We start from the raw sequence: 72089 nt of genomic DNA on the forward strand, positions 1-72089 counted from the left end.
ACAAAGCGGAAGAGGCATGAGGCAAACATGTGATGAAAGTTTGAGGGTGGGCAGTCTAAATGTTGTTATCATTGTTTGTTATTGGAAATTGTATTCATTTAATTATTTAAAGTTTTATTTTAGCATGGTTGCCTCTTCAAAAAAAAAATCGTTCAAAATTGAGGGGGATATATTGACGCAGAGTAAAGAGGGACTGGGAGAGAAAGAGACAGTGAGAGAGAGAGAGAGGTTGAGGGGAGAGGACAATAATTGACTACGAGGTCATTAAAGAAAACATGAGTACGCTAAAGTGGATGTCCTAGAAGAGTGTACAAGTAGGGTTCAAAAGACATGGAAAATGGGAGAGGGGTAGAAAAAGGGAGCGGAAGAGAAGGAAACTGAAAATGAGAGAATGAGAGAGGGAGGGACAGAGAGAAAAGAGACCATTTATACCTGTACTGATATAGTAATTCTATACGCGGTAATGTCTCCGAATAGCATAACAACATTTATACAAAAGTTGATTTAAAATAGTTGAGTAGTGGGGATAGTCTCTGTTTGGCCTTTAATATATTTCATTGCTTCGAACCTGAGTATTGAAAAGTTCGGATACACCCGTTTCTTCAAGGGAGGCAGTGGGGTTTTGATCGTGTGTGTACTGGGGTTTAGTGAAACATTGGCATAAATAATGGGGGCCATTCCATCGACACATTTGTGAACGTCGCTCAATCTATGAACCTGCCATCTTGAGTGTATGTTTTTTCCACTGTAAGGCCTATATAATTGCGGTATAATGGTTTTTGAATGTGCTCCCATGATCATTATTGTGAGCCTATCATGAAGTTTTACCAGACAACATCACTTATATCGAAATAGGGCATTATGAGGAAGGTACATAGTAAATCAAATTTGATTTAATTTTCTTCGGAACTGACTTGGCCATGAAGTCAACATGGTACCTATGAGACATATTGCATCTTAAAGGACAACTAAGCATTTCAATTTGTTTGACTATTATTTCACTGAAACGCAATAAGATTTGGTATCGTATGGACTATATATTAACAGCTAAAATTACATCAAAAGCCTATGGACAACTTTTCGTTAGTGTCTTTAAGCTTTCTAGTCTATAAATGGTGGGAAATGAAATACGTTGCTTCCTGTGTTCGAGGAACTTTTCAATATTAGGTGAATGAAAGCACGAATAAGTTAAGGTATTTACAATTACCGTACAATAACAATAACAATAACATCAAAAACCTAAGGCAAAACTTCTGAAATGAACGTCCTTTTGATACATTCCAATTGGAAGTTGAAGAGAAAGAGCGCCATCTTGTTCACACATTTACAGCATGCCTACTGTCATTTCAAATTGATGGCTTAGTGAAGCTTGTTAGACTGAATCGGTTTCGGAAGCAGACGGTGAAATTCGTTTCACTTATAACAATATAAATCACTAACGACTCCTTCAAAGTATGGTCTAGTTCTAAAGCATTTACTCATTTGGTACTGTCTGCTCACGTTCATAATCATCACTAATGTTATATAAAAGCTCGTCAAATAAAATTTCGAATGGCAAGATTCGATTTCCAAATAATGATAGCGATTTGTGCAGATGTTCTTCTTTTTCTCGCAGTTATCATCTCCAAATCTGGTAAGTTTTAATTCATGATAAAATTTGTTAGTACTTACCCCAGTTGGAGAACTAGAGATATGTAACAATTGTATAATGTCAATACACAAACCGATAGTCGTTGAAATCATGTTTTCCAAATGTTGTCCATCTCGTAGTGAGAAAAAAGAGGAATGACAAGAAAAGAATACGACTAAAGCATCTCCCACACCCTCCTCCTAATCAATAAATTCGCATTTCATTTTTTGAATACGACCAGTGCCTCCTTCCTTCCCCGTTATTCCAGTGCCTCTTCAATGGGTGGACTTGTGCTACCCCCAATGCGTGCTATTAGCAATATACCTGGTACATTTCCCTTGGAATATGTTTTATTCAATCCATGCAGGATACCATGCATTTAAAGTGTCTATTCAGACATTCAATTCTCTTCCAGTCATCGGGGAAGACTTCACACTAGTCTGTACTTTCACACCGCAATCAAGATATCGGCGGCTAATTTGGGCAAAGAGTAATAATATCGTGGTTGCCTCTCACTCTTGTCTGCCGTATAGAGATTGTACATGGGTTACGTTTCCTGACTCATCAAAGTTCAGCTTCATGGCAGACACTAGCAGCGGAAATTTAACATTAAAACAACTTGACACAAATGATAGTGACAATTACCAGTGCAGAGTAACCAGCACATATGGGATGGAGAATCCAGGATCAAATAGCTTGCAAGTGACACCATTGCCACCAGGTATACTATTCATTATCATGAATTAACACAGCAAAAGTCAAAGATAACATGATGCTAATGCATAATATATGAGTTTACTCCTGATCAAATTATGAATCAAACTTCTCTTGTCCTGTGTTTTATTACATATTACTTTTAGAAGGTTAAATACAAACGGAAGAATCACATTTTTTACACGTTATTAGATGGGCAAGTGATTAGTGGGATACATACCAAAATGTCCAATTATAATATTATTTTACGAAGTGTTCTGAAAATATTATTCAAATTACAGTTTGTAAAGTGTTGAGTGTTCGCTACTTGCTATCGTTCGGGGATGGGACAACTATCGTAAACAACGACAACTTTAAAAGCTTAATAACTTAAAAAGCATGTCCAAAAATTGCGTCGAAAGGAACTTTTTCAATCAAATGTGATACACCAATGCCTAATTTTAAAATAATCTTAGAAAGTTTGTTTAGAGTCATTAATGAATCCATAAAAAAGAACATCGCTGTTAGAGAGGAAAAGAACAATTCGAAGCCACCTTTATTCATCGTAACTATTCCCTTTTCTGTCGCCAGCTCCACCCTTTAGGATCCGTATGACTGATGAGAGATCGATCGGTTATTACCAAAACAACGTCAATATAACGGTAACTGCTGGAGAGCCGCACGACATCACATGCACAGCAGACGGGGCAAGGCCTCCTGCAGTACTGATATGGCGTATACCAGATGATGTAAAGGTTCTTCGGCAAAATCAGTCTAATGTCATACAAGGCAACAGCTATGTCTCCCGGAAAGCAGCAACAATCACGCCCTCTTCGAGTGATCAAGGAAAGAATCTCTGCTGCGTGGCTTCACATCCAGAACTACAAAGTAACAGTCAGGGTTCAGTTTACCTAAATGTGCAAGGTAAGGAATACACTAATACCAATTAAGTACTACGCGTATTCTTGTTCTCACAGCCCGGCAGTGTAATCTCGTTAATCACAGATTGCATCAATGTCAGTTAAGTGAGCCAACGAATTCATGTGTTTACCCTGTATCAAGTATTTCACTCAGATCTCAACTTGGAACTTAATGGGGCGATATCAAATACTATATCTTCTATTTTGCTTCGGGTATTTGTACCTTTGGTCAACATCGATTATTTTAAGCGTATACAAGTTTACTTACGGGAACATATGTGGCTAACGCATTTCTGGAGGAATTATATATCTTGCCTTATTATGTGTTTCTGTAATGAGGTTATACCAACTATTATGCTGCTTTAAATAACTGGAGATAACGGGGGAAAATTGCGTTTCTTACACAATTTTTAAATATTTTTCACGTTCTCTCTCTCTTCTCTCTCTTTATATAGTTCAGCCGTCTAGTATATTTCTTTTTGAAAGTGGAGATAACACGGAACGCCAGTCTGGGTCAACAGTCATTTACGTTCAAGAAGGTTTATCCACTTCAATCACTTGTAAAAGTATTGGATCATTACCAGCTGTTGAATTATCACTGAATCTTCTTGTTGACAACAATAGCATTCCCGGTAGCTCAAACCATTCAAAGTATCGCAATGCTTTAGATGGAACTTTGTTTGACACCGAAAGTACCATCGCAATACATCCAGAGAGAAAGAACCATGGAATATTCATTCAATGCTATGTATCTTTGGACGGAAACTTTATTCATGTATTATTAGCCAAGTTGTTAGTTTACGGTAAGTTTGGAGTTTTCAATATATCGTCATTTGATCTTCCTTTTGATATTCCCGGTGTGAAAATGCATTGTTATTATGGATATAATCGATTACAAGGCCTTATTTTCGCTACGAACATAACGAAATTGTTATATGTATGCCTCGTTATCTACCCAGTTTAAATGAATCATTGTCATTTATAAGTTATCGTCACCTATGACAGGAAGGAAACGTGAACGTTTATCACTGTATACCTCGATTTTCTCCTCGCCTTTTAACTAATTGTTACGTCTTTGAGCACATAATTATTTTCTCCAAATGACAATTTGACTCATTAAAGCTTTACCCATAAACAAATATTTAATTTCATTGTAAAGGCCGACCAGATAATGTTAAAGTGACAACCCCCGATGATCTACGTGATGGTGTAGAAACCAAAGTAAATTGCAGAGCTATTAATGGATACCCTGCTCCGCTCATCCATTGGTACATCGGATCAACAAATGTGACACATGATTCTTCTTTTAAGACTTCAATGAAAGAAGCTGATCGGTATGATGCTGAAAGCACCCTTACCCTCATACCAAAGAGGTTATATCATGGGAAACCTCTTCTCTGTCAGGCAGTTCAAACTACAACACCCTCAATGCAGTCAGTGAATGATAGCATGGTTCTGAACATATCATGTGAGTGTTAATTTTCAGTATTTTTTTTTTGGTAAGGACATCATTATAAAGAATCTCCTAAAACTGTGGACATTGGTCTGTCTACACGTTCACCAACTATCCTGAAGAGTCTTCGTCTGGTTTTGCTTTTATTTTCTTTAAGTTCTACATTTTTAATTTTGTATTCATACATGTATTTTCATTTTTGGAAATGCTTCAAACTGCCCTTGTGGCTTGCCGTTTTACAATCTTACAACTTGAACATTCAAATAAATAGGCTAGACGTTAATTTGTTCATGCATTGACAAGTTTATTTCAGTCCCACCCCACTAACCTTAATTTGACTCCCAAGTCTCATTCCCATACATTATCCATCCTTCTATTTTATTGTATCTCCTCTTCTAAAAACTGATTTCCAATTTTGTTTTCTATACTCTAGATGACCCAATTGTGTTTGTTTCCTCTCGACGGCTTACATCAAATAAAGTGCGTACTGGGTTCGTGTTGATATGTACCTCAGACGCCAATCCTCCTGCTGTTATCTTCCAATGGCTCTGTAACGGCACACATTTTTCTAACGACACCCATATCATAAAACTCTCCAAGAATATACCAGAATATGAAACGCTGACTTTTAGCGAAGTGGTGATCCAGCACTCTCTGTCCCAAGATCCTTGTGAATATGAATGCGTAGCTGTGTCTAGATATGGGTTCGGTAGTGCAGTCTACAACTCCACATTTTCTCGTAAGTATAACTGTATTTTTCGTTGTTGTTGTTGTTTTTTTTTTGGGGGGGGGGGTTCGTTTGTATCTTGTCTATGTAATTTTCTTTTTTTCATTATATGAATTTGTGCTTGTTTATTAATAAAAACATTCGCCTTAATAAATGTTCTATTTGCCATATTGATTAATAATCCAAAATCCTAGTCTCCAATGATTATCCATTTACGCTTTACCACTTATTAACGTTAAAATGCAGTTATCCCCGATTCACCATCTTGGCTCATCGTCTAAAGTCTAACGACATCTTCAACTCATTTCATTGCCTGGCAACCTGGATTCAACATCAGGTTAAGTCTCAATTGGATTTGATTGAACAAACTATCGACACACATGATTAAGTTCAAGGAATCAATGGAATGGCCACGCTTTCGAATTTATGAGTCTTACCTATGTTTTCATCTGTTATGTATCGGTATTATCATCTTCCGCGTATGCATACGTTCGTTCGCAGGCACAAACCCTTCAATATTTTACACAAACAAGAAAACGTAATTTTACATACAAATTCGAAATAATATGGAGGACAAAAGACGTATCACATTTTGAAAAAAAATGTTAATTATGTTAACAAACGTACAATTATTGATGTGATATAAGTATATTTCATGTGTTTTTCTTTGTAATCGATAAATCTTTGTATTTCTTTAGGTAAGTAATATTCAATTAATAAATTATGGAAAAGAAAGACCTTGTCAGACGTAAAGTGGAAAAGGCTGTCTGAACTGTTTGACTTTCGATACTGCACTGTATACAAAATACAAAAAAAAAAACGTTTACAGTTCTCCCTAGGCCCTGCACCACAGCTTCTCTTTACATACTGTAGAGACTAGCAAAATTTTCTCGAGATTGTTTGTATTTTGTTAAAGTTTTAAAAAAAAGTCTATTTCTCCAGACTATATGTATAAGAATAAACTCTCAGTTGAGGAGCTGTGAAAAAGATGACAGATGACATATTTATACTGAAGACTATTTTGTTTGTTGGTTTGGTTTTATTTCTGCATTTTTCAACATAAAAGAAAGAAAATGTTCAAACACGGTATATACATAAACTTTAAAAAATAATATGAATCAATTAAATAATTATACCTTTCAATGGACGCGTTTTCCCAACCTGTTCAAAATTTAAAGAAAGCAGAAGACCGCCATCTTGAGCTAGTACTTGAACGTGATGGCGGCCTTAGAAAGGGAACCTGTATGCTCGACCAAACCTAAAGCATATTTTATAAACATAAACAAATTAATTAAATATAACTGCCACATAATGAAGTCAATCATTTTTGTTCAGACATGACATCAAATGCGTTAAGTGTATGCCTTTTGTTGAACGTTTTATTCATCTTTGCATTTATGTATATGCATGTGCAAATGTGTGTGCGAGTGCATATGTGTGCGTGAGTGCATGTATTTGGAGCGCTTATCCTATTATGAATTGTATGCTGATAATGATTTATGGTTTATGGCGGCCTTGACAAAATATATCGTAGTACATGACTTATCAGTTATTGGGAAACTATTCCCTAGGTCAAGGCCATGGTGTCGTATAGGTTTATGCGCAATTAGCCATTTGGGTTCATCAAATTAAATTTCTTAGAGTTTCGTGTCGGATAAGAATTGATTGTGTTGTTTATAACAAACAGGGTTTTGAATGCTTGAGGAAGTAGATTATCTTAGTATCTGAACATAAAATTGCAACCTATAAAGCATTGATATATTTATTTTAAAAAAAGGGTTTTATCTTCTGAAATAAGAGTTCCGAATTTGAAAACAAGAATGATCCGGTGCAAATGCGAAGGCTGGGGTCTTTTTTCAACAAATCAATGGGATTTAGTTTTGTCTTTGCAAAACTTGCCAAAACATTATTACAATAAGTAAAAGATTATCATTGTATTATACAACAAAATCAAAGTCTTTTGAGTAAATAATTTTTTCATTTTACATATAATTCTTAAACTTTTAGATATAGATCTTTGAATATAATCCAAACGGTCATTCCATGTTATAAATTCATCAATAATCACCCCGATAACATTATATTTACGCTTCTGTTCTTTGGGCAAGTTATCAATCAATAAGCCAATTGTCATATTTGCATTTCTGTGCGCATTTGGGTAGTTGAAGGGAATAAAATGAGTTTTGTTCATATTTAGAGATACATTATTGCATTCAACCCTTCAGGACACCTTTGGTACCAATCAAATGTATTCATTAGTGTCAATGTTATTGTGTGAGTAAAACATTTTTTTTGTCGTCAGCAAAGAGAATAAATGGCAAAACGGATGATGCGTTAATTATATCGTTTATATACACAATATACATGAGTGGTCCCACTTTAATGTGAACAACGATAACATTACTTATAATCAAACAAAGCACAAATATTTCTTAAGACTCGCTACCTACTTACATATGAGTGATGATTAATTAATAGTACAGTCACCTATAAAAAAAAAAAATCATTTGTGAATTGGTGGAATATTCGAAACCTTCTTAAAAACATAATGTTTATAATAATATTGTAACAAAGTCCTCAAGCAGGTTCATCCAGATACCGGCATCTCCAGTCGGGCCATGGTCACCATGAACAGCTTCGTCAACGACATCTTGACATTTTTTATAGGTAAACAGTTAAGAAGTAAATGCAAAAAATAAAGGGTAATGTCAAAAAGGTGAGAAATAATACGTATATCCCCAAACACTTCTCCCATTGTGCAAAGTACAACATTTTATATCATTCCCTGTATTCCTCTTCATAAATATATTTACCAATTGTATACAACTTAATGGCATTATCGAAAGTTAGAAGTAGAACAAAGAGGAAAAGTCAATGATTGACTCATAATAACAATTCATTTCATACTTCCGAAAAAGACAATTAACGTAAGTTTCCGGAATCCTTCACCCCCCCCCCCCCCCCTCCTTTGTAGCTGACAGCCTATTCATTTTCTTTAGAGAGATAAATTGCTTTCGCTTTCGAACCGCAAGAGAGAAGTTAATAAGCATATCAGCCATTTTACTTTGTGTCCACTCATTCAGTCGTTGTTAACCTGTACTGCACATCGCTCATTGTTTAATTCTCCATATATTCTGTTAGGTAGCAGGATGGTTCATGCAACGCACATCCTAAGTTAAAATATACAAGGAAATGAGACGTAATAACAACATGGACGAACGTATTCGAATGTTTCTCTTCCTCACCTTCATCGTTTCTAAGACAAATGAGATGAGCGTGTATACTCGTATTCAGAACCCAGAAATCCTCCCAGTCGTTGGTGAGAATATAACACTTGCCTGCACTCTCACCCCTCCATCTACATATCGCCAAATGTCTTGGATTGACAGGAATAACGACATTCTAGCTACATGTCAAGAGATGGGATGCAGAAAGGACCAAATTGTTACGCATATGTCAAAATACAGTTTAAGGGCAGATTCTTCCAGCGGAAATCTAACTATTATGAATTTAACAGTGGATGACAGCGGCAGATATCGGTGCCTATTTTTCACATCTTCCGATTCAGTTCCTAGTGGAATCGTACTGAAGGTATTGTTATCAGGTAATGTATCATAATATTATTCTGGGAATCTTATTCGGGTTGTAATGTGTTCGAAATTACAATATGTGTGCTTCATTACTCATTCAAAATCAAGACACCATTTGATCTTTCGAATAAAGCAGCCGTGTCGGGTGAAGCCTCATCAATAAATGATAATTTAATTCTTATTATATTACCATTATGATATATCGACTTTTATTCATGACTGACAATAATCCAAACTATGGTATTTACTAGTAGTATTGACATAGTGATGTTATAATTTTGTTTATGTACACAAAAATGTCCTACAATTCGTTAAACACCTGATATCTTCAACAAAATATTCAAATGTGAACTTTTTATAAACATGTACATTTTGATTAATTTCCAGCCACGCCTAGATTGCTATCCATCACTGACAATCGGTCTGATGATGGATACAAGAATGGAGCATCAGTGAGCCTCACATCTGGGCGAACCCATAACCTAACATGTTCAGTCCAAGACGCTAGGCCATCTGCAAAACTGGAGTGGCAGATTCCTGGGGATGTACAGCTTCGAATAGGCGATCAGTATAACGCTGTTTATGACGGGGCTTACATCTCTAAAAGAGTTGTTTCTGTAACTCCGTTCAGGGACGATAATGGACAGATTTTCCGTTGCGTGGCCTCGCACCGGGAGCTGGATAATGGGCTTCAATTGTCCATTCACCTAGATGTTCAAGGTGATTATTTTACCAATGATTTAAACCCATATGGGGTTGGTTTGTTCTATCTAAGTGATTAGGCATCTAAATATGATAATTGGCTGGAATGGATGAAACATTCAACATCTTCTAAAACACTTTCCACTCTTTTGTATGTTGTACACTCTTGTAGGGAATCATGAGAACGTCACCAGATCCCTGGATGCCTTAACCGCTAAGATACTTTTATCACATTCCATAACAATAGTGAATTCAACTCTGTATCTTTCCTTTCAGTAGCTGACTTCGTATTTAAGTTCAGGCTTTTGCTTTCTCTTCCCACTCAGTTCCACCGAGAGATATAAGGCTTATCACATATGGATCCATAACTACCAATACAACAGAGACAACAAGTGCCACAGTCTCTCAAGACTCGGCAACTTTATTCACCTGCAAAAGTGTAGGATCTCGCCCTACAGACCTTATATCATGGATTATCGGTTTGGATAACGACCTGGGTGGCACGACTTCTATGTCTACCACGAACGAGGCCGACTAAGGTTTACGTGACACCAAGTCTACTCTACAGTTGATTCCGAAGAGGTGGCATCATAATCAACTTCTCCGATGTGTGGCAATTGCTGGTATGAACCAACGTCAAACAGAAGTGAGAGTTATCGTCCGTGGTGAGTATTATTACGTTGTAATAACAATACTAAATCTTCTCTAATTCACAACAGAAAACCAAATGCTGATATATACCCCTTTATACCAGATGTGAAACTTTAACATTTTGAATAACTAGGTGTAGTCATACCGTGCATTGACCTTTTTCAGCGAAATATTTCAATGGATTGAACATTATGGACATTCTTATGTAGCAAGCCTTCATGGGCTTAAGAGAAAATAGTTTAAATATCAACATATTTTATTTATTGCGTCAGAATATAAGTTAAATGTCAAACACGCGTAGTTGCTGATTATAATACCGGCACGTTTATGAGTAGTATCGGTTGATATGGTTATATATACATATATCTTTATATGTGATAACTAAGTCTAAGAAATACACTTTTGACTTTCAAGGACCACCGGATCCTCCCTACCTAAATGGAACAGAAGGATTGGAAAATGGAGTTTCATCAAATGTAACTTGCTCGTCAAACAACGGCTACCCAGCACCATTTTTCCAATGGAACCTTGGATCAAAGAACGTCACCAAAGATTCCAATACACAGTCTTCGAGGAATATAAATCATCGACTGGATGCCACAAGTGTTTATAATTTCACACCAACGGTAGACAATCATGATGAACTCCTTGTCTGTCAAGTTTTTCACACAAATGATGCATCCATGTATCGGAGTGTATCGGAGTGTCAATGCTGTTCTTAATGTTCTCTGTAAGTTTTTTTGCATTTTAGCCTAAACCATTCGTCATGTAAATCTCATGAGGCAGGTACATACGTTGTTAATCTCCTTTTTGCAGTGAGCTGAAGATTATTCTTACTTTCCAATGATTGTATACATGAGACAAAAGTACGTTATTTTTTCACACATAAATTACCTCGTTTGATTCTGTCTCCTCTTAAAATAACGTTTTGTGTAACAATAACATTTATAAACCCCCTAGATCTGAATTGAAACATTAGAATTTGTTAAGATTTTTTCAAAAGATGCCATACACCTGTAAAATGGATGCTGTACGTTGCGATCGTGGAGCTGGCCTGCTGGCCTTACAAAATATTGGTATCGATTAAATCATGTATTCACTTACGCTCATCAGGAATACTATCACAACTTATTTCTTTGTTATCCAAACGCATGTTATTCTTTCTAAATACATACATGCAGATTCCCCTGTCATTGTGGACTACTCTGTTCGTCGGGTTTCCAGTGGTCAACAGAATGTTGATGCCATTCTTACATGTACAACAGATAGCAGACCCCAAGCCTCAATAAGATGGTTCTCGAATAGCACGGAACTCAACAACACCACTCGCCATCAGATTCACCACAGTCTTCTCCATGAAAGTACCTTGAGGTCGAGCATTTTGGTTATTTCTAATATTTCGGCCGAAGACGATGGCAACTACACATGTTTGGCCGAGACAAGGCTTGGGAACGACAGCGCAACTATAACCTTTTCATATTCTGGTAAATCTCTCACCATCAGACAAAGGTGCATGCATGTCATATTGTTGAGAAGACACATTACCTGGTACAAAGTTGTGCAATTGATAATACCAGATGACAAATGAGAACAGTATAACACTGTTACGATTGTAAAACCTAGGTAATGAAATAATGACCCAGTTACAGTAATTATAGAGTCAATGTTTTACAAAAAGGTACATTACTGTGTCGACTTATAGAAACAGTTGATGGTTGAAGGGATCATTACACGTCCGACAATGCTCAGGTGAAAATTGACTTAGGTTTTAACTCGCCAAGGATACATTGTGGCTGTAAGTTACGTTAACGTTAGGGGTAGGATTAGAATTAGGGTTATGTTTAAGTATAGGGTTTGGCCCAGGTTCGAGTTCAGTTGGGGTAGGAAGTGATCGGGTTGTCGCCGGAACATGTGGCGTAAAACCGTTACTACGACAGTATGATATGATATTCTATCAAAAATAATTGTATTGATTCAATACATTTTGGTGAAACAAAACATGATTAAGAGATCGTCCCTTAGTACATGAAACTGTCACCATCTTTTTGATTTTCTCCCAGGGATTCAAGATCCGCCTTATGAGTTCACCGTCGATCAAAACCAGACGGCATCATCTACTCTCTTCGTTGCTTGGCAACCTGGAATCGATGATGAGTTTCATCCAAATATCACTCTGAAGTATATTACCAGGAAAACAAAATCATCGTTAAAGGATATTTTTCAATATCGCAAAGGACAAGATATATGTATTGAGTCTTTTAAGCTACAGCTAGAGACAGAAGAGAATGGAAATGTTATGAGGAGGGCTTTGTCCAACGTCAGGACGAACTATAGCCTGATAGATAGATAATACAAAACGTGATTAGTAGTCAATGGGTGAATTATTCAATTTTTACAGGAAAAAAATAAAAATACATAGAATAAATAATGCAAATTGTAAAATTATACACACACGAGATGATAATCAGGATAGCTGGACCATTGCGGCTAAAATAATTCAAGAAAAACAAAAAACAGAACAAACAATATCATAAGTCATGAAACACAATTTGAAATTCAATGGGGATAGATAATTGCATTTGTGATCAAACTTCGAAGTTCAAAAGTAAATATAATTCTAAACAAAGATTTGATAATTAAAATGTGTGCACATATTGAAAAATTATAAGCCGTCAAAGTGGCCAAGAAATTTTCGAATTTTCTGCAGGGCTTGAATGGTGTGAAAGATCGTGTAGATTGTATTATATTCTAAGTTCTGTGTTAGTGTTATAATCTAATTAACACTAGATAATTCAAAATAATATCGCAACATAAACGCATTAAACCGAGAATAATGTGATATTGCAGTGAAACATTTTTTTACTTAAATATATCGCACAACATATTCAAAATACGATCAAATATAACAAACGAATACAAATCTTAAAATAAAAGATGGTATCATTGTATTGTCCTTACAATCAATAATTCGTCGTTCAAAGGTGTTGCTGTAATGTTACCCTTTTATTCACATTCACAAGCCAAATGAGGTTGGGAAAGAACTTTTTTATCAGCACTTAATAAATAAGTTTGGACATTTCGCAATGATAGAAATGTGAACATGAGCGCAGGGGATTAAGCCAGGGGTAAAAGTTTGATAAGAGCTATTCTCTGACCAGACTCAGTGCCAGACGACTTCTCCCGTCTTTTATTGAGGGTGGGCAGTTCTAACTCTTAACAAACATAAGAAACAAAGATATATCATATACGAAGAAATATTATAAATAAAATTGGCTAAGTGTAACTAAACATATGGTATGATCAAAAGATCCAATTGATAAAGTAGTAAATTTTCTTAATACTGATAAATACCGCTGTTGGGAGGAAAATGAGGTTATAAATATGACAATGTTTAGAGGAGATAGATTGAGGTAGATTAAATAATGAGGGTAAAGAGGAAGTTTGAAAGAAAGAGAGAAAACTGGAGGGGAAAACAATTGACTACGTGGGTATTACAGGAGATATTAGTCCTATTAAGTGGATGTCCTAGAAGAGTGTACAAGTAGGGTACAACAGACATGGAGAGGGGCACAAAAACGGAGAGGAAGAGAAGGAGGATCAGAGTGAGAGAAAGAGAGAAAAAAGAGAAGGAGAGATAAAGAGTGATCCGTTATACATGTTCATGAATATATATAACAAACCTTTGCGCAGTGATGGCTCCGAAACTTTGGAATAGTGGATGACTGAAACACGATTAGCTTAAGTATTATATGCACCATGTATTAATTGCTAGAATTTCATCAAAGGCTTAAAATTAGCAATTAATTTGATTTTGATTTTTCAATTGGAAGTGGTTTTGTCACAATGTCTGAAGAGTAAACAGCGCCCTTTATGTTAACAATTTACAACATGCATACTGTCATTTTAATTCGATGGTTTGGTGAAGTTTGTGAAACTGAATTGATGTCAGGACAACATGATATTTGTTTCACTTCTAACGCTATAAATCACTAATGATTCCTCCAAAGTATGGGCTATTCGTTTATAAGCATCTACTATCTTCGTACAGTCTGATTGCACTCTTATTCATCGATAGTGTGTGTTATAACCGCATCACATATAATTTTGAATGGCAAGATTCGATTACTGTATATTGATGGCGATTTGTCGTAAAATTCTTCTTTTTCTCGCAGTTATCATCTCTCAATTTGGTAAGTCTTATTTCATGTTAACGTCACAAACGTTGCTTGTTTTTAGCCCAGGCGGAGAATTAGAGAGATGTAACGATGTTATACATGTAAAATGTTAACCAATCAGCGTTGTATTTACAACTTCAAAATGATGTCTAGCTCACAAACCTTTTCGTAAAGATAAACTATCAAAATAATTATACATAATGAAATCCTTGTTGTAAACTCCATTTATTGTTATGTATTGCTTCATGTGCAAACACGTATTAGAAACCATTCGCGCAAGTTAAATGATATACTGGTAAAATAAAATGGGCCATGGTCTTTCATCGTTAATATGTTTAGCAGAGTATGTATTTGATCGATGGCGTAGCTTTAGGAAGTGACACAGGAGGGCATGCCCCCTACCCTGAGGTGAAAAAAAGAGGAAAAAAATGAGGGAGAGAGAAATTGTAAACAGGCAGAAAGGAAAATGTGACAAGAAGAAAGGGAAAAGGACGAGCAAAATGAAAACACCCGGACCACATGTTTCACCCCCTCCTAGTAAATTCCCATTTCATTTTCTGTATACTTCTGATGCCCCAGCCACTCCCTCCTCCCCCACCGTGTCAGTGCCCATTTAGTGGGTGGACTTGCGCTACCCAAATGTTTCTGATGCATGCTATAGCAATATACCAAGTACATTTCCTTTTTAATATGTTTCATTTAACCAATGCAGGAAACCATGCATTTGAGGTGTCTATTCAGACATTCGACTCTCTTCCAGTCATCGGGGAAGACTTCACACTGATCTGCACCTTCACACCGGAAACAAGAAATCGGCGGCTAATTTGGACCAAGGGTAGCAACATTGTGGTTGCCTCTCACTCGTGTGTGTCTTCTTGGGCTTGTACGGGGGCTATCGTTTCTAACCCATCTAAGTTTAGCGTAGCGGCAGACACTACCAGTGTAAATTTAACATTAAAACAACTTGCCAAAAATGACAGCGACAACTATCAGTGCACAGTAAGCGGTTCATATGGAGAAGAAAACTCAGGATCAACTAGCATGCAAGTGACACCATTGTCACCAGGTATGTTATTCATCATAATTAATTTACCCCAGCAATAATCGAGGATAACATATGGCTGATTAATGATATATGAGTTTACTTTTGATTAAAATCTAAATCGAATCTCCTTTATCCTTTCTTTTATTATGTGAACGTCACTACATGCACATTTCAGACAAATACATGTGTCACGTTTGTGACGTAAATGGGCAAGTAATTAACTTGATACATCCCTATCAAATCTTTATTTTTAAGCGTCCTGATAATGTCTTCAACATTTCAGTTTGCAGAATACTGAGTGTTCGCTAGATGCTACCGTACAGGGAGGGGATTATATAATGTTAAATGACAATTGTCTCTAAAATCATATTCGGCAACAACATTAATAAGTTGATAACTTAAATAAAGAATCAAAACATTGCATTGATAAAAGAAACTATGTAAATGATACGTGATGCTTAAATTTTGCCTAATTTTGAATTCATGAATTTTGAAAGGCTGAGTATATTGTAATTTGATTAAATTAGTGAATCCATTACAAGGAAGTAGACTATCAACGACGATTCCTTCTTTTGTCGCCAGTTACGCCCTATTGGCTCGGGATTACTGATGTGGGATCCAGCCGTTATTACCCTAACAACGCCAATTTAACGGTAACTGTAGGTGAGCCGCATGATATCACTTGTACAGTACACAGGGCAAGGCCTCCTGCAGTACTGGAATGGCGTATACCAGATGATGTAACCGTTGTTCTTCTGGATCAGTTTGATGATATACAAGGCAACAAGTATGTCTCTAAGAAGACTGCCATAATCACGCCCTCTACGAATAATCAAGGAAAGAGTCTTCGCTGTATGGCATCACATCCAGAACTACAAAATATTCTTCAGCGCTCAGTTCAATTAAATGTTTACGGTAAGAAACCGTATTAAGTAGGGAGCATGTCTTCTTCTAACTCGATATGCATAATGGCTCCTTTCAGATCGCAATATTATAGCAGTATCGAGGGCAATCTATTTGAATATTAACGAAAGCTTATTCAGGAAATTCATATTTTCTCTGAAAGTATTTATTTTCTATTCATATATTCAAACGTGTAGAGAAAAGATATACATGTACCTTTCATTGAAACGATATTTAGCGTTGTTTTAATGATTTTTTACATGCCTTTTCTTTTTTACTTCATTCTCTTTCACTAAGTTTCATCCTCTAGCATGTTGCTTTTTCCATCTGGAGAAAGCGAAGAATACGTACAAGGATCAACAATAATTAACGTTCAAGAAGATTCAGGTACTAACATCACTTGTAAAACTATTGGATCACTACCAGAAGCTGAGCTATTGTGGAGATTTGATGGCAACCAAAGTCTTCCCAGTAACATAAGCCTTTCGAAGTATCGCAGTGCTTTAGATGGGAGTTTGTTTGACACTGAAAGTACCATCAAGATACATCCAGAAAGGAAACATCACGGAATGTTCATTTGGTGCTATGCATCTCTGGGACGCTTTTTTGATCAACGGTTAGCTAAATTGATGGTTTATGGTGAGTTAAGGTTCAATATGCTGGGATAAGATCTTAATTGAACTTGATCGGACATTTTCTTTACTGAAAGTCCCATTAATCACTTACAGTTTAAAAGACGTGACTGCTTTAATTATTAATATCTACTTAATTTTAACGATAATGTCATTATAGTAAATAATTTGGAGTCACCAGGGAGTGGGGGGGGGGAAACAATTTGGTCTAATAGATTCTATATTTTACAACAGAACAATTTGACTCATCAAAGCTTTTCCCATATCCATATATTTCAATTCTATGTAAAGGCCTACCAGATGATGTTAACATGACTACCCCCAAGAATCTACATGATGGTATACAAACCACTGTAAGCTGCAGAGCCGCCAATGGATAAACAAATGTGACGCATGATTCGTCTCTTGAAACTTCAATGAATGTAGATGATAGGTATGATGCTGGCAGCACCCTTACCCTCGTACCAAAAAGGTTTTATTATGGGAAACCCCTTCTCTGCCAGGCAGTTCAACCTACAACGCACATGATGCGGTCAGTGAATGATAGCAAGATACTAAACATATCGTGTGAGTATTAATTTTCATTTGAACTTTTGGTAAAGACAATATATTAAAAAGATCTCCTAAAGCTGCGTAGAATATTTGTCTTTCAAGTATTATCAAGACTCTTCGATTGTTTTTGTACCCTTATATTCTACACAATGTTTTCCTATATGTATGTAACATTCTGTAAATGCTTGTTACTACCTATGGCAGTTGCATATGGAAAAAAAATCAGTAAAGATAATAATCTATATGTCCATTTGTATATCTACGTTAATTCAAGTCCCATCACAAAAACCTAAATTGACCTACCAGTTCCTATCCTCATCTATACCTATCCTTCTATTTTATATCACGTCTTTTCAAAACGTATTCCGATATATTTATATTATCTAGATGGTCCAGTTGTGTCCGTTTCTTCTCGACGACTAACATCAGATAAAATACGTTCTGGGTTCGTATTGACATGTACCTCAGACGCCAATCCTTCTGCTTTTAACTTCCAATGGTTTTGTAATGGTACACAGTTGTCTAGCGACTACCTTCATATAACACTCTCCGAGACTAGAGCAGAAGGTGAAACACTGTCTTCCAGTGAAGTGGCGATTGGAAACCCCCGGTCCGAAGATCCATGTGATTACATCTGCATAGCTGTTTCAAGATACGGTTCCGGTAGTGCAACCTTTAACTACACGTGTTGTCGTAAGTAGAACTGTATTTATCATTATTTATTTAGTTTCATTAGTGTCTTGTCCATCTGACACTCTATGTTTATTGAATTACATGGTGCTGGCTTTCGAATAAAAACATTAAACTTATATCCATAAACCCCGTCTTCTATTACTCATTAAGGATTCAAGTTATTGAACTGAAGAAACCAGACCGTACCAATTTTGCATTTACGCTTTACCACTGATTAACCTTATAATGCAGTTGTTCCCTATTCACTTTCTTGGCTTATCGTCAACCAAAATCAAACGACATCTTTAACTCTCTTCGTTGCCTAGCAATCTGAATTCAACATCGGGTTACAACATAATTGGCATTATTAAGAGGTCAAAGTAAAATGCTACAACATTTCAATGGTTGACTGATAATATAATTTAATATTTTACTGTTTAAGGTGCTAGTTAGAGTAAGTTTTCGAAACCCCCTTGGCATTTAATGGACAATTCCAATAATGTCATTCAGAAAGATAAATTGCTTTCACTTCCGTAGCGCAAGAGAGAATTTTATATGCGTGTCAGTCACTGTTCCATTCATTCTGCCATTTAAAACCGATATTGCTTCCTCTTCAGTTTTTATCTGCAGATATTCTGGTAAGATGCACGTTGGTTCTTGACACAAACGTCCACGGTTTGAATATACAGGGAGAGACAATCCATTAATGACAATATGAATTATTGTCTTCGAATATTTTTCTTTCTTGCCTTTACCACTTCTAAAACGTATGAAATGAATGTGTCTACTCGTATTTGGAACCCACAAGTCCTCCCAGTCGTTGGAGAGAATATCACACTTGCCTGCATTTATACGCCACCATCCACGTCTCGGCTACTGTCTTGGCAGGATGAGAACGGCAATATACTGGCTATCGATAAATGTCAAGGAGTTGGATGCAGCAACGAGCTAAATGCTCCAGATGTATCAAAGTACAGTTTGAAGGCAGATTCTTCCAGCGGAAATCTAACTATTAGGGATTTAACATTGGATGACAGCGGCAGATACCAGTGCTTAGTAGGCACTTTTTCTGATGCAGCTTCCGATGCGATTGATCTGAAAGTGGTGCTATCAGGTAAAATGTTATGTTGTTAGGGAGTGGAGATTGTGCACATAGTGTGTGCGGGCAAGCACTGAATCCAATGACTGGAATAATAGTATATTTGTAAAGCGCTTAGAGACATTTGTATTAAGTGCTACATAAAAAATAAATATTATTATTATTATTTATTTATTATTTTCGGTATACGTATTCAAAGTTCAATTAAATGTGGTATAATGATAATAGGGTTAGATTTGTGTCACTGTACGAAGAGAGACATTATTTCCAAATATCCTAATGTCATTTGTGACTGATAATCATGCCACTGCAGAAACTGCTATTTTGCTATAATGATAATGGTTCAAGTGTGGTAAATTTGTGTCTCAGATGTCATAGTCTTTGGGAGATATCTCGCTTGATAATGTTATTCTAGGAATTAAAACGGTATGCATGTTTCTTTTCTTCCAGCCGAACCTAGATTGCTATCCATCACTGACGGCCGGACTGAGAATGGATACAAGAATGGAGAATCAGTGAGCATCACATCTGGGCGAACCCACAACCTAACATGTTCAGTCCAAGACGCTAGACCACCTGCAAAACTAGAATGGCACATTCCTGAAGAAGTGCAGGTTCAACTGAAAGATCAGTATAACGCTGTTCATGGTGACGCTTACACCTCTCGAAGAGTTGTTTCCGTAACTCCGTCCAGGGACGATGATGGAAAGGTTTTCCGCTGTGTGGCATCGCATCGAGAGCTGGATAATGAGCTTCAAATATTCATCCAATTAGATGTTCAAGGTGATTATCTTACTAATGATATCATCCCATGTTCGCTCGGTGTGTGTGTTCTACCTAATGGGTGAATATTCCTCCCGGGTGTCAGGATTTTCTTAAATGAATGAAACATTTAACATCTTCTAAATCGTTTCTCACTCTTCTGTATCTTTTACATTCGTGTAGGGAGTCACACGAACGTCACTAGATCCTATGATGCCTTCACCGATATTATACTGTTATTATATTGTTAGCGATATTTCACGTCAGTATTTCTCCTTTCAGTAGCCTACTCCGTATGAATATGTGGGTTCTTATTTTGTCTTCCTACTCAGTACCACCAAATGACCTCCAGCTTACCGCGTATGGATCCATAGCTATCAATGTAACAGAGACACGAAGTGTCAACGTATTTGAAGATTCTGCAACATCATTCACCTGCAATAGTGTAGGATCTCGTCCAAAAGCTGTTATATCATGGATCATTGGTTCGGACGACGACCTAGGAAGCACGACATCTACATCTACCACGAATGAGGCCGACCAAAGTCTACGTGACACGAAGTCCATTCTACAGTTGATTCCAAGGAGGAGGCATCACAATAAACTCCTTCGATGTGTGGCCCATGCTGGTATAAATCAAAGTCACACAGAAGTGAGGGTTATAGTGTTTGGTAAGTATTCGTACGTTGTATTTAATGTTATCTCATCTTCTCTAACTCACAAGAGCTGACGTAATGCGGACTTGGACATACTTTAAAACGTTTAGACATATATATGTACCTGATGTAAAACTATATAATTCGAATAACCGGGTTAACTCATACCACGGTTTGTCAATTCTGCGATAAGATATCTCTAAAGAGTGAAAATGTAGAAAAATATGTAGTGACAAACCTTTGGGACGGCTAAAGCAAATTCCTTTAGATATCAACCGATGTGTTCCTGTTGTCGGAATATTTGAGAGTCATTGGCCATTGTTGTTAAAACATATCATCAGGTTTAATTTCCTGTATCCTGTTTTAAGTCAATAATAAAAACAAATTGTGACATAAGAAATGCACTTTGATTTTCAAGGACCACCGGATTCTCCCTACCTAAGTGGAATGGAATGGTTGCAGGATGGAGTGTCATCAAACATGACTTGCACATCCAACAATGGCTACCCAGCACCAACCTTCCAGTGGTACCTTGGATCGAAGAACGTTACCAAAGATTCTAATACAGAGTCTTCGAGGAATATAGATCATCGACTGGATGCCATAAGCGTTTTAAATTTCACACCCACCGTAGACGAAGATGGTGAACTCCTTGTCTGTCAAGTTGTTCAACGAAACGCTTCATCCGTGAAGTCTTGGAGTGTCAGTGAGATTCTTCATGTTCTTTGAAGTCTGATCTATTTAAGCCAAAATCATTGATTGGGTAGATCTTATTACGAGGCAGGTATATTATGTTGCGTCACCGCCATAGAAACATTACTACCGTTCACATATTTTGTGTTAGCATCATGTGCAGCTGTGAGCCGGCGATTATATTTACTTTTCTATGATTATTTTGAACAGCCAAAGTACGCTTTTTGTTTTACAAACATCACCTGGCTTGATTGTATATCCTTTTACAAAATACTGTTTGTGTTTCAAGAACATTTATGAATTATACATGTTTGGTTCAGATTAATACCTAAGTATACCATATACATGTAGAAAGACCATTCTATGTTACGATAACAGTGCTGACATGCTGGTTTTACACAATATTGGTAACTATTAAAACATGTAATACTTACGCTAATAAGGAACACCATCTCAAATATTATTTCCCTGAGCCTCGCATTATTGTTCCCTGAACGTATTGTGTTCTTTCTAAATACAAACATGTAGATTCTCCTGCCATTGTGGACTACTCTGTTCGTCGGGTTTACATTGGTCACCACAATGTTGATGCCATGCTTACATGTATTTCAGAAAGCAGACCCCTAGCCTCAATAACCTGGTTCTTGAATGGCAAGGAACTCATCAATGGCACCCGCCATCACATTCACCACAGTCATCCACAAGAAGATACCTTAAGGTCGAGTATTCTGATTATTGTAAATATTTCGGCAGAAGACGATTGCAACTATACATGTTTGGCTGCTACAAGGCTTGGGAGCGACAGGGCAACAATAACATTTTCATATTCTGGTAAATCGTTCACTATCAGACCAAGGCGCATTTATTATTTAAAATTATTGTGTCCTATTGTTAAGATAACACATTGCCTGGTACAGTGCTGTACCAATTATAATCCAAGATAACAAATGAGAACAGTATCATACTGCTACGATTGTATAACCTAGGTATTGAGATGATAACCCAGTTACAGTAACTATCGGGAAATGTTACGGTAGATTACTTTGTCGACCTTGATGAAATATTAAACAAAATCCGAATGAAAATTGATATGGGGTTTCAGTCGGGTTGAATATTGTAAAACTGCCTAAAAAATGGGTGAACGTAAAGCGTAGTGTTAAGGGAAGGATTAAGTTTAGGTAAAGGGTTTGGCCCAGGATAAAAAAAAGAGGTGATCGGGTTGTCGCCGGAACATGTGACGTACAGTAGTCACTACGACAGTACGATATAAAATTATATCCAAATAAATTGTATTGCTTGGATACTTGCTGATTTTCGGGTAACAAATATGTTGTCTCTGTCATTGATACCATCTTTTAGAAATTTCCCCCAGGGATTCCAGATCCGCCTTATGAGTGCACCGTCGATCAAAACCAGACGACATCATCTACTCTCTTCGTTGCTTGGCAACCTGGAATCGATGATGGGTTTCAGCAAAATATCACTTTAGAGTATATTACTAGGGAAAATCATCATTAGAGGATATATATCTATATCGTGAAATACAATATATATGTAGTTAGTATTTTTAAACATAATTACTCTAACAAATAGCGTTATGCCTATACATTTAAAGATAAGGCTAATGAGTACAGGTTGCCTTGACCTAAATAGCACACTCTCTCGTTTGGATGTGGACATGATGATACACTCATTAATAGATTTTACTTAATTTATTCATTTAATTCATGGTATAATATAAATCGTTATTAGTAGTCAACGGCTGAATTATTCACATTTTACCAAGATATTTTTTAAAAATCCATAAAGTACAATTATGCAAATGGTAAAATTATACAAACAGGAGATGATAATCATGGTAGCTTGACCACCGAGGTTTATATAATTAACAAAAATAGTACAATTAATATCAGTCATAAAAGATAATTCGTAATTCAATGGAGAAGAGGTATTTTCGATTGTGATCAAATTTGTAAAGTATTTAACTCTCATCGTGCCACAGGGCTAATCCCCACTGTGCCAGGTTGTTTTGGAGATAATCTGATTAACGCGATGGTTCTATGAATGGCAAGTGCAAAACACACAGCACAGACCAACGAACATGAACAATAACTGCTATTACTAAAGCGCCCTTGCACGCACATGGCACTCAATAGGTAGCGTGCATGCAGCCTCATGGCAGGCTATGAGTTAAAATAAGTTCAAAAGATAATAACATTATAAGCAAAGTTCTGAGTATTTAAATGTGAAAAATATTGCACAACTATAACCCGTTTAAGTGGTCAATAAAGTAAGTAATTATATGCATGGCTTGAATAGTGTGAACGATTTTAATATTGTATTATAATTTAATCCTTTTTTTTATACTATGATCTAATTAATACTAAACAACTAAAAATGTGGCGACATAAACGCATTAAACCGAGGATAATTGGATATTGCCGGTAGACATATTTCTTTCCCTAAGTTTATTGCCGAAAGATTTATAATATAATCAATTAAACCGATAACTAAATAACTTGAACAATCAAAAGGTGGTATCGTTGTCTCGTCCTCACAATCAACTATCCCATTAAAGGAGTTGTTACATATGTAAACGTTGTATCATCCGCTCAATCTGACTTGCGTAAATATAACAAATAAGCACTTTTCCATGAAAAGTGAAGTTTTCTAAAATGTGCGTTTCTTTCCAGCATTGGGGTACCCGGAAGTCACTCGGGTAACATTTCATAAAGTATAATATAAAAAGACCATGTGCAAATTGTTTGTACTTTTGTCGGAAAAATATATTTATCCAGCCCAATGTCGTCTTTTTTTGCGTTGGAGAAGAGCAAATAGCGAGTTTCAATCACACTTTGGCCGCTCTTGCAGGCTCTCACTCGTTTCACTGTGGACAAACGACTTTGGGGCCAGCGGTTAATGAAGATACTAATAGTTAGCTTTCTTCTGGTATTAAACTTGTTTTGATTGATTGTATAATTTTGTCGGAATAAAGGAAACAAAAAGGCTTGATCAATAACTTATCAGCGTGTGAATTGACCTTTTAACCTTGAATTCCCTGATGCAAGCGCACATAAACAGGTTCTAATAACGTCATCTTCGCTAAATCGATGTCTTTTATCGTAAAATGCTACACTTTCACAATGTTTATACACCTTTTTTTTAATTATTAGTAAGATATGACATATTTTGTCTGATATAACTGAAGTTTAGGGTTTTATTTAACGAGTACTTTTAAAATAAGAGCCATTTTACTGTTTTTATTTACTGGATCGTACCATAAAAGTCGCAGGGTAGAAAGATGAATTTTCCAACCGCCCCAAATTTAATTTTAGTTCCGACATTCTGTTAAACGGGTTCGTGTTTTTGAGAATCCACTGCTTTCTGCTCCACAAAACTCGTTTATCAACTAAATTATTCAAATTTATGGATGCTTCCTTCCCAGGTGTTTGTGTTCTTGAAGCATTTTATTCACCTGCTATACTTCTTTGTACTCCAATTGCCAGAACGCAAATTACATTTTGGTTTTAAAGTTTCATGCGGAGTCGTTTATCAAATATATGTATTCAAATTTATAAATGCTTCCTTCCCAGGTGTTTGGGGTGTTAATGCATTTCATTCACCTGTTATTATTCTTTGTACTCAAATTGTAAGAATACAAAATGTATTTAGTTTTTATAGTTTCATTCAATAGGTAAGTCAATAAAAGAGTTTGTTCTGCACAATACAAACAATGTGTGTCCCTATTGTACAATGTAATGTGTCCCCTCATTGTGTAATAGTTAATTTACCCATTCACATAATGGAACTACCTGCCCGATGAAGCCAGTAGCTCGTGACCTCTGAGCACTCAACACCGTGTGGGAGTCAGTTTGTGGTCAACTTCTTTTTATGAGACAAATCCAAGCAAATATGTTTTTTTTTTCCATTTTACTTTAATTGTGCATTCCCGAGTCAAATGAGGTAGGGGAGAGGACTTATTTATAGGGGCTCCGTTTTGCAAAAAAAAAAGGAATAGGTTTGGACATTTTGCAATGATGAGAATATGAAAATGATCGCTTCTCCCATCTTGCAAAGAGTGTGCACAGTCCTAATTATTAGGTTAGTGTTCGTTAGTAATAATAAGTTGGAAACTATGAAGGGTGATAAATTAAGGGAGACTAAAGAAAGACGGTTAAGAGGGAGAGGGAGACAAATAGAGATAAATAGAGAGACATATATATATATATATAAAGAGAGAGAGAGAGAGAGAGAGAGAGAGAGAGGGAGAGAGAGAGACAGAGGGGGAGAAAGGGGAGAAGAATTGAGTACGTGGGTATTAAAAGAGACATGAATCCGCTAGGTGTCCTAGAAAAGTGTACAAGTAGGATACAAAGAGACGGAACAATGGGCAAGGGGTAGAAATAGACAGGGGAAGAGAAGGAGGATGGGATTGAGAGAAAAAACAAAGATAGAGAGAGAGAAAGAAGGTGAGAATAAGAGATCATTTATATCTTCGCATGAGTATATACATAGTAATCTTGTACGCGATAATGTGTCCGGATAGCATCAACATCAACAAAGTTCCTTTACAAATATTGTATTGGTGGTGCTAGTGTCTATTCGGCATTCAATTGATTTTCTTGTTTCAAACCTAAGTCCTGACATAAATCTGGTAGGTGGGTGTTTTGATGTGCTCTCGGGATCATTCTTGCGAGCCAATCGAAAGGCATTACCAGTCTATCTAAGAGTCTATCTAAACAGTTTATCAGACAGCATCACAATAGTCGAATAGTGGCATTGCGAGGGAGGTACATAGTAACTTTACCACCGAACTTGGAATTCGTTGGAGAGCTTCGAATAAAACCAATTTCTTTGAGTTTTGCTTTGCCATGACGTAAACATGGCACCTATATGACATGTGTTCGGCTAAAAAGACAACTAAGTATTAACACAAAAACATGGAGTGACTGAAAGACGATTAGATTTGGTATTATATGCACCATATACTAATTGCTACAATTACATCAGAATCCTATGGAAAACTTTTAAAATTACTTTTATCTTGATTTTCCAATTTGAAGTGATTTTGTCACAATGTCTAAAGAGAAAGAGCGCCCTTCTTGTTTAATCATTTACAGCGCGCATAATGTCATTTTAAATCGATGGTTTAGTGAAGGTTGTGAAACTCAATCGGTGTCAGGACAAACATGATATTTGTTTCACTCCTAACGCTATAAATCATCAACAATTCCTCCAAAGTATGTCTATTAGTTCAAATGCATTGCTTTCATAATCATCGATAGTGTGTGTTGTAAGCTCGTCAAATAAAATTTCGAATAGCAAGACTCGATTGCAGAATGTTGAAGGCGATTTGTGCTAAAGCTTTACTTTTTCTCTCTGTTATCATCTCGAAATCTGGTAAGTTTAATTTCATGTTAAATTTATAAAAGTCGTTCGTACTAAGCCCGGGTGAAGAATTGGGGAAATGTAACAACGTAAAAATTATATTTATTCAATAGACGTTGCATGCATGTTTTCGAAATGCTGTCTATCTCATAATAATCCACTTACATTTTTACTCTCTGCATTTCATGATGGAAGTATATAGATAATAACATTATCAAATCAGTATGATTGTATGGCAGTTCCGACATTGGCAACAAACATGGTTATAAAGCCAAACTATCGAAATCATTTTACAAGCTCAGATCTATGAGGTGCATCTCATTTATACTTAGGCAATGCTTGGCATGGCAGACACGTATTTAGAAGTATTCGGGACAATTGATTAATATACTGGAAAGTTGGTCCATCGTCATCCATGGCTAATGTGTTTGCCTGAAAAATTATTTGAACAAAGTTACAAGGGTAGGGTACACCTCTAATCCATTAGTGAATAACAATTGAAAGAAAGAAAAACAAAAGCAAGATGAAAGAGAAAAAGAAAGAGGTAAAGGGAAGAAGGACAAGAAAAATAAGACGCCTAGAACCCCCCTCCTTATAAATCAGTAGTCCTCCCCCATGGGTCCAGTACCTCTTAAGTGAGTTGGGCTCACTCGACGCCACTGTATTTGTTACATGCTTTATTCAATAACCTGGGTTTCTTTCATTTCACTTTAGCCCATACAGGATACCATGCATTTCAAGTTTCGATTCAAACAGGTAACTCTCTACCAATCATCGGGAAAGATTTTACACTTGTCTGTACCTTTATGCCGCAAACCAGGAACCGACTTGTCATTTGGGAAGGGAGTGGTTATCTTAATACGCTGGCCTCTCACGACTGTCAGGAACATCTTTCTTGTATGTTGACTGTTATCGACCAAAGGAAATTCAGCTTGTTAGCAGACTATTACAGTGTGACTCTAACAATAAAACAACTTGAACAAAATGATGAAGACAATTACAAATGCACTGTAAGCGATACGGTTGGGTCAGCGAATCTAGGATCATCTAGCATGCGAGTAACTCCATTAATACCAGGTATACTATTCATAAAAACAAACTACAAAGCACCAGTAAACGATACCGTATTCATTCATACATAACACTGTGGCAAACAGTACAAAGAGGGTCTTCAAGTATTACATTCTACACAAAATTGGCGTGTTCAAAACTTGATATATTCTGCAAATAGTTCGATAAAACAATCACCTATATTGATTTGAAAATGTATCTAAACATTCGGCTACAAAGTAACTTACACGTCGACACCAACAAAGTGATAGTGAAATGAATAATTCAATGATATGTGATATTCCAATATCTTTTTGTTGAAGTTGTAATCTTTGAAAGCTTGTGATAACAGTCAATAGTAATTACATCCCAAGGGTTTAGACTATCAGATAGAGCGAGTTATATTGGAGTTGGGGTTTTAATCATAGATATTCCCTCTTGTGTCGCTAGCCCCACCCAGTTGGTTCATTATCACTAGTGTAAGATCGAGCAGCTACCTGAGCAACACCAGTGTTACGGTATCAGCTGAACAGCCGTACGACATCACATGTGAAGCATACGGAGCAAGACCTCCATCGTTACTGGAATGGCGTATACCAGATGATGTAACCGTTGTTCGTCAAGATCAATCTGATGTCGTACGAGGCAAAAGCTATGTCTCTCAGAACACTGTTACAATCACACCATCTAGGAATGAACAAGGAAAGAATCTCGGCTGCGTAGCGTCACATCCAAAACTACACAATGATCTTCAACGCTCAGTTCAACTGAATGTTCAGGGTAAGTAAATGTGTTTAGGTAGCATGTCTTCCATGTAGTTATGTGGTGTATTGTGTTGTATTTCTATTTATGTACTAAAAATCGAGCAGTTTCTGGGCCGAAATATCAAAAAATGTTTAGATATGTTTATTCACGAGATTCATATTTTTTTCTACAAGTATTTTATTTCCATCCATATGTACAAACGTATTAAATATATATCCTAAAAACAATATCTAGCGTTTCTTACATGCTTTCTTCCCAATTTCTCTTTATTAAGTTATTCCCTCTAGCCTGTTGCTTTTTCTATCTGGAGAAAGCGAGAAAAATGGACAAGGGTCAACCACCATTTACGTTTATGAAGATTCATTGACTTCAATCACTTGTAAAAGTATAGGATCTCTACCAGCAGCTGAACTATCATGGAGACTTGACGACAACAAAAGTCTTCCCAGTAACATAAGTCATTCGAATTATCGCAGTGCTGTAGATCAAAGTTTGTTCGACACCGAAAGTACCATCGAGATGTGCCCAAAAAGGAAACACCACGGGATTTACCTTTGGTGCTATGCATCTGTGGGAGATTTTCTTGATCTACGGGTAGCTAAACTGATGGTTTATAGTGAGTTCAGGTTCTTTAATATACCGGTATGCCATTACTGAAAGTCCCATACATCACTTATAATTAAAAAGAGGTGACTGTTTTATTTATTAATATATACCCGATTTTAACGAAATTATCATTATAATTATAACTAAATTCGCATCTCCTTGGACTGGGAGGGGAAATAAGGATTGTTTGTCAGCATGACCCTCGTGTCTTTTCTCACCACTGTATAACGTAATATCATATTTAAGAGTTTATATATCTAACCAAATGAAAATTTGAGCCATCAAGGTTTTACCCATAACCAAATATTTCATTTCTATAAAAAGAGGTGACTGTTTTATTTATTAATATATACCCGATTTTAACGAAATTATCATTATAGTTATAACTAAATTCGCATCTCCTTGGACTGGGAGAGGAAATAAGGATTGTTTGTCAGCATGACCCTCGTGTATTTTCTCCTCGCTGTATAACTTAATATTATATTTAAGAGTTTATATATCTAACCAAATGAAAATTTGAGCCATCAAGGTTTTATCCATAACCAAATATTTCATTTCTATATAAAGGCCACCCCGATTGTGTTAACATAACGAAACCAGAGGACCTACAAGATGGTATAAAAAACAATGCAAGCTGCAGAGCTGACAATGGATACCCTGCTCCGCTCATCCATTGGTACATCGGAACTAGAAATGTGACACATGATTCGTCTCTTAAGACTTCAATGAATGTAGATGATCGGTATGATGTTGAAAGCACCCTTACCCTCATACCAAAGAGGTTTGACCATGGGAAGCATCTTCTCTGTCAGGCTGTTTATCCCACAAGACCCTCCATGCGGTCAATGAATGATAGCATGGTCCTGAACATATCATGTGAGTATTAAGTTCTAAGTGAAAGAAATTGGTAAGGAAATTGTATTATCGCGTAGGATATTGGTCTGTGTACGTGTTCATCAACTATCCTCAAGTTTTTTTCAATTCTGTTTTTTTCCTTTTACTTCAACACACTTTTGTTTCTACGTTTTCCTATCTGACATCAGAATATATATGGATAACGATCAGTCAAAGTAACTGGCTATAATGTCAATAACTCTCTTTTTTCCTGTAAACATTGGCAAGTGTAATTCAGTCCGCTGCTAATAACTTTGATTTAAGTCCAATTCACACCCTTATCTCTCGTTCTATTTTCAATATTTTTCTTCAATCTAGATTATCCAGTTGTGTTCGTTTCTTCCCGACGGCTTACATCAAATAAAGAACGTACTGGGTTCGTGTTGACATGTACCTCAGACGCCAATCCTCGTGCTTTTATCTTCCAATGGCTCTGTAACGGCATACAGTTTCATAATGGCACTCGTAACGAGACTTTCCCCGGAGGTAAAATGCTGACTTCCAGTTTAGTGGCGATTCGAAACCATCTGTTCGGAGATCCATGTGACTACGAATGCATTGCTCTTTCAAGTTTTGGCTCCGGTAGGACAGTCTTTAACTCAAGTTTTTTTCGTAAGTAGAACTGTTCTTATTTTATTTATTCATTTTCATTGTATCTTTAGGCCCACTTGTGTCTTGCCGAGCTGATTCTCTATGTTCATTTAATTAAATGGTGCTCGCTTCCAAATAAATATCAAGAAAAACATTCAACTTATATCTATGAAACTAAAACCGTATTTTAATATCCTTAATAATTCAATTCATTGACCAGAAGAAACCAGACCCTACCAACTTTGTATTAACACTTTACCACTCATTAACCTTAAAATGCAGTTATTCCCGATTCACCTTCTTTGGTTACCGTCGACCAACACCAAACGACATCTTCAACTCTCTTCGTTGTCTTGCAATCTGGATTTAATATCAGAATACGACACGATTTGCATTATTAAGGTTCAAAGTTTTCAAAACCCCCTTTTCATTTAAAATGGACCATTCCACTTATGTCCTTCAGATAGATGAATTGTTTTCACTTTCGTAGCGCAAGAGAGAAGTGAATAATCATACCAGCCACTTGTCTATGTGTCTACTCACTCAGTCATTGCTAACCGTTAGTGCACAACGTTCATTTTTTAATTCTCCAGATATTCTGTTAGGTTGCTAGATCGTTCATGCAACGCACCTCAAATGTTGAAATATCCAAAGAAATGAGACATAACAGCAATATGGACGAATATTTTTATATATTTCTCTACCTCACCTTCATCGTTTCTAACACAAATGAGATTAGCGTGTCTACTAGTATTCATAATTTAGATATTCTCCCAGTCGTTGGTGAGAATATAACACTTGCCTGCATCGTCACCACTCCATTGACATATCGCCAACTGTCTTGGATTGACTGGAATAACAAAATCCTAGCTACTTGTCAAGGAATGGGATGCAGAAACGAGCGAAATGTCACAGATATGTTTAAGTACAGTGTGAGGGCAGATTCTTCCAGTGGAAATCTAACTGTTAGGAATTTAACAGTGGATGACAGCGGAAGATATCGGTGCCTAATTTTCACATCTTCTGATTCATTTACAAGTGGAAATGAACTGACGGTACTGTTATCAAGTAATGTATTCTAAGATTATTCTAGATGGCTTAATCTAGTCATGATGTATGCAAAATTGCAATATATATGATTTATTACTATTTCAAAATCAATAAAACATCCGATTTAAAAAAAATAGTAATGTCAGGTGTAGCATCATCAATAATTTGTACTTTAATTGAGTTTTATCCTTGGCTGAAAATAATACAAACCATGGTATTTTACAAATAGTATTGATTTTGTGATATTTTTTGTTTGTTTATACACAAATTTGTCTTAGAATTTGGTAAACGAAACATATATGCTAGTGTCAATTATTTATAAATATCTACGTTTTGCTTCATTTCCAGCCACACCTAGCTTCCTATCCATCACCGATGATAAGTCTGAGGATGGATACAAGAATGGATCATCCGTGAGCATCATATCTGGGCGAACCCACAACCTAACATGTTCAGTCCGAGACGCTAAACCACCTGCAAAACTGAAGTGGCTGATTCCTGAAGAAGTGCAGGCTCGCCTGGAAGATCAGTATAACGCTGTATATGGTGACGCATACACCTCTCGGAGAGTTGTTTCTGTAACACCGTGCAGGGACGATGATGGAAAGATTTTTCGGTGTCTGGCCTCGCATCGGGAGCTTTATAATGAACTTCAAATGTTCATCCACTTAGATGTTCAAGGTGATTATTTAACAAATGATACCATCCCATGGTTTATCGATGTGTGTGTGTGTGTGTGTGTGTGTGTGTGCTCTGCCCAACTGAATATGTTTCTAAATTTAAGGATTGTCTAAAATTGATTAAACATTCAGCATCTTCCAAAACACCTTTTACTCTTCTGTATTTCTACATTCTGGTACGGAATCATAACATCGTCACGTCATGATGCTTTTACCACTTAAATATTATTGGCATATTGTTAGCAATAGTTCACCTCTGTATCGCTCCTTTCAGTACATGACTTCGTACGCACATTGAGGTTTCTTACTCTCCCCACTCAGTACCGCCAAGTGACCTCCGGCTTACCGCCTACGTGTCCATAGCCACCAGTCCAACAGAGACAAACAGTGTCATAGTCTTTGAACACTCGGCAACATCATTCACCTGCAAGAGTGTAGGATCTCGCCCTTCAGCTGTTATATCATGGATTATTGGTTCGGACGACGACCTAGGAAGCATGACATATACATCCACCAACAATCTGGCCGACCCAGGTTTACGTGACACAACATCTAATCTACAGTTAATTCCAAAGAGGAGGCATCACAATCAATTTCTCAGATGTGTGGCCGATATTGGTATGAACCAACTTCAAACAGAAGTGCGGGTTATCGTCCATGGTGAGTATTCGTAAGTGGTATTAACAATCCTCTCTAATTTACATAAAAGAAAACCAAATGCAGTCTGTGACATACTGCGACACACTTGGACATTGGTTTATATCACATGTGCAACTTAACATTTTGAATATAGGGGCGACTCATAACATACTTTGACTTTTCTGCAGCAAGTTAATTTTAATGAAGTGAACATTGTGGAAAGCCTTTAGTAACAAACTTTGGTGACAGCTCAAGCAAATTCTTAAGATATCAAACGATTTTTATTTCTTGTCAAAAACTTGAGTTACATAGGTACTTGCTTTATATATCTTCGTCAGGTTTTAGTTATTGTAAAGCTGTATATGTGATAAGTTACTTGGACTTATAATCTAAAATATGGCATATGAAATATATCTTGACTTCCAAGGACCACCCGATCCTCCTTACCTTGTTGGAACAAAAACATTGCAGGAAGGAGTGTCATCAAATGTGACTTGCACGTCGGACAACGGCTATCCAGCATCTACTTTTCAATGGTACCTTGGATCAAAGAACGTCACCAAAGAGTCTAATATACAGTCTTCGAGGAATCGAATTCATCGAGTGGATGCTACAAGTGTTTTTTATTTCACTCCCACGGTAGACGATCATGGAAAACTCCTTGTCTGTCAAGTTTTTCAAGCAAACGCTGCATCCATGAAATCTTTGAATGTCAGTGAGGTTCTGCATGTTCTATGTAAGTCTGATTTATGTTAGCCTTACCCATTCATCGTGTAGATCTTACCACGAGACATGTATATAACGTTTCCTCACCGCTAACAAATTATTACCATTTGCGTTACTTGGTAAGCTGACAATATCCATTGTCCATGTTTATATTGAACAGACGATGGTACGTTATTTGTTTCACCAAACAATCAGCTGGTTTATTCGTACAAATAACTGTTTGTGATGCAGTAACATTTCTGAACCCTCTAAATCTTTATTGAAACATCAAGATTGGTAAAGATTAATATTGAAGGATAACATAGACCTGCAGAAAGACCGTTCTATTTCAGTCTCATGGTTCTTATATGTTAGCTTGACAACAAATAATTTTTTCCTGAGCCTCGCTTGATTGTAACCTGAACGTATGTTCTTCTTCCTAAATACATACATGTAGATTCTCCTGTCATTGTGGATTACTCTGTTCGTCGGGTTTCCAGTGGTCAAAAGAGCGTTGATGCCATTCTCACATGCACATCAGATAGCAGACCCCTGGCCTCAATAACCTGGTTTTCTAATGGCGCGGAGATCAACAACAGCAACCGCCATCAGATTCACCACAGTCTTCTTCAAGAAGATACCTTGAGGTCGAGTAATTTGGATATTTCTAATATTTCGGCAGAAGACGATGGCAACTATACGTGTTCGGCTGAGACAAGGCTTGGGAACGACAGCGCAACTATAACCTTGTCATATTCTGGTAAATCTCTTACTATCAGACCGATGCGCATTTATGTATTATATGATCATGTCATATTGTTGAGATGACACATTGCCTGGTCCAGTGCTGTGCTATTGATAATCCCAGATGACAAATAAGAACAGAATCATACTGTTATGATTATAATTATAACCCAGGTTATGAGATGATAACCCAGTAACTATTGGGCAATGTGAAACTTGTCTTTAGTGCGGTAGATTACTGTGTCGACTTTTAGAAACAGTTGATGGTTGAAGGGTTGATTACATGTCCGACAATGTTCTGGTGAAAATTTATTTGAGTATTACTTTGCCGATGGTACCCTGTGAAGGTACTGCCTGTAAGTTTGGTTAATCTTAAGTGAAGGGTTATGATTAGGGTTAAGTTTAGGTATAGGGTTTGACCTAGGTTTAAAATTTAGAGTTCTGTTGGTATACGAAGTGATCGCGTTGTCGCCAGAACATTTGACGTACAGCCGTCAGCCCGTCACTACAACAATACAATATGATATTATATTCAAATTAATTATATTGGTTTGATAGTTGTTGATTTGGGGGAACTTCATATATAGAAGAGTTCTTCCTTAGAACATGTAATGTGTACCGTATTTAAACAAAATCTTCCAGGGAGTCCGGATCCACCGTATTGGTTCATCGTCGATCTAAACCAGACGACATCATCTACTCTCTTCGTAGCTTGGCAACCTAGAATCTGTTTGTTTTCTGCAATATTTCCCTTTACATTATAATACGAGGGTTTCGGTATTGATCCTGATTTTACACGTTTCCTTGAGATTTGCTAAATATCTCACATGTTTTTCATGAAAGACGTTATAGTTGTAACCAACGAATTTTATTCGTGTATTGTAATGTATTGTATGTATGTGTTATGTTTTTGTATGAAGCAATGAAAATAAGTTGACGATTTCTACATTTGTAATGCTTCCCCTTTGTTGGTACTGTAAATCTATACATGTTTATGGTTAGGCCTAAGTACTATATAGACCGTGTGTTACATGCCTAATACAGGACTTGAGTGTACTGAATTCAATTCAATTTTATTTTATTCAAGTCCATTTAAAAAAAGTTCATTGAAAAACAGTGTACATTGACAACATATTTACATGTAGGATTCACAGTATACATTGAACTTTAAACATACAATTAAAAAGAGAAGTAAAGACAAGAGTAAGAAATCAAGGAAATAGATAATGAACATGAAATGGAAATTGCCAAAGAACCAAATAAAGGTTCTGTCGAGGCAATTCCCAGCTTATTAAAATACCGAAATTTGTACTGATAAAGAATTAGAAAAGCATAGTGACATTACGGCAAAAGAGTTTAAAAGTTATGGAAGTTTAAAAGTTAGGATGGATTAATTATTTTGTAGAGTTTGTGAATAAAAAAAACCTTAAGTTTTGATTTAAGAGAATGAAGAAACGAAATTGATTTAATATAATGGGGAAGAGAGTTCCATGTTAACGGTCCTTTTGATTTGAAAGAAAGAGATGATGCTGTATTTTTAGATTTGTCTACATAGTAATTTTCCGGATTTCTGGTATTATAATTATGCATATCTGTTTAACATTTAATAATAGAGACAAGATTATATGGCATTGTGTTATGCTTATGTTTAAATACCATGGGCCTTGTTTAGTTTTTTTTTAAAGGGTTTACGTTACCCTATATGACATTTGTTACGATCTTTAGTGTTTAATGACAACTTAACATTGTCGCTGTAAATATGTATGAGAATTACAAAACAGAAATATGATTACTTATCGAGGAAAAACGTAAATAAATCTCGTTACTTCTATATCGTTAAAGAACGATATACATATATTTTTGTATATTTATATCTAATCTTTTTGAAGTAACAATTGAAAAAAAGTTTCATGCCGATACATTGAAAGATAAATGAATACGGCTCAACTTAAACCAAATAGCAAACTCTGTCGTTTGGATGCGGACAGGGTGATTCACTCATTAATATATTGTACTTTATTTATTTATGTATGTATACATGGCATAATACAAAACGTGGTTAGCTGTCATTGGCTTGATTGTTTAAATATTTATAACAAATACATTTTGAAAGTACACAGAAGGCAAAAATGAAAATAACGTACCAAATGATAATAAGCCTGCAAAGACCACTGTGGTTTAAATATTTTAAAAACAAATATAACAAACAATATAAGTAGACAAAAACATATTTCATAATTCCATGGAGAAAAGTAATTGCATTTATAATCGATAAATTAGTTGCATCATTCCTATCATTCTTTCCACCCTCTTCTTCCCTTGCTCCCCCCCCCCCCCCCCCCTCTTTCTCTCCCCTCCCCGTCTAGCACGTGGGATGTTTGTATTTATTTCAATCATTTAATAACGAATAGTTCAAATTTAAATTATTTTGAATGAGGTGAACATGGAATATAATTACAATTAATAATAATGATTGATTGTAGAATATAAAAACATATTGCAAAGTTGTAATCCTTAAAGTGGTCAGTAAACAATCTCATTTTATGCAGGGCTTGGATGGAGTGAAAAAAAATGTATATATTGTGTTATTATCTAAGACTGTACAGTTTGTATATTAATGTAATGAACAATAAGTTAGTTAGAAAATATGGCGAAATCAACGCATTAAACCGAGGATAATTGAATATTGCTGGGAGAGTTTATCCAAGTGTATTTCATGACAAATTTATAATATTATTGGTCAAATTAATAGCTGACTAACTAAAACAGTAGGTGGAATAATTGTATACTTATAACAATCAATGTTCCCCCACTTAACTCTTTATGCGCCACTTAAAAAACCCCCCTGTGCCACATTCTTTTAGGGTCACACATTTCGAGGGAATCTTTATTGACTCTGCTGAATCAAGAGGCTATAACTCTTCACTGGATGATCATGATGAAAAATATTGTGCAGCAAAGTTGTAGACCGGAAAACGTGCTTTTCGATGAACCGTCATTTGTTATATTTTGAATTATCATTTTTATAATAATCATAATTATATAATGTTTAATTTTTCTTATTTACGGCAGTTTTTTATCCCTCTAGAATTTCTTATTTAGCAATGATAAGACATCTTCAAATCGAATCTATTAGAAAGGTGGACTTCTTACCTTTCTTTACATACCTTGCTCAAGTATTCTAACAATTCAGAAGGTTAGTATTTAGGTTGTTGAAGAAAAGAAGTTCAATAGGGAGAGACTTGAAAGTACCCCGCTCAGCCACCCTTGACAATGGGCTAATCTGCCCATTGAAATCCCTATTACCCCAGGTTATTGTCAATGTCCGGTTTAGCGGGGCATGAAAAGGGACGTCGTGGGGATGTTTTTCTTTGTTGTGCCATGATAAGTCAATAAGAAATAAGAGAATGTTATTGATTTTGCCCACTGGTATGAGCATGTAACAATGGTATAGGCATAATATATTATATGTGATATACATGACATAATCAGCATCTTATTGAAATGTCTCATTATGAATGTTCACCGCATCTGTTCTCTCACCTTCTTTACCCCTCAATAAAATTGATTTCAAGTACATTTATCACAGCCATAGATATACAAAGAAAGAATGAATCAATCTTAAAATATAAACTATATTGCATTGTTTTCCATTTACTTTATTGTGAGAGAGCTTATTATCAGAAATGATTGACGAGTGGAGTATGCAATGAATAAAATATGGAGAACGGACGTGAGAGACATTATGAGAGAGAAATAGTGATATGAAATGAAAGGACTTTACTGTGAATAAAGATTATAAGAGAAAGAGATAAAGATGACGGCAAGACAGGATACATATTGATACGAAAATAACAATAATAATGAGATAGAGATGACGGAAAGAAAGAGAGTAAACACTGATAGCATAAGAATGAATAAAGATAATAAGAGAAAGATATAGAGATGACGGCAAGACATAGGGTACATATAGATAGGAAAATGATAATAATAATAAGATAGAGATGACGGAAAGAAAGAGAGTAAACACTGATAGCATAAGAATGAATAAAGATAATAAGAGAAAGATATAGAGATGACGGCAAGACATAGGGTACATATAGATAGGAAAATGATAATAATAAAAAGATAGAGATGACGGAAAGAAAGAGAGTAAACACTGATAGCACAAGAATGAATAAAGATAATAAGAGAAATATATAGAGATGACGGCAAGACATAGGATACATATTGATAGGAAAATAATAATAATAATAAGATAGAGATGACGGCAAGAAAGAGAGTAAACACTGATAGCATAAGAATGAATAAAGATAATAAGAGAAAGATATACAGATGACGGCAAGACATAGGGTACATATAGATAGGAAAATGATAATAATAATAAGATAGAGATGACGGCAAGAAAGAGAGTAAACACTGATAGCATAAGAATGAATAAAGATAATAAGAGAAAGATATAGAGATGACGGCAAGACATAGGGTACATAATTATAGATAGGAAAATGATAATAATAATAAGATAGAGATGACGGAAAGAAAGAGAGTAAACACTGATAGCATAAGAATGAATAAAGATAATAAGAGAAAGATATAGAGATGACGGCAAGACATAGGGTACATATAGATAGGAAAATGATAATAATAATGAGATAGAGATGACGGCAAGAAAGAGAGTATTACACTCATAGCATAATAATGAATAAAGATAATAAGAAAAAGATATACAGATGACGGCAAGACATAGGGTACATATAGATAGGAAAATGATAATAATAATAAGATAGAGATGACGGAAAGAAAGAGAGTAAACACTGATAGCATAAGAATGAATAAAGATAATAAAAGAAAGATATAAAGATGACGGCAAGACAGGATACATCTTTCTTTCATTAGTTTTATTCATTCTTATTCTATCACTGTCTACTCTCTTTCTTGCTGTCATCTCTAGCTCTTTCATTAATTTTTATTCATTCTTATTCTATCAGTCTACTCTCTTTCTTGCTGTCATCTCTATCTCTTTCTTTCATTATTTTTATTCATTCTTATTCTATCACTGTCTACTCTCTTTCTTGCTGTCATCTCTATCTCCTTCTTTCATTTTTTTTATTCATTCTTATTCTATCAGTCTACTCTCTTTCTTGCTGTCATCTCTAGCTCTTTCATTAATTTTTATTCATTCTTATTCTATCAGTCTACTCTCAGGGAACACTTTTATCACTAGAGTCTTCGTCACTGCTCGATTCGTCGGAATCAGAGTCCATGCTCCATGCTTCCATAGTAACAAGATCTCGAGCCTCCTCTACACTAAACACACGTTGACGTTTTCCAGCAGGTGCCATCGTAACATCAGTAAAAAAAATCCAAAGAAAACCGCTAAATACACGGTAATTTCGAATGTAACACTATGAAGAAAAACAGTTTACCGGAAAGTGTGCGATGTATACAATGTAAACAATAGTAAACGCAACGCGTGGCTACACACTGCGAGCGGTATTATGAATGTCTAATTGACTCGTATACATCTGTGCAAAAATGCGAAGTTGGCACGCCTACGTCCGTGCAAATCGGCGAACAAAGCAAACAAAGAGTTAAAGGAATTATGGGAATTGTCCCCATTTTACTCTAAATTTGCGTTCTCGCTCCGATTGAGGTAGAGAAGAGCATTTTTTTTTATTCGCGCTCCAATTTTTGTGCAATTTTTTTTTTTGGAATAGGTTTAAACCTTTCGCAGTGATCGGAAATGTAAAAATGACCGCAAGCGGAAGAAGCCACAGGCGAAAACTTTGATAAAAGTCCTTCGACCCAATCCTTCGACCAAACTTAATGCCAGTGTATGCAGTTTTTCATTTAGGGTTGGGCAGTCCAAATGCTTGTATTATTGTTTTTTATTGGAACTGTTATTAATTTATTTTGGTTGCCTCTTCAGTAAACAGACTTCTATCACTGAGTGCCCTTCACAATATAAACAATGTTTTAAAATATTTACAGACTTAATAAATACAAATTGAACACATAAATAACAATATTACAAAATATTACAAAATAAAATAAAATAATAAGAAATAGTATGAATTCAATATTGCAAAGGGTAGCTTAACATATGAAATGATTAAAACATCAAATTGATACATTATTCAATTGTCCAAATGTTGATTACTGCCGTTGAGAGGAAAATGAAGTAATAAATATTATAATGCATATTGAGGGAGAGTAAAGAGGGAGTGGGAGAGATAGAGAGAGAGGGGAGGACAATTGACTACGAGGTTATTACAGGAGATATGACTCCGCTAAAGTGGATGTCGTAGGAGAGTGTACAAGTAGGGTACAACAGAAACGAAGATGGGAGAGGGGTAGAAAAAGGGAGAAGAAGAGATGGAAAATGGAAGTGAAAGAATGAAAAGGGGGGACAGACAAAAAGAGAGATCATTTATATATGTATATACATATATAGTAATTCTATACACGGTAATGTCTCCGGATAGCATAAAACAGTTATACAAAAGTTGATTTAAAATATTTGAGTAATGGAGCTAGTCTCTGTTTGACCTTTAATATATTTGGTATTGTTTCGACCCTGAGTACTAAAAAGTTCGGTTACCGCTCTTTTACAATAACACCGGTTTCTTCAAAGGAGGCAGTGTTTTTTTGGATCGTGTAAGTATTGGGGTTTCTGAGTCCATTTTGAGTGTAGGTCTTTCCATTGGAAGGCCTGTCATAAATCGGGTAAGTGGGTTCTTGGATGCGCTCTCATGATCATTATATCGAGGAGTCCATCTGTACAGTTTGACCACTCAACTTCACAATACTTAAGCAATTGAATTATGAGGGAGGTATATAGAAACCTAGACAAAAATTGTGGAATCCATTGCTTTGCAGATCTTCTAAGAAAATTATTGTGTGACTGATTACGATTAGATTGTATATCATATGCACCAGATCGAATTACTACAACTACATCAAAATCCTGAGAGAAATTTTTGCAGTGTATTTTATTTTGATTTTTCAATTGAAAGTGATTTTTTCACAATGTCTAAAGAGAAAGAGCGCCCTTCTTGTTTAAACATATACAGCGTACATACTGCTGTTTGTGAAACTGAGTCAGTGTCAGATGGACCAAATTGACATTTGTTTCGCTTCTAACGCTATAAATCACCAACGATTCTCCCAAAGTATGGTATATTAGTTAAAAAGCATTCACTTTTGTTGTACTGTCTGCTTGCGTTCATGATCATCGATAGAGTGTGTTATAAGCTCGTCAAATAGAATTTCGAATGGCAATATTCGATTGCTGAATAATGATGGCGATATGTGCAGAAGTTCTTGTGTTTCTAGCCGTTATTATCTCCAAATCTGGTGAGTTATATTCCATTTTAACTTGAGAAAAGTCGTTGGTACTTATCCCAGGCGGAGAATCAGGGAGATCTAACAACTCAAATATGTTAATGCATTAACGATTGTCATTTATTTAATCTCTTGATTTTACGATGAAATTAAATAGAAGAACATTATCAAATAACAACGCTTGTATAGCATTGCCTATCATTGGCAACAAAACCTGGACTCACAAAAGAATTTTACCCCAAAATATCTTTGTCGAATATTTCCTTTAACACTGATCGCTGTGTATGCCAAGCACGTATTGAAAACTAATCGGGTAGGTTAAATGACATATAGGTTATATTGGGTCATTTTCTTTTATCTTTAATAGGTTTAGTAGACGGTGTATTTGATTTGTGACGTAGGTACAGGGGCAGTATGGGAGGGCACGTCCGCGTCCAGTGGTTAGAAACAATCAAAAGGAAGACAAATTGATAAAAGAGAGAAAGTGATAAAGGGAGAAATGGTGAAGGACAAGAGAATAAGAAAAGTGGGGCATACCCCGCACCCTCCTCCTAATCAGTAAATTCGCAATTTATTTTTGAATACGTCCGATCCCCCCCCCCCCCAATCTCCCGCTAATTTCAATGCCCCTTTCAGTGGATGGAATTGTGTGACGTCACTATCTAAAGCATGCTATTAGCAATGTAATGGGTACATTTCTCTTGGTATTTCGTTTCATTTCACCCATATAGGATACCATGCATTTGAAGTGTCTATTCGGACATTCAGTTATCTTCCGGTCATCGGGGAAGATTTCACACTGGTCTGCACCTTCACACCGGAAACCAGCAATCGGCGGCTAATTTGGACCAAGGGTAACAACATTGTGGTTGCCTCTCACTTTTGTGTGTCTTCTTTGGCTTGTACGGGGATTACCGTTTCTAACCGATCTAAGTTTAGCGTACTGGCAGACACTACCAGTGGAAATTTAACCTTTACAAAACTTGACAAAAATGATAACGACAATTACCAGTGCAAAGTAAGCAGTACGTATGGGGATGAAAAACCAGGATCAACTAGCGTGCAAATGACACCATTGTCACCAGGTATATTATTAGTTATAATGAATTTTCACATCAATAATCCAGGATAACATATGGCTAATTAATTATATGTGAGTGTAATTTCGATTAAATTTTGAATTAAACGTCTCCTTTGCTATATTGTGTCATGTCAGTAACAATATATGAAGCTTTAAAACAAATGAAACTATCAAATGTAAATTAAACAGGCAAGTGATTAGCATGATTCATACCAATTATATTATTGTTTAACGAAGTGTCCTGATAATATCGGGAAATAATGAGAGTTTGCTAGTTGATGTCTTTTGGCGAGAGTACTACAATAATTTACTTGTAAAGCTTAATAACTTAAAAAGTGTGTCTACAAATTGCATCGAAAGGAACTATGTCAAAGAAACGTGATATTGCAATGCCTAATTTTAATATCGTAATATTAGAGACGTTGTTTACAGTAATTAACGAATCCATCAAAATAAAGAGCTCCACTGTCAAATAATAACTCAAAGTGACTTTCATCCATGGTGACTATTTTCCTCTTCTTTCGCCAGCCCCGCCCTTTGGGATCCGTATCACTGATGAGAGATCAGTCGGTTATCACCACAACAACGTCAATATAATGGTAACTGCAGGAGAGCCGCACGACATCACATGCACAGCAGACGGGGCAAGGCCTCCTGCAGTACTGGAATGGCGTATACCAGATGATGTAAAGGTTGTTCTTCAAAATCAGTCTGACGTCGTACAAGGCAACAGCTATGTCTCTCGGAAGGAAGCTACAATCACGCCCTCAACGAATGATCAAGGAAAGATTATCGGGTGCGTGGCATCACATCGAGAACTAAAAAGTAACCGTCAGAGTTCAGTTTACCTAAGTGTTCAAGGTAAGGAATACACATTCGAACGTAAAAGGCGTATTCATTTTCTCACATCCTGGTAGCGTAATCGTTTTAATCCCAGTTTACATCAGTGTCATTTAAGTGAGCAAACGAATTCCTGTTTTTTCCCCTCGATCAACTGCTCCACTCATATCTCAACTTGGAATATAACGGGGTGATATCAAATACTGAATCGTATATTTTGCTTAGGGTATTTTTGTAAAATCCACATTGATTAACTAATCGATGTTTCTGTAAGGTTAACTTGCAGAAACAGATTTGGTTAGAGCTTTTCTTGAGGAATTATACATCTTGCCTTATTATGTGTTTTTGTATCGAGGTTCTACCAACCATCGTGCTGCTCTTAACAACTGAAGATAAACAAGAAACATTATATAGCGTTTATTACACAATTTGTAAACATAATTTCACGTTCACTCTCTCTTTCTCTCTCTCTCTCGTTTACATAGTTAAGCCGTCTAGTATATTTATTTTTGAAAGTGGAGATAACAAGGAACACGAATCTGGGGCAACAGTCATTTACGCTCAAGAAGGTTCATCAACTTCAATCACTTGTAAAAGTATTGGATCATTACCAGCTGTTGAACTATCAATGATCCTTCTTGTTGACAACAATAGTATTCCGGGTAACTCAAACCATTCACAGTATCGCAATGCTTTCGATGTTAATTTGTTCGACACTGAAATTTCCATCGCAATACATCCAGAGAGAAAGCACCATGGAATATTCATTCAATGCTATGCATCTCTGAACGGACACTTTATCCATGTACTATTAGCCAAGTTGATCGTTTACGGTGAGTTTAGAGTCTTCAAAATATCGTCATTTGATCTTCCTTTTAATATCCCTGGTGAGAAAATGCATTGTTATTATGGATGTGATTCACTGTAAGGCCTTATCTTCGCTACGAACATAAAGACAGTTGTTGTATGTATGCCTCGTTATCTGCCCAGTTTAAAGTAACCATTACCATTGTTAAGTTATCGTCACACATGACGGGGAGGAAACGTGGCCGTTTATCACTCGCCTTTTATCTAAATATTACGTCTGAGAGCTCATAATTCTTTTCCCCAAATGACAATTTGAATCATTAAGGCTTAACCCATAACCATATTTCATTTCGTTGTAAAGGCCCACCAGATAATGTTACAATGACAACCCCCAATGGTCTAAGTGATGGAATAGAAACCACCGTGGGCTGCAGAGCTGTGAATGGATACCCTGCTCCGCTCATCCATTGGTACATCGGGTCAAGAGATGTGACACACGATTCGTCCTTTAAGACTTCAATGAATGAAGTTGGTCGGTATGACGCTGAAAGCACCCTTAACATCATACCAAAGAGGTATGATCATGGAAAACCTCTTCTCTGCCAGGCAGTTCAACCTACATCACCATCCGTGCAGGAAGTTCAACGTACGACACCCTCAATGTGGTCAGTGAATGATAGCATTATTCTGAACATATCATGTGAGTATTCATTTTCAGTAAAACTTTAGTTTGGACATTACCATGAAGAATCTCAAAAAAAAAATGCGTTAGAAATTGATCTGTCTACGCGTTCACGGACTATCTCAAGAGTCTTCGTCTGCTTTCGCATTTATTTCATTTAAATTCTGCACTTTTTTATTGTTTCTACTTGTAGGTAAATTTCTGGAAAAATGCTTTACACGTTCCATGTAAGTTGCCTGTTTTCCATCTGACACAGAATGCATATGGATGAAGACAAGTCAAAGTAATAGACTATAATAGAATATCTGATCTTTTTGTCCTGCATGCATTGAAAAGTTTATTTTAGTCCTACCCCCCATAAACCTTAATTCACCTCCCCAGTCCTATCCTCATCCTTTCCTCTCGTTGTATTTTATATCACCTCCACTCAAATTTAATTTCCAACATTATTTTGTAACCTAGATGACCCAGTTGTGTCCGTTTCTTCTCGACGGCTATCAACAAATAAAGTGCGTACTGGGTTCGTATTGACGTGTACCTCAGACGCCAATCCTCCTGCTTTTATCTTCCAATGGTTCTGTAACGGCAAGGAGTTGTCTGACGACTACCATAACATAACACTATCCGAGACTATACAAGAAGGTGAAACGCTGACTTCTAGTGAAATGGCGATTCGAAACCCCCAGTCCGAAGATCCATGTGATTGCAAATGCGTAGTAGTGTCAAGATATGGTACCGGTCGTGCTGTCTTTAACTACACGTTTTCTCGTAAGTAGAAATGTGTTTCTCATAGTTTCTTTAGGTTCACGTGTCTTGTCCGTTTGATACTCCATATTCATTTAACTTAATGGAGCTTGCTTTCAAATATACACATTAAACTTATATCAATTAAACCATCTTATACTTATCAATAATAAGTCAAGTTATTAAATTGAAGAAACCTTTTACCATACACATGTGTTTGTTACAATTTACCACTCATTAACCTTAACATGTAGTTATTCCCGATTCACCTTCTTGGTTCATCGTCGACCAAAACCGAACGACATATTCAGCTCATTGCGGTGCCTGGCAATTAAGCTTCAACATAAGGTTACGACACAATTGGTACTATCGAAATGTCAAGGTAAAACGCTACAATATTTCATTAATTGACTTATAATATCAATTAATCTTGTCCTGCCAAAAGTGCCAATTAAATTATGTTTTTAAAACCCCTTTTCATTCATAAATGGCCATCCCCACTTATGTTCTTCAGAGAAATGAATTGCTTTCGTTTTCGTAGCGCAAGAAAAAAAAGTAAGCCACTTATCTCTGTGCCTATTCATTCCGCCAATGAAAACCAACATCGCTTCCTCCTCACTTTTTCTCGGCAGATATTCTGGTTTATGACACAACGTCCCCAGTTTGAATTCACAGGGAGAGACAATCCGTTGATGACAACATGAATGATTTTTTTCGAACATTTATCTTTGTTCCCTTCATCGTATCTCAAACTTATGAGACAAGCGTGTCTACTCGTATTTGGAACCCAGAAGTCCTCCCAGTCTTTGGAGAGAATATCACACTCGCGTGTATTTACACGCCACCATCCATGTCTCGGCTACTGTCTTGGCGAAATGTGGACGGCATTTTACTGGCTACCGATAGATGTAAAGGAGTGGGATACAGTAACGAGCAAAATGTTCCAGATGTATCTAAGTACAGCTTGAGGGCAGATTCTTCCAGCGGTAACCTAACTATTAGGGATTTAACAGTGGATGACAGCGGCATATACCAGTGCTTAGTAGGGACCTTTTCTGATGCAGCTTCCGATGGGATTGAACTTAAAGTGATGTTATCAGGTAACATGTTTCCGTTGCATCATATTATTCTCGAATTTCGAAATATACAACGTTCAATTTATTGTGGTCTAATGATAATAGGGTTCGATTGTTTCACTGCACTAAAGGAGACATATTTCAATATAATAAGTCTTATTTCATTTGTGACTGATAATCATGCCACTGCAGTCACCGCAATTTTACAATCATTATAACGGGTCAAGTGTGGTACATTTCTGTCTCAGATGTCATAGTTTTGGGGAGAAATCTCGCTTGATAATTTGTATTCTAAGCATGAAAATTGTATACATGTTGTCTCACTCCCAGCCGAACCTACATTGCTATCCATCACTGACGGCCGGACTGAAAATGGATACAAGTATGGAGAATCAGTGAGCATCACATATGGGCGAACCCACAACCTAACATGTTCAGTCCAAGACGCTAGACCACCTGCGGAACTGGAGTGGCACGTTCCCGAAGAAGTAGAGGTTCGACTGGAAGATCAGTATAACGTTGTTCATGGTGACGCTTACACCTCTCGAAGAGTTGTTTCCGTAACTCCATCTAGGGACGATGATGGCAAGATTTTCCGTTGTATGGCTTCACATCGGGAGCTGGATAATAAGCTTCAATCAACCATCCGTCTAGATGTTCAAGGTGATTATTGGTATCTTTGCGTTCGAATAGTATTGTTTAGTGAAAAGACATCTGAACCTATGATATTCTAATTCTGAATATTAAACACATTATATTCTTAAAATTCAGAATTACTCACATTGCTTTGACGAATCTCACCTCTAAATATCTTGATACCAGACGCACGTACCTGTAATGACTGCTGGTATAGCATAATTCGATGATTATTACACTACTATATTTCAAAACGAGTCTCCTCATCTCTCCATATTAAATAAAAACATGATTCAATTTTGTCTACATGCCAATTGTTGTTGTATTTAGTCTCGCCAACAAACCTGCGGCTCACCACCTCTGACCCCATGACTATCGACGAAGCAGGAACAACAAGTGTCATTGTCTTTGAAGACTCGGCAACATCATTTACATGTAAGAGTACAGGTTCTCGCCCTAAGGCTATCATATCATGGATCATTGGTTCGGACGACGACCTGGGTAGCACGGCCTCTATGTCAACCATGAATCAGGCTGACCAAGGTTTACGTGACACAAAGTCCACTCTGCAGTTAATCCCAAAGAGGAGGCATCACACTCAACTTCTCCGATGTGTGGCCTGGGCTGGTATAAACCAGAATCAAACAGAAGTGAGGGTTATCGTATATGGTGAGTATTCGTACTTAGTTTTTACGATACCTCATCGTCTTGATTCAAAACAGAAGGCCGAATGCGGTCTGGGACATACTGCTACACACTTGGACATTGATATATACAAGATGCATATTTTAACATTTTGAATAAATGGGTGTACTCCTACCATGGTTTGACTATTCGGCAGCAAAATATTTAAATAATTAAAAATCACAAATTAGGACATTCTTTCGTAACAAACCCTTCGTATGGCTAAAGAAAAACTAAAAAATATAGACATGAACATAATTTATTATGTCAGAGTATGCGTTACCTGTGATACATAGGCTGTTGCTGCTCATAAAATCGGGAGAACCAATTTTTTGTATCGGTATATATTGTTAATATTTGACACTGGAACTTGAAATCTAAAAATATATTGACATACGAAATACACTTACATTTACAAGGACCACCGGATCCTCCTTATCTAAATGGAACAGAAAGATTGCAGGATGGAGTGTTATCTAATGTGACCTGCACATCAAATATCTACCCAGCACCGACGTTCCAATGGTACCTTGGATCAAAGAACATCACCAAGGATTCTAACACACAGTCTTTGAGGAATAGACATCAACGAATGGAAGCCATAGGTGTTCTTAATTTCACACCGACATTACACGATCATGGGAAACTCCTTGTATGTCAGGTTTTTCAACGAACTGCTCAATCAGTGAAGTCTTCGAGAATCACTGCTGTTCTTAATGTTCTCTGTAAGTCTCCTTTACTTAATGTCTTCCCGAAAATTCATAGTGCACATCTGATTCTGAGGTACTATTTCTTCTGTATTTCTTCTTCTCCAAAAGTTAACTGGATCATTAACAGTAGCTAACAATTGTATATTCCCTTTAAAAAACATGAACTCTTGTCCATAAATCTTTGTGTAACACTTCAGAGTAAAGTATTGAAATCATTGCTTACATGTAGATTTTGTGTGTCATTTGGAACCACCAACATGACGTTTCATTACGTTGGTGAGGGCTACGAGAAATTTTGTTCATTTTTTCCTTTTCTGTCATTCTTTTATCAAACCTTGGAAAGCCTTCGCATTTGCCTTTCTTTTTTTTTCTATAATCATTCTAATTCATTTACTTTTCCTTCTGAATCCAGATCCTCCCGTAATTGAAAGCTTCTTTGTTCGTCGGATACCAATTGGCCAGCGAGGCGTTAATGCCATCTTTACCTGCACATCCAATGGAAGACCCCCTGTTTCTATAGCCTGGCTCTGCAATGACACGAAAGTTAACAACGGCAGCCGCCATCAGATTCACCACAGTCTTGTACAGGAATATACCTCGATGTCGAGTTTTTTGATTATTTCTCACATTTCGGCAGAAGACAATGGCAACTATACATGTTTGACCAAGACAAGGCTTGGTAACGACAGCGCAACTTTAACATTTTCATATTCTGGTAATTTGTTCACTATCAGACCAAGGTGCATATATGTATAAGGATCAACTATATTATTGAACAGATAATTACGAAACTTCCAACAATTATCCCGTGAACATTGATGATAATGATGACGTTGGGTTTAGGGTGAGGATTAGGGTTACGTTTAACGTTTGTGTTTAAGATTCGTGTTCCTTGTTATCTCCGTTTCGGGTCTACCTCATTGGTTCATCGTCGATCAAAACCAGACGACATCTACTCTCTTCGTTGCTTGGCAACCTGGTATCGCTGATGGGTGCCAGCGGCATTTCACCTGCAATACTTTATAAAGGATACCGAAATGTATTACGAGGCTTTTTGTATTGGTCATTTTTTAATGAGTACACTATGGTGCTCATTTGAAGGAACAACGTGTAGATGTGAGTGTCCTTTGGAGATAGTTGTTTGTATGGACGTTTACAATGTCGGTAACACTAAAAAGATTAATGTTGCCCTCAAGATGTTATTTCATATCTTTATCCTACAAACTATTTACCCATCATCAATTGAGAAGTGATTGTAGACCTCTTAGCTGATTTCAAAAGATACATCTCTGATAATGCCATGACATACTTTGTATTTCTAGCAAATATATTTCATTAATGGACAGTATGTATGATAATACTTTGAATTCACAGATAAATGAAAATAAGTTGAGAATACGAACCTAGGTTTGACATGGTTCCTAAATACTGATGCAAACATTGTTGATTTTTGTTTCGTCCTATGAATCTATTCATTTGTATGGTAATCTGTGCTGTTATTATTTAGTCCTGTCTACAGACCTTTGTTATATGAATATACTTCACTTGAATGCGATTTCTTTCTCTTTGTAACACATTTTCTGTGCAGTGAAAATTGTACAGTCACTTTAAGTTGTTCTTCAGTAGGTAGTAGGTTCACGAACCTTTGAGAAAATGAAATAGATCATGTCTTGCAAAATATGCGACTGTTGGGCTGTGTCGAAATGTGATTTCTCAGATTGTTAACACTACATACTTCGATAGTGCTTTGACCCCCTCCCCCTTCCAATATGCGCGGAAGTTTTTTTGTAATACTCTGTAATTACATGATAGAAACTGTGCCAATGAAAATCATTTTTCATTATCCACCTGTATACAAATTACGAATGTAACATATACTTTCGCATATATCAGTGTCCTTGTCTAGATAACCGATTCATCACGCGTTTGCCTTGTGTTTACAAATGTTGCATTGTGCAGATTTATGTTTTGATTTCATGTAAATATACTCGAAAAGAAGCATGCGCATATCCTTTGGTAATCATGATACGTTCTCGTAATGACACGTTGTATTGAATGTACACGAATAAAATAATGTATATTCAATTATACTGTTATTCTCCTTATACACCAAACTATTGGAAATGATTATGTAGATATAACTGACTGGGATAACTTGGTATCATTGATTATTCAGCGTCAAATCCTTTACCACAGATGGTAGTATTGAGCATTGGCCTTGGTGACAAGTGTTTTCATTATTCAACATTAAATTGCTTATGATGTGCGTATTTTATGTCAGCGGGGCCTTCCAATTGGAAATAATAATTTTTTTTTTTTTTGGTGGATATGATGTCTCGAAGAAAAAAAAATCAAAATAAAAGTATCGTAAAGAACAATATGTATGTATTCAGTTTTTTACAAGTGAATATTGGGGAAAATGTATACGCATATACATTAAAAGATAAATTAATGAATACAGCTCGCCCTGAACGAAACAGCATACTCTGTCGTTTGGATGTGGACATGGTTGGTCACTCATTAATTGATTGTATAATATCCTGCATCAAAAATGTACTTATTTTTGTTTTTATAGATTGAGAGCTCCTCACGATCACGTGACCAGAAATATTTCAATAATTGTTAAGGCTTCTCTGGAAAAAATACTAATTGGGATTTGAAAATTCAGCGATTTCAAATGCCTCCAGCGGTCAACTCCCGCAATGTCAAGGCATTTACGCCATGCAATCTACGCTGCACTACTTCCGTACCTGTAAAGCCCCAGCTTTATTTATGTCATTTCCTTTAAATTTGCATGCATAAGCCAAATGAGTTAGGGGAGAGAATTTTTTTATTAGCGCTCCATTTTTTCCAAAACAAAAGCGGAAGAGGTTTAGACATTTCGCAATGATCGAGAATTTAAAAATGATCGCAAATAGTCACGAGTGGTGACAGTTTGGTTACAGAATCTGATTATAGAATGCCAGTTTCTCCGTCTTTCATTTAGGGTGGGCAGTCCCAATCCTTAGATTATTATAAAAGTTTTAGTATCATGCGCAGCACATATTGGTTGCTACAATTAATACATTAAAATCATTTGGAAAACTCCTACGATGGATGTTCTTTTGTCACAGTGGCTGAAGAGAAAGAGCGCCCCTCTTGTTTAAACATTGACAACATACATACTGTCATGTTACGTCGATGGTTTGGTAAATATTGTGAAACTGAAACGGTGTCAAAAGGACATACACATATTTGTTTTATTTCTAACGTTACAGATCACCGATTCCTTCAAAGTATGGACTATTCGTTAAAAGGCGACAACTGTTCACGTACTGTCTCCTTGAGTTAACAGAACATCGACCGTGTGTGTTATAAGCTCGTCAAAAAACTTCTCCGAATGACAAGATTCAACAATTGAAAAAGGATGTTGACTTGTGCAAATTTCCTTCTTTGTCTTGCCGTTATCATCTCCAAATCTGGTAAGTTTTATTTCATGTTAACTTCATAAAAGTCGTTCGCACTTAGCCCAGGTGGAGACTTTGGGAGAGGTAACCATGTAATGAAATAGATATACCAACCAGTGGTCGTTGGAATCATGTTCTCAACACATTTACGAAAATTATCGAAGCACTACGATTGTATAAATATAAAGACAGATCACTGGCAAGTAACCTGGTCGTAAATATGAAGTATCAAAAGACCTGTACCAACTCCCTTCCATGTGGAACTTCTCAATTAGGCGTTGATTTTCAAAAGTTAAATACTCTACTGAGAACATTTGGGTATTGTTTTTCATCGTTAGTGTGTTTAGCAGAGTATGTTTTTGATCAGTGGCGTAGATATAGGAGGCGGCACGGAAGGGCACGCCACAATCCAGCGGTGAAAGCAGAAGAAATAAATAATTAATATAGAGAAACAGAAAGGAAAAAAAGGGAAAAGGACGGGACAAGAAAACTCCCCAGACATCCATTGCAACTCCCTCCTGATCAGTTGGATTTTAAATTCGCATTTAATTTTCCGAGAAAGACTTGTACCACAACCCCCCCCCCCCCCCCTCCACCCCCCCCCCCCACCCCCTTCCCTCCCTCCCGAATGTTCCAGTTCTCCTTCAGTGGTTTGTGTTACTCGATGTATGCGATTAGCAATACGTTTAGTTTCTTTCCCTTGAATTTAGTTTGATTTCACCCATGCAGGAAACCATGCATTTGAAGTGTCGATCAAGACAGACAATTCGCTACCAGTAATCGGGGAAGATTTTACAATGGTCTGCACCTTCCAGCCACAAACCATGGGTCGGAGGGTCATGTGGGAAAGGAGTAGTCGTCCTGAAACACTGGCCACTCAGGACTGCTGGGAAAATAATTCGTGTGTGCTTACTGTTCTAGACGAATGGAAATTCAGCTTGTTAGCAGACTATTACAGTGTAAATCTTACAATAAAAAAAATTGAAAGAAGTGATGGCGACAATTACAAATGCACAGTAACAAACGAACTGGTATCTGAGACAGCAAATCAGGAATCCGCTAATTTGCAAGTGACGCCATTGTTACCGGGTATATTATTTTACATAACTAACTTAGCAAGTTAATTCCTTATCATTTATATGAGATTATATTGTTATCTTCTTGTACAAAAAAAATTACTATGGAAAGGTATAAGAAAAAAGATGGTCTTTTATTATTATATTTTACACAAAAAAGGCGCGTAATTAACTTAAAATTGTATAGGAAGGATTCGATAAAACCGTCAATGATTTGGTTTAACAAAATGTTGATGAATCGCAAGTTCGTATAGTAAAGGGAAATATAATAAATCAATTAATGATGTACAATGAAAGTTGTTTCTATGTATTCGGCAACAAACTATAGTACACGATAACACATAAATATTACTTGTAAAATGAGTAAATAGTGATTACATCTCAATGAATTAGACTATCAGTTTTGAGCAAGTACTATTGGGATGGTGGCTTTAATATTACATATTTCCTCTTATGTCGCAAGTTGCGCCCTATTGGCTCGGGATTTCAGATGTGGGATCGAGCCGTTATTACCATAACGATGCCAATCTAACGATAACTGCTGGAGAGCCGTATGGCATCACATGTGCAGTATCCGGGGCAAGGCCTCCTGCAGTACTGGAATGGCGTATACCAGATGATGTAACCGTTGTCCTTCAAAATCAGTCTGATATTGTAAGGGGCTACAGCTATGTCTCTCAGATGGCTGCTACAATCACACCCTCTAGGAACGACCAAAGAAAGAGGCTCCGCTGTGAGGCATCACATCCACAACTACGAAACAATCTTCAACGCTCAGTTCACCTGAATGTTCAAGGTAAGTAAACGTGTTCAATAGAGAACATAATATCTTCGTTATTATGTGGTGCCGATGTCATTGAAGCTGACTCCTTGTTTGGCTTTTACTCTACTGCTGTACTCAGATCACAAAAAAATGAACAGTTTATGGGGTATAATCTCAATGAATAATTATGAATGCTTATTTAAGATATTTATGTTTTCTCTTAAAGTATTTTCTTTGCATCTATGTGTACAAACGTACAAAGAAAATATATGATTTCTTTCAAAAACATTATCTAGTGGTTCTTACATAATTTTGTACATGTTTTATGATTTTCTCTCTCTTTCACTAAGTTCTTCCCTCTAGAATGTTGCTTTTTCCATCTGGAGAAAGCGAAGAATACGGACAAGTAACAGCCATTTACGTTCAAGAAGATTCATTGACTTCAATCACTTGTAGAATTATTGGATCACTACCAGCAGCTGAGCTATCATGGAGACTCAACAACAACAAAAGTCTTCCCAGTAACATAAGTCTGTCAACGTATCGCAATGCTTTAAATGGAGATTTGTTTGACACCGAAAGTACCATCAAGATAAATCCAGTAAGGAAACATCACGGAATGTACCTTTGGTGCTATGCATCTCTAGGGGACTTTACTGATCGACGGTTAACTAGATTGATGCTTTATGGTGAGTTTAGGTTCTGCAATATGTCGTTAGTCAATCTTGGTTGAACTTGTTGTGAATTCTTTTGAATTGAAAGACACATTCATCACTCAACATTAAAAAGACGTAAAGACTGTAATATATTTACCAATATCTACCCAAATAAACAAAATGTTCACTATAGTTCATAAATTGGCGTGTCCTGGGACTAGGAGGGGAAGAATGAATGTTTGTGACCACGACCATCATACCTCTCCTCCTCGTTGTATAACTAAATATTACATCTAAGAGCTTCTATATTTTACCAAAAGAACAACCTGACACATTAAAGCTTTTCTCATATCCATGTATTTTATTTTATCTAAAGGCCTACCGGATTATGTTAACATTGATATCCCTGAGGTTCTACACGACGATATAGAAACCATCGTAAGCTGCATAGCTGTTAATGGATACCCTGCTCCGCTCATCCATTGGTACATCGGATCTATGAACGTGACTCAAGATTCGTCTATCAAGACTTCAGTGAATGTAGATGATCGGTATGATGCTGAAAGCACCCTTACCCTCATACCAAAGAGAATTGATCATGGGAAACATCTTCTTTGCCAGGCAGTTCAACCCACAACACCATATATGCAGGAAGTTCAACCTACGACACCCTCAATGTGGCAAGTGAATGACAGCATGGTTCTCAACATATCATGTGAGTATTCATATCCAGTATATAAAAAAAAATTGATTAGGATATTACCATAAAGAATTTCCTAAAGATATTGGTCTGTCTAAGCGTCCATGAGATATCCTCAAGATTCTTCGTCTGCTTTTCCTTTTATTTTCTTTATTTCTACCTGTATTTAAAATTCTTAAAATGCTTGACACGTCCCCTGTGGATTGCTTGTTTCCAATCTGACACAGAATGCCTAAAAGACAAGTCAAAGTAATAGACTACAATATAATTTCTTTTCTGCTTTTCCTGCAAGCATTGACAAGCTTCTTTTAGTCCCACCCCATCAACCTTAATTTACCTTCCCAGTCCTATCTTCATCCTTTCCTCTCGTACTTTTTTCTATCATCTCCTCTCAAATTTGACTTCCACCACTTTTCTTTGATCTAGATGATCCAGTTGTGTCCGTTTCTTCTCGATGGCTATCATCAAATGAAGTACGTACTGGGCTCATGTTGGCATGTACCTCAGACGCAAATCCCCCTGCGTTAATATTCCAATGGTTCTGTAACGGCACACTGTTGTCTAACGACTACCGTAATATAACGCTCTCCGAGACTATACAAGAAGGTGAAACGCTGTCTTCCAGTGAAGTGGCGATTCGAAAAAACCCGTCCGAAAATCCATGTGACTACATCTGCGTAGCTGTGTCAAGATATGGTTCCGATAGTGCAGCTTTTAACTACACGTGTTCTCGTAAGTAGAACTGTATTTTTCTCATTGTGTGTTTAGTTTCATTTGTGTCTTGTCCATCTGACAATCTTCAATCATTGAATTAATGGTCATTGTTTCCAAATAAAAACACTAAACTTATATCCATAAGCCAATGTATTATATTAATTATTAACAATAAAAGCTACTGGACTGAAGAAACCAGACCCTACCATTTTTTTAATTTACGCTTTACCACTGATTAACCTTTAAATGCAGTTATTCCCGATTCACCTTCTTCGATTATCGTCGACCAAAACCAAACGACATCTTCAGCTATCTTCGTTGTCTCGCAACCTGGATTCATCATCAGATTACGACACGATTTGCATAATGAAAGGTTCAAAGTAAAATACTACAAAATTTCAATGGTTGACTGATAATATCTGTTAATATTATACTTTCTACGCTGCCAGTTAGAGTAAGTTTTCGAATCCCCCTCTTCATTTAAAATGGACTATTCCACTTATGTCCTTTAGATAGATGAATTGCTTTCGCTTTCGTAGCGCTAGAGAGAATTTAATAAGCGTGTCAGCCACCTTCCTTTGTGCCCACCCAGTCTGCCATTAAAAACCGATATTGCTTACTCCTCCCTTTTTATTTGCAGAATCTCTGATAGGTTGCACTTTGGTTCTTGACTCAAACGTCCACGCTTCGAATATACAGGGAGAGAGTATCCATTGTTGACAATATGAATTATAGTCTTCGAATATTTATCTTACTTGCCTTCATCGTTTCTAATACGTATGAAATAAATGTGTCTACTCGCATTTGGAATTCAGAAGTCCTCCCAGTCGTTGGAGAGAATATCACACTTGCCTGCATTTACACGCCACCAACCACGTCTCGGCTACTGTCTTGGCAACATGGGAACGGCGATATCCTAGCTACCGATAGATGCACAGGGATGGGATGCAGAAAAGACCAAAATGTTCCAGACATGTCCAAATACAGTTTCATGGCAGATAATTTCAGCGGTAACCTCACTATTAGGGATTTAACATTGGATGACAGCGGCAGATATCAGTGCAAGGTATTCACTGATGTTGATTCAAATTTTAATGGAATTGATCTGAACGTAATGCTATCAGGTAAGATGTTTCCATCTTTCTATCATGCTTGGTATACTAACAACATGTACACAAAACAAACGATTCGTCGGCTGCATGCCCAAAAGCGGCAATAACTGTATATTATCAACATTCGCCTTGCCGGCAGCCGACGTTTTCTTTGTATATTCATAAAGTTAAAAAAAAAATGAGTGTAGTTGAATAACAAAAGGATTAACGTTTGTGCCACTGAACGAAAATAGACATGCTTCCCTATGACCAGCCAAATTTTATTTGTGACTGGAAATCTTGCCACTTCATGATTCAATTTGAAAATCAATATGACGGGTAAAGTGAGGTATTTGAGTCTCATAGTTCCTAGTCTTTTGGAGACATCCCACTTGATAATGGTTATACGTAGAATTAAAAAAAATTATACATTTCTTCGAATTTCCAGCCATACCTAGATTGCTATCAATAACCAACGGTAGAACTGAAAATACATACAAGAATGGAGAATCAGTAAGCATCACATATGGACGAACTCTAAACCTAACATGCTCAGTCCAAGACGCAAGACCAACTGCAGAACTGGAGTGGCAAGTTCCTGAAGAAGTACAGGTTCGACTGGGTGATCAGTTTAACGCTGTTCATGATGACGCTTACGTCTCTAGACGAGTTGTTTCTGTAACTCCGTCCAGGGACGATGATAAAAAGATTTTCCGTTGCGTGGCTTCGCATCGGGAGCTGGATAGTGGACTTCAATCGTTCATCCGCCTCGATGTTCAAGGTGATTATCTTACCTATAATATCATCCCATGATCGGTCGCTGTGTGTGTTTGCGTGTATTCTTTACAAGTGGATATGCATCTAATTTCGAGGATTGTCTGAAATGGATGAATCATTCAACATTTCCCAAAACACTTTTCATTCTCCTTTATTGTATGATGCCTTCACCGCTAATATGATTTTATTATATTGATAGCAATAGTTTACCTCTGTATCTTTTCTTTTAATAGCTTAATCTGTATCAAAGTTCTGGCCTTTCACTATTTGTTCCCACTCAGTACCGCCAAGTAACCTCCTGCTTACCGCGTATGGATCCATAACTACCAATGCAAAAGAGTCAAGAAGTGTAAATGTCTTCGAATATTCGGCAACATCATTTACCTGCAAGAGTGTAGGATCTCGCCCGACAGCTCGTATATCATGGATCATTGCTTTGGACGACGACGTGGGCACCACGACCTCTACGTCTACCAGGAATAAGGCGGACCAAGGTTTACGTGACACCAATTCCACTCTACAATTGATCCCAAAAAGAATCCATCACAATCAACTTCTCATATGTGTGGCCTCTGCTGGTATAAACCAACGTCAAACAGAAGTAAGGGTTATCGTCTATGGTGAGTATTCGGAAGTTGTATTAACCATACACCATCTTCTCGGAATCAATACAGAAGAGCGTATGAGTTATTGGACATACTGTAACACATCTAGACATTGATATATATCAGATCCCCGTCTTACAAAGAGTTACAATAGATCCAAATCAATCATAAGCCCTCCAATCAATCGCAATTTTGCAGTCTCCTATCTCTTACGTACATAGTTACGATTGATATCAATCGCAAATAAGTTACGAATGATATCAACTCTTTGTAAGACGGGGCCCAGATGTGATATTTTGCACTTCGAATAACTGTGTGTGTTTATAACATACCTTGTCTTTTTCTTTACCAAGATATTTGAAAGAAGTTATGAATGTTGTTGAAAGTCTTTAGTGACAAACCTTTGTGGTAGCTCAAGCAAATTACTATATAGATATCAACAAATTGTCTTTCTTGAATATGAGTTATATGTGATATATAGGTCATTGTTGCAAGTCACCGTGGCTAATAATCTAAAAATGGTGACATAAGAAATACACATTTATTTTCAAGGACCACCAGACCCTCCTTATCTAAATGGAACGGAAAGGTTGCAGGATGGAGTGTCATCCAATGTGACTTGCACATCGAACAACGGCTACCCAGAACCAACTTTCCAATGGTACCTTGGAACAAAGAACGTCACCAAAGATTCTAATACACAGTCTTTGGGGAATAGAAATCATCGACTGGATGCAATAAGTTTGGTCAATTTTACACCCACGGTTAACGATCATGGGGAACTCCTTGTCTGTCAGGTTGTTCAACCATACGCTGCATCCATGGAGTATTGGAGTGTCAGTGAGGTTCTTCAAGTTCTTTGTAAGTATGATGTATTTAAGCTTAACCCATTCATCGTGTAAACCTTACGAGGCAGGTACACAACGTTACCTCACTGCTTAAAAAAAGACATTACAAACATTGACATTACTTGCTGTTTACTGTCGAAAGTACGTAAATAGTCTTAAACATAAAATCACCATGTTCGATTCTGTCTCCTCTTGTTAATAGCTATTGGTGTTTCAATATCATTTCCAAACCCTCTAGATCTTTATTGAAACATAAGGATTGGTTAAGATCAATACCAAAGGATGCCATACACTTGTAGATAGACCGTGCTATGTTGGCGTCATGGTTCTGGCATGTTAGAAAAATATTGGTAACCTTTAAAATATGTATGAATTTGCCCTCATCATAAATATCATCACAAATTCTTTCTTCCTGAGCGTCCTTGTATTGTTTATTCAACGTTTGTTCTACTTTCTAAATGCATACATGTAGATTCTCCTGTCATTGTGGACTACTCTGTTCGTCGGGTTTCCACTAGTCAACAGAGCGTTGATGCAACCATTACATGTACATCAGATAGCAGACCTCTAGCCTCAATAACCTGGTTCTGGAATAGCATTGAGCTCAACAACAGCATTCGCCATCAGTTTCGCCACAGTCTTTTCCATGAAAATACCTTGAGGTCGAGCATTTTGGTTATTTCTAATATATCGACCGAAGACGATGGCAACTATACATGTTTGGCAGATACGAGGCTTGGGAACGACAGCGCAACTTTATCTTTGTCGTATACTGGTAAATATTTCACTATCACACCAAGGTGCATGCATGTCATATTGTTGAGAAAACACATTGCCTGGTACATAGCTGTGCCATCAATAATACCAGATGACAAATGAGAACAGTATGATACCGTTACGATTGTAAAACCTAGGTAATGACATAATAACCAAGTTACAGTAACTATGGAGTCAATGTGTTTTTTTAACGGTAGTTTACTGTGCCGACTTCTAGAAACGGTTGATGGTGAAAGGGATCATTACACGGCAACGTTCCGGTGAAAATTGTGTGTAGGATTATGATTAGAAAAGGTGTAGGGTTATGATTACAGTTATGTGAATAGGTATAGGGTTTGGCCCAGCTTTGAAATTTAGAGTTCAGTTGGTGTACGAAGTGATTGGGTTCTACCAAAATAAATTGTATTGATTGGATTCTTGTTGATTTTGGGGTAACAAAACTTGTTTAAGAGATTATCCCTTAGTACATAACACTGCCATCATCTCATTGAATTTCTCCCAGGGATTCCAGATCCACCTTATGAGTTCATCGTCGATCAATACCAGACGAGATCGTCTGCTCTCTTCGTTACTTGGCAACCAGGAATCGATGATGGGCTTCAGTGAAATATCACTTTGGAGCGTATTACGGGGAAAATTAATTATTAAATGATTTTTGTATGTATCGAAAAGAAAATATTTATGCATTCAGTCGTTTTAAAATAATTATTGAAATATAGGTTCATGCCTTTACATTGAAAATTAAGAACATGAATACAGCTCGCCATAAACGAAAAGGCACACTATGTCGTTTGGATGTGGACATGGTGATACACTCATTATTCGATTGTACTTCATTTGTTCATTTAATTTATGGTATTATACAAAAAGTTATTAGGAATCAAAGGCTGAATTATTCACATTTTAAAAGAAACTTAGAAAATATAATGACACACAATAATGCAAATGGTACGACTATACAGACGCAAGATCATAATGAGGACAGCTTGACCATTGTAGTTTAAATAATAAGGGAAGAAGATAAATGAAACAATCAATATCAGTCATAAAACATAATTCGTAATTCAATGGAGACTGAAAAGGAAGTTAATTCATTTAGAATATGTACAAAAAGGAAATATAATTCTAATAAAAGATTTGAGTATTAAAATGTGTACAAATATTGCAAATGTATAAGCCACTTAAGTGGTCAATAACTATTTAATTTTAATCAGGGCTTGAAAGGTGAGAAAGTTTGTTTTATATTGTATTATAATCTAGTATTGTATTTGTTGGTATCTTAATCTAGTTTATTTGATTTTGCAGTTAGGCATTTTTTAACCTAATTTCAGTGCACGACAGATTATCATCAATTGAACCAATAACTGAATAACTAAAACAAAAGGTGTGATCATTGTTCGTTCTTACAATCAAAATTCTCTCGTTGTTTTCATTTTACTTTAAATTTGGATTCACGAACCAAATGAGGTAAAAATGAACACTTCTTTATTAGCACTCTGAGTTTTTCAACAAAATTGGAATAGGTTTGGAAATTTCGCAATAATCGAGAATTGTAAAAATGATCGCAAGAGAAGAAGCCAGGAGTTAAATTTGTACGTTAGTCTGGCCAATTCTTTGACCGGACTCAATACCATCTTCTTCCGCCTTTCACCGAGGGTGGACAGTCCCGGTTCTTAGATTATTGTTTGTTACTGGAAATTTCATTCATTTATTTATACAAGTACAATTGAACACTTAAATAACATAACAAAAAAGTTATGAAAACGAAGATGAATAAAATATTAATTTATAATATGAATACAATATAGTGTAAATTAACATATGTTATGATCGAAACATCCAATTTATATATTATTCAATTGTCCAAGTACTGATTATTGCCGTTGAGAGGAAAGTGAGGTAATAAATAGGAGAATGTTAAGAAGGGATATAATGAGGGAAAGTAGAGAAAGATGGTAAAAAGGGATTGGGTGAGAAAGAGAGAGAAAGGGAGAGAGAGGGAGAACATTGACCACGTGGGTATTACAGGAGACATTAGTCCGCTGAAGGGGGAATTGGGAAATACGAATGGGAAAGGGGAGAGGGATAGGAAAAGGGGGAGGACAAGAATGAGGATGGGAGCGAGATAAGGAGAGAGAGAGAGAGAGTGGTGACAGATGGAAAAATAGATCATTTTATAACCTGTACATGAACAGATATAGTAATAATTTATGATAGTAATAAAGTAGTAAAGATAGTATTGCAGATAATAATATAGTAATAATTTATGCGGTAATGTCTCCGGAAAGCACACAAACAATTATACACAAATTTGATTTTTAAAATATTAAAGTAATGGAGCTAGTCTCTTTTTGGGATTTATTATATTCCATTGCTTCCACCCTAAGTAATGAACATTTCATTTACAATCGTTCACAACATCACTCGTTTCTTCAAAGGAGGCAATGGTTTATGATCGTGTTTCGTCTGAGTATTGGGGTTTCATGAAACGTTGGCGCAAATACTGGGGGCCATTCCATTGGCATATTTGTAAACTTCGGTCAATCTATGAACCTGCCAACTTGAGGGTATGTTTCTCCATTGTAAGTCCTGACATGAATAGGTTTGTGGGTTCTTGGATGCGCTACCATGATCATTCTTGCGAGTCTATGAAGTTGTACCCGTCTATCTAAGATTCCATCTGAACACGTCCGTTTGACAAGACAACATCACAATTTTCGAATAGTGGCATTACGGGGATGTACATAATATTAAAACATCATATTTGGAATGCATTGCTTTTCAGATCTTTTAAGAAAACAATATTTTCTTTGACATAAAGTCAAAATGGTACATTTATGACATATTTTCGTCTAGAAAGCCAAGTAAGTATTGAAAAAAAAAATTATGATATCATATGCATCAGATATTACTTGATACAATTACATAAATAGCCTATGGAAAACGTTTACAATTAGTTTTATATTAATTTTCAAATTTGGAGTAATTTAGTCACATTGTCTTATTAAAGGAAAGAGCGCCCCTCTTGTTTACAGTATGCATACAGTCATTTTAAATTGATGGTGTGTTGAAGTTTTTGAAACTGAATCAGTTTCAGGACAAAATTATATTTGTTTCACTTCTAACGCTATAAATCATCAACGATTCTTCCAAAGTATGGTCTATGAGTGCAAAAGCATCTACTCTTTTCTGTACTGTCGGCTTGCTTTCATAATCATCGATAACGTGCGTTATAAGCTCGTAGAATTTCGAAAGGCTGGATTCGATTGCTGAAATATGAACGCGATTTGTGCTGAAGTTCTTCTTTATCTTGCCGTTATCTTTTCGAAATCTAGTAAGTTTTCTTTCATGATATATTCATAAAAGTCATTCGTACTAATCCTGGTAGGAGGATTAGGGATACGTTACAACGTAATACAGGCAATTTACTAACCAGTCGTTGCTACATGCATGTTTTTTCAAATGCTGTGTACCTTATAATCGCTTTATTTTATGATGGAAGTATATAGGTGAGAAAATAATCAAATTACAATGATTGTATAGCAGCTCCGAACACTGTTAACAAACCTGATCTTAAAGCCAAAGTATCAACAGAATTTTACTAACTCAGATCTTTGACGTACATCTCATTTATACTTAGGCAATGTTTTTTAATGGCAAACACATATTGAAAACTATATAGGGCAATTGATTGATATACTCGAAACATTGGTCCGTTGTCATTCTTCGTTGTTTTACAGAAAGTGTATTTGAACAGTGGCGAAGCTGCATCGATAGGGCGCACCCCATTCCTCTCATCCAGTAGTGAATAACAATTGGAAGAAAGAGAACAGTGAGATAAAAGTACAAGAGTAACAGAGACAAGATAATAAGACGCCTAAAATATTATCCGCACCACCCTCCTTCTCAATCAGTAGCCTTGAAAACTCGCATGTTACTTTGTGAGTAAACCGGCGCTCTCCCCATCCCTCCCTCTCCCATTGTTCCAGTACCCCCTTAAGGGGGTGGGCTCAATCGACGCAACTGTATTTGCTTTATGCTATTTTCAATAACCTGGGTTAAGTTCCCTTGACTTTAGTTTAATTTCACCCACACAGGATTACATGCATTTGAAGTGTCGATTCGGACAGGCGACTCTGTACCAGTCATCGGGGAAGATTTCACACAGGTCTGTACATTCACGCCGCAAAACAGCAATCGACTTGTAATATGGGAAAGGAGTGGTGGTCTTACTACGCTGGCCTCGCACGACTGTCAGCAATATCTTTCTTGTCGGTTTTCTGTTCTTGACCAATGGAAATACAGCTTGTTAGCAGACTATTACAGTGTGAATCTAACAATATACCAACTTGACAAAACTGATAGTAGTAATTATAAATGCACAGTTAGCGGTACACCTGACCCACCGAATCGAGGATCAACTAGTGTGCAAGTGACGCCATTACCTGCAGGTTAAAACAAAAAAATGTTACTATAAGCTCTTTCAACATTCTTGTATAAACACAGCTTAAAAGGAAATCGTTGTCCCTGTGAAACATTAGACCCGAACATGCTGGCGCATAGTATAAACTTCGAACAAACTCTCAGTTCGGGCCTTTTTTATATTCTCATTTGCTATTGTATTTCTCCAAAAGTATATGAATTTTTTTTCGGCAACAAAGTAACTTTGAATCACACCAAAACAAAATTGTAAATGGATGAAGTATGTGATTTTAAGTAGCTAACTTCGAAAGACTGTGGTTAGCGCAAATAAAGATTTAGTTACATGGAAGTAGACTATCAGAGTGCAAAAGTACAATTTGGAGTGATCTTTATTTATCGTATATGTTCCCTCTTATTACGCCAGTTGCGCCCTATTGGCTCTTTATCACGGATGAGAGATCGATTGACTATCAGGGTGACAACGCAAATCTACCGGTAACTGCTGGAGAGACGTATGACTTCACATGTGAATCAGACTGGGCAAGGCCTCCGGCAGTACTGGAATGGCGTATACCAGATGGTCTAACCGTGGTTCTTCAGGATCAGTCTGATGTCTTACGAGACAACAGCTATTTCTCTCGTAAAGTTGCAACGATCACGCCATCTAGGGATGATCACGGAAAGATTCTGCGCTGTTCGGCATCACATCCACAACTACAAAATAACCTTCAACGATCAGTTCACCTGAATGTTCAAGGTGGGTGAACGTGTAAAGTAGGGAGCACAATCTTGTTGTTGTTTTGTGGTGCCGATGTCATAAAAACTGAGTCCATGTCTTGTTCGTGTTACTCTTTATGAACTGCTCTACTCAGATCACAAAATTTGAACAGTTTCTAAGGCATTATCTCAATATTTATGAATGTTTTTCAATATATTGATATTTTCTTTACAAGTATATTAATTCGATCCAAATATAAAAACCGTAAAATAAAAAGTATGCTCGTTCCTTTAAACATCATTTTAGCATATCTTACATGAATTTATATAATGATTGTGTTTGTTCTCTCACTCTTTTTCATTAAGTTCTACCCTCTACCATGCTACTTTTTCCAACTGGAGAAATCAAGCACGAATCTCGGTCAACCATATTTTCCGTTCAAGAAGGTTCATCGACTTCAATCACTTGTAAAAGTATTGGATCATTACCAGCAGTTGAACTATCATGGAGTTTTCTTGATGACACCAATAGTACTCCCGGTAATTCAAACCTTTCACAGTATCGCAATGCTTTAGATGGAGCTTTGTTTGACACCGAAAGTACCATCACAATACATCCAGAAAGAAAGCACCATGGAATGTTTATTCAATGTTCTGCATCTCTGGGCGAAGTCTTTATTAAGCTCCTGTTAGCCAAGTTGATCGTTTACGGTGAGTTTCTGTTATTTAACCATCGGGAGTCGAGCTTCCTTCAAATGCCATTGATGGAAAATGTGTTGCAATTAAAGTCTTAATTATTTCTAAGAATTCAAAAGTGATTACCGTTTTAATCATCATAATCTATCCAATGACAACGAAATCACCAGCCTAGTTTTTCATGGTACATGGGACTTGGATGGAAAAAGCGACACTGGGCTGTTTCTTGCTGCATATAGAACTATTACTTATCAGAGAATATATATTTTACCAAGGACGATTGGACTTATTACAGTTTAACAAATAACCATATATGTCCTTTTTATGTAAAGGTCCACCGTATAGTGTTAAAATTACCAAAATAGATGATCTACACGACGGCATAGAAACCAACGTAAGCTGCGGAGCTGTTAACGGATACCCTGCTCCGCTCATCCATTGGTACATCGGATCAAGAAATGTGACATACGATTCGTCCCTTAGGACTTCAATAAATGTAGATGATTCGTATGATGCTGAAAGCACCCTTACGTTCACACCAAAGAGGTTTGATCATGGGAAAGTTATTCTCTGCCAGGCGTTTCAATCTACTACACCCCCAATGCGGTCAACGAATTATAGCATTCTGCTGAACATATCATGTGAGTATCCATTTTTATTACAAATCTTAGTAGGGACATTATGATAGAGAATCTCATAAAATTGCGTAGAATATTGGTATGTCTAAGAGTTCACCATCTTTCATCAAGAGTTTTGTCTACTATTTGTTTCTTCTATTTCTTCTACGCATTTTTATTTCTACATGTATGTAAATTTCAGGAAATCCTTAACACGTCCATGTGTGCTTTTTTTATCTGAAAAAAGTGGATACGGTTAACTACCAGTCAAGGCAATATGCTACAATGTCAATGTTATCTTTTTTTCCTGCATGCATGCTTTAACAGGTTTCTATTAGTCTCACCCCAATAACTTGTATTTAACCCCCCCCCCCCCATTCACATGTTTATATCTTCTTCTGTTTTCGAATACTTCTTTAATAAAATGATTTTCAATATTTGTATATAATCTAGATGACCCGGTTGTGAACATTTCTTCTCGACGACTAGCATCAAATGAAATACATTATGGGTTCGTATTGACATGTACCTCAGACGCCAATCCTCCTGCTTTTATCTTCGAATGGTTTTGCAATGGTACACGGTTGTCTAACGTCTACCGTCACATAACACAATCCGAGACTTTACTAGAAGGCGAAACGCTGACCTCCATCGACCTGACGATTCGAAACCCCCAGTCTGAAGATCCGTGTAATTACAAATGCGTAGCTGTGTCAAAATATGGTTCCGGTAGTGCAGTCTTCAACACCACATTTGCTCGTAAGTTGCATTGTGTTATCATTATATATTTTGGTTCATTTGTGTGTTATCCAGATTCTCTCTTTTTTATGTAATTATATGAATTGGTGCTTGCTTCCAAATAAAAACATTCAATTTACTAATATTGAAATCTTCTTCTAATCAAATGATTAATGATCTAAAATCAGGGCAACGAATAAACAGTCGCTACAGAATTTGTCTTAACATTTACCATTGATTAACCTTAAATCCCCAATTTACCTTCTTGGTTCATCGGCGACCAAAATCACACGACATCTTCAGCTCTCTTCGTTGCCTGGAAAAAATCGGATTCAACATCAGGTTACGACACAATTGGATGGGATCGAACAAAGTATTTACACACATGATCAAGATCAAAGAGTCAATAGAGTGGCCATGCCTTCAAATCGGTGAGTCGAACCACTCTTTCCATCTTTCGCATATTCATAAGTTACACACTAAGAAATAAGGGTGCGATTGGGGTGCAGATTACCTCCGCGTATTTGGCAGAGGATGCTGATATTGTAGCAGAATTACACCCTTATTCTTTAGTGTGTAGTTTGCAGGCAAAAACCTATATCAGTCGTAATGCGAAGGAGGTTGTATGAAGTATTCTGAAATTCTTCCCCCTCGTACAGAAAATATTATACCCTTCCCTGTAATTCCCCTACCTTTAACATTTTCCAAATTCTATACAAATAAAAGGAATTAAAAGGAAGTCCAATCCAAAGTCAACACTTTTATCTTATACTGCCCAAAGTGCCAATCAAGTTAGTTTTCAAAACTCCCTTGTTACTTGAAACTGACAGCCCACTTACATACATGTATGTTTTTCAGAAAGATGAATTGCTTTCGCTTTCGTTGCAGAAGAAAGAAGTTGAAACGCATACCAGCCATTTTGTTGTGTCCACTCATTCTGCCATTAGAAACCGTTACTGCTCGTCGTTCATTATTTTATTCTCTAGATATTCCGTCAGGTTGCAAGATGGTTCATGCAACAGTCCTCCTAAGTTGAATTACATATAAATGAGACGCTAAAACAATATGCATAAACGTCTTCGCATATATCTCTTCTTAACCTTCATCGTTACTAAGACATATGAGATAAGCGTGTCTTCTCGGATTCAGAATCTAGAAATCCTCCCAGTCGTTGGGGAGGATATAACACTTGCCTGCTCAGTTATCTCTCCGTCTACATACCTCCAACTATCTTGGCTGGACAAGCATAACAATATCCTAGCTACATGTCAAAGGGCGGGATGCAAAAACGAGCGGAATGATCAATATATGTCCAAGTACAGTTTGAGGGCAGATTCTTCCAACGGAAATTTAACTGTTAGGAATTTAACAGTGGATGACAGCGGCAGATATCTGTGCTTGGTAATTTCATCTTCTAATGCAGTTACTAGTGGAATTGTACTGAAGGTACTATTATCAGGTAATGTATTCTAAAATTAATCCGGATAGCTTTATCTAATCATGATGTGTGCAAAATTTCATAAATGAATGATTCATCTCTCATTCAAAATCAATACAACATTTGAACTTTTGAATACAACAGACATGTCAGCTGAAGTGCCATTGATAACTTATAATATAATATATCGAGTTCTATTCGTGACTGCAAATAATCCAAACTTATGGTATTTTACAACAATATTAATATTGTGGTATTTTATTTTGTATGTACAAAACGGTCCTAGAATCTGGCAGACACCCAATTCAACAAACAATATTCCAGTGGTAACTAAATGTATACATTACATTTTGCTTCCAGCCGCACCCAGACTTCTGTCCATCACCGACGATCGGTCTGAGGGTGGATACGTGAATGAAGCATCAGTGAGCATCACATCTGGGCGAACCCAAAACCTAACATGCTCAGTCCAGGACGCTAGACCACCTGCAGAACTCGAGTGGCAAGTTCCTGGAGAAGTACAGATTCTAATAGACGATCAGTATAACGCTGTTAATGGTGACGCTTACACCTCTCGAAGAATGGTTTCTGTAACTCCGTCCAGGGACGATGGTGGAAAGATTGTCCGTTGTGTGGCCTCGCATCGGGAGCTGGATAGTGGACTTCAATTGTTCATCCGTCTAGATGTCCAAGGTGATTATCTTACTATTAATATCATCCCATGATTGGTCGGAAGTGTGAGTTCTGCCCAAGTAAATATGCATCTAAAGATAAGGATTGTCCAAAATTGATGAAACATTCAAGATGTCCTAAAACACTTTCCACTCTGCTGTATTTTGTACATTCTGCTTGGGAATCAAAAACACGCCATTGGATCCGATTATGCCTTCACCGCTAATATACTTTTATCATAATTGTTAGCAATAGTTCAGCTCTGTTTCTCTCATTTCAGTAGATGTCTCCGTATTAACATTCTGGCTCTACATGTTACTTCCCACTCAGTACCGCCAAGTGACCTTCTGCTTACCAAGTATGGATCCATAACTACCAATGCAAAAGATTCAAGAAGTGTCAGTGTCTTCGAATACTCGGCAACATCATTCACCTGCAAGAGTGTAGGATCTCGCCCTACATCTCGTATATCATGGGTCATTGGTTCGGACGACGATCTGGGTAGCACGACTTCTATGGCTACCACGAATGAGGCCGACCAAGATTTACGCGACACCAATTCCACTCTACAGTTCATTCCAAAAAGAAGGCATCACAATCAACTTCTTCTATGTGTGGCCTCTGCTGGTATGAACCAACGTCAAACAGAAGTGAGGGTTATCGTTAATGGTAAGTATTCGTAGGTTGTATTTAAATATACATTATCTTCTCGAATTCACAACAGAAGAACGAACGCGGTCTAGAACATGATGTAACACATTTGGACATTGATATATTAGGTCCCCGTCTTACAAAGAGTAACAATTGATCCAAATCAATCATAAGCCTTCCAATCAATCGCAATTTTGCAGTCTCCTATCTCTTATGTACAGAGTTACGATTGATATCAATCGCAAATAAGTTACGATTGATATCAACTCTTTGTAAGACGGGGCTCAGATGTGATATTTTACACTTCGAATAACTTTGTGTGTGTGTTCATACCATGCTTTGTCTTTTTTCGTAGCAATATATTTGAAAGAAGTTATGAATATTGTTGAAAGTCTTTAGTGACAAACCTTTGTGATAGCTCAAGCAAATATAGATAACAACAATTTGTCTTTCTTGAATATGAGGTATATGTGATATAGGTCGTTGTTGCAAGTCACTGTGGCTAATAATTTAAAAATGGTGACATAAGAAATACACATTTTTTTTCAAGGACCACCGGATCCTCCTTATCTAAATGGAACGGAAAGATTGCAGGATGGAGTGTCATCCAATGTGACTTGCACATCGAACAACGGCTACCCAGCACCAATTTTCCAATGGTACCTTGGAACAAAGAACGTCACCAAAGATTCTAATACACAGTCTTTGGGGAATATAAATCATCGACTGGATGCAATAAGTTTGGTAAATTTCACACCCACGTTAGACGATCATGGGGAACTCCTTGTCTGTCAGGTTTTTCAACCAAACGTTGCATCCATGGAGTATTGGAGTGTCAGTGAGGTTCTTCAAGTTCTTTGTAAGTATGATGTATTTAAGCTTAACCCATTCATCATGTATATCTTACGAGGCAGGTACATAACGTCGCTTAAAAAGACATTACAAACAATAGTATTACTTGCTGTTCACTGTCCTTTTTTGTTCCGAGCTGAAAACTATTTCAGCTTGTCCGTGATTATATTAAAGAGACAATTGTACGTTATTTGTTTCAAACAAAAAACCACCAGGTTTGATTCTGTCTCCTCTCATTAATAAATATTGGTGTTACAATAACGTTTCCAAACCCTCTAGATCTTTATTTCATCATAAGGATTGGTTAAGATTAATACTAAAGGATGACATACACTTGTAGATAGACCGTTCTATGTTAGTGTCATGGTTCCGGCATGTTACAAAATATTGGTAACCATTAAAACGTGTATTCATTTACCCTCATCGTGATCACCGTCACAAAACTTTCTCCCTAAGCCTCCTTTTATTGTTTCCTCAATGTTTGTTCTTCTTTCTAAATACAAACATGTAGATTCTCCTTTCATTGTGGACTACTCTGTTCGTCGGGTTTCCACTAGTCAAC

General features: G+C 36.7%; 1 protein-coding gene across 1 annotated transcript; it reads left to right on the forward strand.

The window, feature by feature from the left end:
* Window positions 1-19119: 19119 nt before the first annotated feature.
* LOC105447179 (synaptogenesis protein syg-2-like) lies at window positions 19120-35391 on the forward strand. Its single transcript, XM_011684930.2, has 10 exons — window positions 19120-19459; window positions 19895-20227; window positions 20539-20877; window positions 21281-21505; window positions 22084-22273; window positions 28454-28773; window positions 32248-32445; window positions 32901-33249; window positions 34424-34570; window positions 35310-35391. Exons 1-10 carry the CDS (start codon window positions 19120-19122, stop codon window positions 35389-35391), a joined length of 2523 nt encoding a protein of 840 aa, XP_011683232.2.
* The last annotated feature ends 36698 nt before the right edge of the window (window positions 35392-72089 follow it).

Source organism: Strongylocentrotus purpuratus, unplaced genomic scaffold, assembly GCF_000002235.5.
Source record: "Strongylocentrotus purpuratus isolate Spur 01 unplaced genomic scaffold, Spur_5.0 spur5_scaffold_1, whole genome shotgun sequence".
Taxonomy (NCBI): domain Eukaryota; kingdom Metazoa; phylum Echinodermata; class Echinoidea; order Camarodonta; family Strongylocentrotidae; genus Strongylocentrotus; species Strongylocentrotus purpuratus.

Bases quoted from the DNA above. Each gene is read 5' to 3' on its own strand.
- LOC105447179 (XM_011684930.2), top strand. From the start codon at position 19,120: ATGAATGTGTCTACTCGTATTTGGAACCCACAAGTCCTCCCAGTCGTT. The intron at 28,774-32,247 runs GTAAGTAAATGT...CTTCATTTCCAG, and splicing joins AGTTCAACTGAATGTTCAGG to CCACACCTAGCTTCCTATCC. The intron at 32,446-32,900 runs GTGACGCATACA...CTCCCCACTCAG, and splicing joins TCAGTATAACGCTGTATATG to TACCGCCAAGTGACCTCCGG.